The sequence below is a fragment of the Uloborus diversus genome, unplaced genomic scaffold (assembly GCF_026930045.1).
Source record: "Uloborus diversus isolate 005 unplaced genomic scaffold, Udiv.v.3.1 scaffold_14, whole genome shotgun sequence".
Taxonomy (NCBI): domain Eukaryota; kingdom Metazoa; phylum Arthropoda; class Arachnida; order Araneae; family Uloboridae; genus Uloborus; species Uloborus diversus.
The window spans coordinates 3,642,095-3,714,183 of NW_026558098.1; the positions used below are offsets into that span (position 1 = coordinate 3,642,095).

Here is a 72,089-nt window from a genome sequence, read left to right on the forward strand (position 1 = left end):
CACACCGCCAACTCATTCTAGCCGAGGATTGCAGTTTCGTGCTTATTAGCACTCATCAGCCCGGCTTAGGAAGCGACTGAGCTGGAGGTGGAAAACCTCTTAAGGAAGCCAAGAGTGCCAAACAAACTGGTAGCTAACACAGAATTAGCACTGACCAGACGAGTGACCGAAGTAATGGTTCAGTACAACTCGAATATTGAAGGCAAGGCATAGTGGATTTCAGTAAATTACCGCCCCATAGCCGTTGAGCCTGGAAATATTATATTAAACCAAGGATTCGGGAGAGGGTTTGTAACCCCAAAACCTCTCCTCTGGCTGCGCCACTGTGATTAGAGATGAAAGTTCATCTATGTGTTTACCAAATTTATCTTAAATAAAAAAGTTTAACCTTATTAATAATATTTCCGATTTCCGATTCCGAGTCACAACTGACTACAACTGTATTTATGTCGAGGACTGCATACTAAGTGCCTTGCCTCCATTATTTTTTTATACCGATAGATGGCAGCACCATCACCGGATCAAACAGTTAGTGAGAATTTAGAACTAGACCAGGAGCTAATAGCTACCTGGTGCTAGCACCCCCAGAGGTATCGTTTCACTTGGAGGACATTGAGACCACGAGCATATTTAACGTCGCCCAGTCCCCTTTAATGACGACGGTGGATCTTCGACCATCGAGGTTCGAACTCAGGAGCCTCCGACCCCGAATCCGACACTCTACCGATCGGGCTACCACGGCCCGTGATTAGAGATGAAAGTTCATCTAGGTGTTTACCAAATTTCCCTTAAATGAAAAAGTTGAACCTAATTAATAATATTAATGAAATTATAGGACAAACAGGATAGATTTGCGACGTAAAAAAAGGAAATAGCACTAGGGACTCTAGACAGAACCGTGGAGGACAACAAACTACAAAGTGTATTGAAGAGAAGAAACTTCGAACGGAAAAGTCTGAACCCTGTGCTACTCGTCGTGGAGTTTTATTGACGTCCAAACAAAGATAATATTTTTGTTGAAATTAATATTTTTAAATGCTACTGTTGGTTGCTTCGCGTAGAACTCTGGAATGACTTATGATAGATTTCGAAACTGTGCCGCTTTTCGTGTAAGTTGTCTAATCACCTCGTTCTGATTGTGTGTTGACAGCTTTCGTCAAAAAAAGTAAGCCACATTACATTTTTCATCATCAGTAATGTTCATTAAATCTTTGACAGGAGAATGCTTCCATATAAAGTGTGTCAATACTTGAAGAAAAGAGTTTTTAAACATTCAATAAATCCTTAGTAAATAGCCTTGCAGTTGTATTTTATAAGTACACAAGTGTACTTATGTACATAAGTACTAGGGATGCACCGGATAGTGATTTTGCCGGATACCAGATATCCGATGCCCCCTTACCTGGCGGATTCGGATATCCGGCATTTCGATTGCATTGCATGTTCGCATATTTTTCTACAACGCCGTTTCAAAACAATAAATCAAACTTGTTCCACTTATCATTTCTTTAAAAACATGTTAAGTACATTCAAATGTACTTTTTTAGAGCCTCTATATTTTAATTTAGGAATTGTGCTATATATAAAACGAGAAAAACATTAAAATATTGTTTTATTTCGACAGATTTTTTCGAAAGAGACAAACTTTCGGCAAAAATTAATTTTGTATGTAATGTACTCATGGTTTAAACTTTTAATTATTCATAGTTGAAACCTTAAAGGTCGTATAATGAGTCGTATTTGTTACTGGATTTGCATGACGTGTAGAAATTTTTTTAAACTTCATCATAAAGTAATACATTTTCTTGTTCCCAATTTAGAAATAACAAAAAATATAACTTTACTTTGAAATCATTTTTATTACAGATAATACACGTGTAAAATTTTTCTAACATACAAGTTAAAAAAGAAAATAGTAAAACAGGGCCAGTTTGACTCAAAAAATAAATAAATGAACTTAAATAATCAACTTAAAATTTTACTTTAATTCCAGAAATAAAGGTACATTTTCTCTAAAGATGCAAATTAGCATCTTAAATACAGGGGTGCCCCCCCCCCTAAGAGCAAGGGCTCAACCCTAAAAACCATAAATACCCCCCCCCAAATAGAAAGCCTCCCCCAAAAAAGAGAAAATACTCCCCCCCCCCCTAGGTGGGCAACCCAGTTAACAAATTAAGAAACTTATGCTAAAATAATCAACTGAAAATTTTACTTTAATTCCAGAAAACAAAGATTCACTCTCAACGCGTTCACTTTTTAAAAACAAATTAATAAACTTATGCTTAAATAATCAACTTAAAATTTCCCTTTAACTCCAGAAAATAATGATTAGCATTATTAAAAAATGCAAATTAATATCTTAAATATATTATTGAAAGTCGTTCTCAACATCTTAACAATTTTTTTAAACATAAACAAAATTATACTTAAATAATCAACTGAAAATTTCACTTTAATTTCAGAAAATAAAGATTCACTTTTACCGGATATCCGGATCCGGAGTGGCTTGTCGGATCGGATACCTCATAGTTCCGGATAGTTAAAAAATCAGCCGGATAGGCCGGATACCGGATAGTTACCGGATATCCGGTGCATCCCTAATAAGTACACAAATTATTTCAAGTTTAGTCAACAGTACAGCATTGCAAGTAACAAAGCCAACAGAATGCTTGGATTTATCAGTAGATCTATTTCAAACAAATCTAAAACCTCATTTGGAGTTATGCTGTTCAGTTTTGGTCCCCTTACCTCGGGTAAGATATTTCTGTATTGGAAAGGGTTCAAAGAAGGGTTACTAGATTTGTAAGCAGACTTTCAGATGTAGTCTATGATAACAGACTTAATAGGCTTTAGGGCTGGGCGATGTAAGAATGTCTACATCGTGGTGTATCGCCAACCTTACATTGGGATGTAGCAATGCATCACGATGTAAGTTTTTTTTTTATTGGCTAAGAATTTTGCGGATAGTCCGAGTTTTCAGTAATCCGAGTTGGCGTCAGCCCCAATTACCTCGGTTTTTCAAGACTACTGTATATGCCAATTCCATTAAAAATGGTCATTTTTTCCCACACGTGATGCTTCATATATTTCATAAAAAATAATTTAAAAGGATGATGAACAAAATTTTGTTCCTTAAAAAATCATGAACATATGTGTGACTTCTCAAGCAAAAACTTTCTTCAAAAATTATTTATTTTTTATGAAATATAGGAACCGTCACGTGCGGTACAAAATGACCATTTTCAATGGAATGGGCATATACATATTATTTTTCAATGGTTTAATTAACTATTCCTACACTAATGAAATATGTTTCCTTTACGTTGGAACCATAGCTTTTAAAATCTACAGTTTGGTTCGTCATTGCTGTATTAATAGAGCGAAAATGTTAGCTTTTTCATAAGCAAGTTACCAGAGGTTGACTTTGGATGTCCCCTAGTGAGGCATGTAAATAAATTTTATTTTAAATAACAAAATTGTTTACTAAAAATATTATTGTGTCAGGAGCACCTTTGTATCAAATGTAAAGATTAAAAAAATTGCTTACCCGTGTTTTATTAAAATATTAAGAGATACGACGAAATGTTAATGAAATTTAAGCATATTTCTGTCCCGCACGTGACGGTGGAATTTCCCTATTATAAAATGTTTACCTTAAGACATGGTTGCCACACTTCCGTCCAAGGCACGGAATTCCGTCTTTTCAAAAATTTCGGCCATCGGATTTTTTTTCCGTGTTCAAAATGATTTTTATAGATGAAACAAATCTTTACTTTTGAATCTCTCACTCTCAAAAAAGGTCTCATTCTTCCGAGGACAAAAAACTGGCCCATCTGCTAAAGTTAAAAAGATAAGCTGTTTTTTTTTCTCCAAAAAATAATTAAATAAGTCACTCAATCTGTTGATTTCAACCATTCTTATCTTAATCTGGAAAAAAATATTTAAGTTTTTATCACAATGCATCTTATAGCCAAGAATCTCATACCTGAATTTTCTTTAATTACTATTTTTTTTGCATGAAATATGAACTATTTATGTAACATGAACTATAAAATCTGAAGCTTTTTTTCTGCAGTAGCAAATGTAATTTTTTTATTGTATTTTATTATTATTTTATTTTTTTACTTTTACCTCCTAAAAATCTTAGACAATGATATGTTTTTTTAAAACATATCATTGTCATAAAACATAAATGTTGTCATCAAACATAAATGTAACATGAACTATAAAATCTGAAGCTTTTTTTCTGCAGTAGCAAATGTAATTTTTTTATTGTATTTTATTATTATTTTATTTTTTTACTTTTACCTCCTAAAAATCTTAGACAATGATATGTTTTTTTAAAACATATCATTGTCATAAAACATAAATGTTGTCATCAAACATAAATGTAACATGAACTATAAAATCTGAAGCTTTTTTTCTGCAGTAGCAAATGTAATTCTTTTATTGTATTTTATTATCATTTTCTTTTTTTACTTTTACCTCCTAAAAATCTTAGACAATGATATGTTTTTTTAAAATTTAGGTTTTAATTTTTACTTAATCTTTCAATTTGGTTTTACTATATAGTTACAACATGAAAAATTAGCATTATATTTATACGTCTAAAACATCAAACAAACTAAGCGCCAACATATTGGTGTCGCGAAATTTAGCCACGCGCTTTTCAGTCCTGGCCAATTTTTAGAGTGGCACCCATGCCTTAAGACTTGGTTTCGATATAACACGGTACACATTCCTTGATTTACATTATTTCAAGGTCTCGTATAACACGAATTCGATATAACACGGAACATGGCTTCAATACAACAGGGTACACATTGGCATGATTTATGATATGTACATGGTTAATTAGGTTAAAAAATAAGTGAAAACACTATTTATAAAAAGAGTCTCGTATATAACCAGGGCTGTGGAGTCGGAGTCGAAGAGTCGGAGTCGGACTGATTTTGGGGTAAAAGAGTCGGAGTCGGAGTCGTTATAAAACATGCCGACTCCGACTCCGACTCCGGGCTTCTTTTTTTCTTTCATTTTCACTGACTCTCCTTGCATTTTTTAAAAACTGACTACCAATTGAAATGTTAGGCAATAAAATATGTATAAAAAGCTACTAATGAGAAAATAACTGCCATTATGGCAATCATCTAGCTTGAACTTTCTGTAGCTGTCCCTCAGTTTGCTTGCTTTAACTCTGAAATTAACTTTTGGTGTCACCTACCAGATGAGTATCACACGGACCAAACCACTCCCTCTCAAGAACTTGAACTTTGAAAAAAAGCTTTTTTTTCTCTCAAGTTACAGCTTTCAAAAATTGAAAGCACAAGATTTGATCAATATATTTTTGTTAAACATTAAAGGGGGGGGGGGCAAATTATAGCTAATCCTTTTCAATTTTTTTAAAGGGATTTTTAAGTCATCTCACATTTAAACTCGTAACTATTGGAAAATTTGATTTTTGAATTGAATTTATAACGTTGTATGCGTCTTGGGTTTACAATAAAAAACAAAATGCGAAATTTTCTTAAAAAAGAAATGATATTTCAATCTCTGTTTAAAGGTTTTCCCCCTTTCCCTGAAAGGAGAGAGGGAAATGAAAAAATACAATTAAAAAATATTTTTTAATCTGGAGTCGGAGTTGGAGTCGGAGTCGGGCGTTTCAAAAATCCAGGAGTCGGGGTCGGAGTCGGTCATTTTCCTTCCGACTCCGCAGCCCTGTATATAACACGATTTCGATACTACACGGAACGAATTAACCGTGTTATACAAAGGAATACCCCTGTATATAAGGATTATATACACATCATGTCAATCAAGTTAATTAAAAAATAAATTAATAAATTTATTTAAAAAAAGGTTTATAAAATTTCTTTTAAGTTCATTTGTTATGCTGTGAAAATCGTTATGGATATCAAAACTGTTCAATCCAGTTTTCAAAGTTGTTCTGTTTAAATTTTTTAAATAACTTAAGCAATAAGTTGCAAGTATTTTATTGATTTAAAAATCATGTATGAGTTTTGTTGCCAATATAATGGTTTTAGACAATTTTTGGACAGAAATTTAGTTTTTTGACATGGCAGTTAAAGCTGGATAAAACCTCCAAACGTCAAAAACTTGCCTTCCCTGGTTTTGAGTAATACAAGTTTTCAAGTTCCGGTCGTAGGCAGGTGTATTCAGGTTTAAGCCGAGTTCAAAACTTCTTTAGTTAAAAAAAAAAAATAAATAAATGAAATTTAATTTGAATTTTGATATCTTGAATTCAAATTATGTTTTTTGCAATCACGAGTGTGTGTATGTAGGCGCGTGTGTTTGTGTGTGGGGTAGGGTGTGTCTTATAATGCACTTTTTAAAAAAGTTTTTAATTTCTTATGGGGCACCCCTTTAATTGCTTCCTTTAGATGAAAAAATACACTCATAAAAGTTTCATAGAATTTGAACATAATTTAGGGGGTGCTACCAGTGATTAAAATTACATTCATTGTGAAAAAAATGGTGTAAAAATCAACTCCCCAATATATCTTGTCACATTTTTAATCGACATGAAATTACGTTGGTTGGGTTTAACATGACACAAATACCTATTTCTTATATATACAAGAAAATAATAAGCATTTCATGGTTGTCATTTTACGTAATAATGTCAGAAAAGCATCCGAAAGTTCGGTAATGCCATTTATATCACAGGTTTACACTTTCGGTCTTTTACATTCAGCAATATTGTAATTTTTCTCTTTGTGACAATACAAACTTTTCACTGATTGCTACTTACTATCCAGACTAAATAAATAAATTTAAAAAAAATAATAATAAAAAAGAGAGAGAGTTGACAAATTTTGCAGCAGTGGTAGCACCCTCTAAATATTATTCAATTTTTATTTTTCAGATATGAGATTTTTTTTTTTCATCCAAAGGATAAAAATGAGAGGGTGCCTCATGAAAAAATAACACCTTTAAAAATAAGATGCACCCTAGTGTGGGGGTATGTGTGTAGGGGGTATGTGTATGTGTGTTAGTGTCTGTGTGCAGGCATAAGTGTGTGGGAGGGGTATGTGTATGGGGGTGTGTGTAGGCATTTGTGTTTGTGTCTGTGTGCAGGCATGAATGTGTGGGGTAGTTGTATGTGTGTGTGTATGTGCGTGCGTGTGTGTGTAGTTGCAGAGCTTCCCCCAGGATTAAAAAAGGGCAGGGTGCTGTTTTTCAAAAAAATGGCACTTTTTTGAGAAAAGGGCACTTTTTCGAAACTAAAAAGGCATGTTAATTATAGCTTCAAAGCATCAGTGGATATAGTCGTAGGATATTACTGTTATTTCTGGGTTCAAATATCTTACTGTCGCAACAAAAAAAAAACATTAAAACATTTATGAATTACTTCGTAGGACATTTGAATAGTTTATAATCATTTTCAAAGGAGGCGATTGGGACTTAAAAATTGGGGAAGATAAGGGGGGGGGGGGGGTTAAAAGGGGGGTTAAAAAAAGAAAGCAACTAAAAGCCATAGGATTTTTAGCATCTGCAAGAAAAAGGAAAGAAAAACAGTACAAAATTTTGCTAAGGATGGTTTTGAGAGCATGTGAGTGGTAATTGATGCAAATCTAACAGCTTAACTCACGTTTCTCTTAAGATTTTGATGAATTATGTACATAATAACTTTCCCCAACGACACACTTTAAAATGAATTAGACTTACATTAGTTACCACAAAGTACTTTGAGATGTCACAAACATTTGGTAACAATTTCATTAAGCAAGAATGGCTTGTTTATGTAAAACAATTGATTTACTAATATCTAAACAATGAATATATAAAGTAAAAGTTTCTGCTTGTGGCTAAATAGTGTTTTGTAAGCAGATATAACATAAGTAAAACAAATTATTATGATCTGAAAATTTGGACATTCTGCTTCTTTTTTTTTTAAAAATAATTTCTAGTTTTGATTTCTAAATTGGAAAACAAAGAATGAACTATAAAAGGGGGAGGGGGCGGAAAACTAATTCTTTCAGCTGTTACTAGCTGTAACTTAAGACTTTTAAATCCAAAAAGTAATAATTGCTCTTGGAGTAACCACCACCATAAGGAAACAAAAACCAATAAACAGCACCAGTTTCAAAGCACTTAGTATTTATTTTCAATGATTAAAAGTCATTTGTTTTCATTTGAAATGTCAAAAATCATCCACATTTGACTTTTACGTGCTGAATTCTTTTTATTTTTGTCATATTTTTGCGTTTCTTTGATGCCACGTGTCACGCGAAATATTAGCGTTTTGCTGTTAATCTGCAGCAATCTTTTAGCATCTGCTTTCAGTTTTCGATATTTCTTATTATTTTTTGAGTAGTACACAATATGAAGAAAACTGAGCAAAAATACAAACGTATTTTTCAGATAAAAAAAATTATCGGCGTGCGTATAAAGCATAATAATAAAACAGAGCATATTATCCGCTAAAACAGCTGTTTCAGCAAATAATCATGATTTTGATTAATTTAAACTGAAATAAAATTTAAGAAAAAAAAAAAAAAGATTAAATTCGCAGCGCAAGAAAAAAAAAAAAAACGAAAAAAAAAAAAAAAAAATGGCGCGAATTTTGGACGTTGGCGGATTTTAGGTCGGTGGATTTGTGGCGCTCCATTGCATCTACTTAATTCTAATTCAAAATGGAAAAGCACTATTAAAAATATGAATTTGATTGAAAGATTATAAAATGCAGGGCTAACTTAACGTTTATCTGGCTGGAAGAGAAGTAGAGTTTTCTTAACATACATGTCAATTTTACAAAGAAACACTTCCCTTGTCATGAAGCGATAAGGAGGAAGGATGACAGCCAGTATTCTTCGCTACAGCCCTAAATTATTAAATAAAGGGCGATGGGAAGCCTGAGGCAAGGAGCACGGAAGTGATTCTGTGAATTCAGCAGTGGCTTATCAGTAGTGTTCCCCAAAAGTGAAAGGTCCTTGGAAGAACATTGTTAAGTCTCTAGAATGCCCAGTAGGCCCACTTTTTACCCTTTGTGGTAACTGATAATGGAAGGCATGCTTTTCTAATAGTCAGCTCAATGGCAAGGGGGAGGGGCGGATGTCCGCTGTTTTCACTTAGAAGAAAGTCATTGTGGGAAAACAATGGAAAGGGGACACTGGCTCCTTCCTTTTTCTAGTAAAAATCTTAAATTCAAAGGATGCCAGTTCATGAACAAAAAGGCAATTAGGGCGCCGTTTTACCGATAAAACGGCAAGTTGGGCGCGTTCTAAGAATCAAAGGGCAAGTTGGGCGCGGCGCCCTCCCGCCCAATCCTGGGGGAGGGTCTGGTAGTTGTGTATGTATGCCAGGGTTGGCGAGTTTCTGCCATGGTGGTTAAAACCACTGGTAGAAACCGGTTAAAACCGGCATGGCAAGAACCCCTTTCTGCCACATTTGTGGCAGAAACTGGCTAAAACTCAAAAAAATGACATAAAAGAAATCGTTGATACCCAATAGGAATTTAGCATGGGAAAATAATGAAATGCTAGCCAAAGCACAGTTTAATTACAATATCATTAAAATCAAACATATTTTTTGCACTCTGCAGCTGTCTCTAAGAAAAGGTGGATTGAAAATATAAATGATTTCTTAATTTAATATGAGAGGAGAAATAACAGAATACTCTCGCAATAGAACTAGATGGTAATGCCATCAAGGATCCAGCAATGATTCATGAAACTTTCATCAATCTACATGTATAAAAGAAAGTCGTGTTAGTTACACTATTTATAACTCAAGAACGGCTGAACCGATTTGGCTGAAAATTGGTTGGAAGGTAGCTTAGAACCAGGAGACGGACATAGCATACTGTTTATCCCGTTCGACCGCGTTCCCAAAATATTTGTAATTGCAAATTAAAAGTTTAATTAATTGTTTAGTTCTATGAATTCCTAACAGATGGCGGAATGAGTTTAGTTCTATGAACTTTTAATAGATGGTGGGGTAAGTTAACTCGAGAGAGCGCTGGCCAACAGTGTCGAGACGCTATTGTGGGACTGTTGTGATCAGCTAACTGATTTTTGAATGCGGTTTGTTTTTTTTTGGTATTCAAGTACATAGTTTGATTTTGTACGATTTTTCTATTGGGTTTTGTCTTCCTTATTTCTACAACCTTTGTTTTTGTTCTTATAGTTGAAGATAGTTACTTATCTAAGTAAATAACTTCATTTGTCATATTATTCAATTGTGATTGTTCTTTGTAACGTTTTTATAACAGCAGTGTTTATATGGGGAAACACTTTAAATTGCGGAAGAAAAACCACTTCACTCGCTAAAAGGTAGGGTTACAGTAGCGTGGTTGCTTGGCGCGTTAAGCGGTGAACTATACAGTTGAAGGATTATTTTGAGTTTTAAAGCTAATGTTGATCTTTTTATGTGTTTTGGCGAATAGCTTTAAATTCCAAAGAGACTCTAATAGGTTTTTGAAAATGTGTAGGTATTTTAGTTGAAGTAAAATGATCATTTCACATCAGAAGGGATGGAAGGGATCGTGGATTTTTTTTTTATTCAACGGATTTCCTTTAAATTCTTAGCACGGGCTTCGCCGTGCGGGTACTGCTAGTTGTATATATTTTTTAATTTGGTCCACTATGTAATAACTGAGGTGGTTTTAAAATTTAACTGGAAATATAAGTTTTGCGAAATGGGGTCAATTTGTTTTGTAAAGCTGTGATTTTAGGTACAAAATCGAGGATCGGCAAGTAAAATTCTGGCATTTTCTTCTTGAGCACATGATAATTTTAATCCCAAGCATTTTAGATGACCTGTATAAGCTACAAAATGACAACCAGTAACTGCCTGTTTAAATCTGTATGTCACTTCTTTTCCTTAAGAGTCTCGTCCTTTAGATTAATACAAATGTTACGAGCATCTGCAGTTAAACAGTTCTCTTTCTGATCAAACTAAGGCCTGGGATCCACATGCGCGGAAAACCGAAAGCGTCGGCATAAACGGAATTTCCGATTCAGTCGTATTTCCGCGCAACGAGTGGTTTTGAGAGCAGAAAAGACAACGCGGAATACTAGAGCGGAATTTCAGAGCGCCATCTGCAGGTGGCTTCAGCACGCTCAGCTTTTTCTTTTGGTATCAGCGGGAAAAATGGATGATCAAGATGAAGAGATTGCCGTTGCAAATTACATTTATTAAATTTGACCACTGCAATTGAAAAATAAATAAATAAAATAGAATAAAAAAGGGGGGAAAAAAACAAAAGCATTCTAGGTGGCTGAGGAAGATACTGCAAGAACGGGAAAAAACTAGGCTTTCAAGCTGCTTTGCTTTAAGAGCTGAAGGTGAATTCTACCCATTCATGAACGATTCACTGTAGATGTTTTTATGATGAGCTTAGATCTCGTGAAGTTTTGACATTGCTGGACCCCCCCCCCCCCACGAAAAAAAAGGTGAATGAATGAATATTTACTTGAATAAAACTCCAAAAAAAACCATTCAGTGTGGGTAAGAAAAATTGAAGACCATGAAAAATTAAGATTACACAAGATGTATATTATTTCTTCCCCTTTTTGGATAATGAAACAATAATAATTTCAATTATTCATTCATATTTCAATATTTTAATTTGATTTAATATTTCATTAAGGAAAACTATTGTTTTTCTAAGAGAGCAATATGGAATTTTAACTATAAGAATCAGTCAGTGAAATTTTGGTGTTTTATCTTCCTAAAGAAGTTTATGTGCCTAAAGGGGGGGGGGGAGGGATTTTAAATAATATATAAGAATGTAACAAACTGAAGTTAAAAATATATATATATATATATATATATATATATATATATATATATATATATATATATATATATATATATGAGGCCTAGATTTTCAGGAAAACCAGTTGGTTGAATAGCAAATTATACCTCAACTGTTGATATTATCCATTCATATTTCATTGATATTAAGCCAAAACCTAGTAACAAAAGATACTAGCATTTTGCTGGTTTTATGGAACGTTTTTTTAACATTTTATTTGAATTAAATGTTCTAAGAAATTTGTTAGCAAAACTCATAAAATCAAACTGAGAACGAACATATTTATTAAATCTTTATTTTACACCCCAAAAAGTTTTTTTTTTTTTTTCATTTCATACCATTTCACCCACATTATTATATAATCATTACTGGCCTAAAATATTGTGTTACAAATTTTAATATATTGTTCTGAATTCTCACTATTCACTAAATCTCATCATGTTTAATTTATTTAAATATTTTTAATTCCAATCAAAAGCATTTTAAGCATTCAAAGCTTGCATTTTTACAAAGCTCACTAATATTTCACACATCAGTGAATAAAAATAACACACAAATAAATATTTCTTTTATTTACAATGTTATACTTATTTACATATTTTAACTCAATTTATTCTGCTGTATTAAAAGTTCAATGTCAGACATCGCTTTTATATTTTTTTTCTCCCTGAAAGGAATTTACATTTAACTAGAAAATTCTTGAAATGGAATCATCTTTAACTAAAAATTCTCCTTTGCTTTCTTGACAGCAAAATGGCAGTTCTACTTAAGTCATTCCTGCATCAGCATTAATTCTCCAATACTTCTTTTAATGTGTTTGCTCGATCTGAAATATAAAATAAATTTGTTTACACACAAATCAGGTAACTGCAGCAGCAGAGCCTGATGTAGATCCTTGACAGGATCAATGGTACTGAAAGAAAATTTTCCTTAGAGGTAAACTCTTTCCTAGTTTCAAAGCAAAGGTACAAAAACATATGTTTACACAGACACACAACCAGCTTACAAGGGTTTATCCCCATCAGAGCTATGCTTTTATTATAGAAAGTTATTCTTCTCCTCTTTTTTGAGGCCTCACACTTTCTCAGTAACAACACCCTTCTGTTTTTAATCTGTGATGATTATTGAATACGGCTGGGGTCTTCATAGTAACATTAATTTCAAAAAAAAAAAAAAAAAAAAAAAGAAAGAAACTAATATGCAGCACAACACATAAATATATTATAACTCAGCAGTGAGCAGTAGAGACAATCATTGAAGTTCAAGGGATGTTGAAAAAAGCTAAAATTCTCACTTGAATTTAATCTTTAATAGAGAGTTAGCTTTCAGATTATTTGTATAATATTTGAAATTTGATTCAAATGAACAAACTATAAGAATATACTTATTGTTAAGTTTTCAATAATTGGTTACAAAGCCCATTTTTGTCGTGTAATTTAGGTTTAGTTGCTTTGTTGATCAAAGCAGATAGTTTTTAATACTTCTTGATTTGAACAATCATTTCTTTGAAAGACAGTTTTGCCAAAGCAAAAATCTTTTCGGAGGGTGTCACATACAAACATTAATAAGAGCTATAATATAGAAAATGTTCAGTTAAACTATTTTCCTTTAATGATCTTGTTCTCTTAAATGATTTATTAATTAATACTTATATATAACTCTGCCAATCATATCATCTATTTTGTATTCAAAATATTCATTATAGACTGCTTTGAGGCACTACACACTTTATATTCAAGTTTCAAATTGTTTTCTAATAATAATATAGGCTATTTGAATTTCTTAAACAATCCAAAGAAAAACAGTTAACCGGTAGGATAGGGTTCTGAAGAGAGCTCTGATTTTTTATCCAGAGCAGGAGCCGAGCAACCCCTGATCCAGCAGCCCCAGAGGAAAGGATTGGGAATAAGAACATGGAGGACATTGACTATGAACACATTAAATGTGCCCCAGTCACCATTAGTGAACACGGACGTCAAATTATTCAATCATTACCTTCTAGAAACATTATGTTGATGAGAGTACTTGTTTTTTCAACTTGGGGGAGCACCAAAGCTCTACCAAAAGGAGTCTTAAGTGGCTGGCTGCTCGCCATTAATGCCTGGTTCGAAGAATGGTGGATAGAGAAAGATACTTATATGAAGCTTTTGCTAACTTAAGAGACCGTAGGCAATAAGGGGCAAATCCTCTGAAGGACACCATCGAGGGTAGAATACTTTAAGGAAATGGAGATGTACATCCAACCCGCCGCAGGTAGCTAGCATTGTAATATAAAGCAGCAAATGTTGCAATAATGCACAAGTATAAAAATATATCCTTCCTTACAGTGATTTTTAAACAGCCTCAGATCAGTAGCACCAACCTTCCCACCTTTTACCAGAGGGTCACACCGCATATGAGAGTGATTCTCACAGGTCAGAATGCAAATTAAATTTTCAAATATTATAAAATTTTGTAGAAAAATAGGAAAAAAGAGGGGATATTAAAAACCTAGAATTATTGCTTTTGTTACTTGATGCTTATATTATAATTGCTTTTGTTTTCCAGAAACCAATTTGTTTATTTAACTCCAAATTTTGACATTGTGACTAATTGTAGTTTTCAATTTGTGACATTGAACAAAACAGGGCCTAGGTGGTTGGCGTTCTGCCCACGAGAAAGAGCTTATGATTCGGAAGTTGGGAAATACTCAACCCCTCACTTTTAGAAAGGGGAGGGGGGGGGCAAGAAGGAACTAAGTACTTCTCTTGACCTCTCTAAGAACTCTTGAAATGAAATTTGCATTAAAAAAGAATTTTAAATTCCTAATTCATACACATACATATAATTTTGCATGATATTTTTTTGAATTTTTACATCTTGTATTTAAATTATGTTTCCCGTAATTCCGAGTGTGTGTACGCGTGTGTGCTTGCGTATGTGTATGCAGGCGTCCCTGTGTGTAGGCAGGAGTGCCCAGCCTCTAAGGGCAAAGGTGCAAACCCTCCCCCCCCTAATTTTGCAAAGACCCCCAAAAAGCAAGAGCCCCCAAATGAGAAAAATACCCCTCAAAACCCCCCTAAAAACTTCAGGGGTGCAGTCTGCGCCATGACCTCCCCTAGGTGGGCACCCCTGGTGTAGGCATGTGTTTGTAGTAGTAATAGAGATGAGCTGGGCTAAGGCCCGGCTTGGGCTCTAGAATGTAACACAGATTTAGGCTTGAACTCATAGTAAAATATTCAATCCTCAATCTCCATACAAATGCAAAGTAAACAGAAATAATTATATGTAGTGAAAAATAGCATTTTAATCAGTTGGAATTTGAAGAATGTGATAATACGTGATTATAGTTTCTTTTAATGACTTTCATCCTTTTTACTTCTTTAAATGTTTGAATTGATATTTGCTTCACATCACTAGCGCTGTCAGAATTCCTGCCAGAGGGATTTTTTCTTTGTCGAAACAGTCCTTAAATGCATAAAAACTGCTGTTTAAGGATTGGCAAAAATTTCCTAGCCAAGGCCTTTGAGATGTGTCTTTACCCTGAATCCCCCCCCCCTCCTTTTTCAGTGCCTCTGCCTCATGTGTAAAGTTAACAAAAATTAAAACAGAAAATTAACAGATACTTATAGTATGTTTTGGATTACTATTACAAAGTATGACATAGTAATGCATCTGAAGTGGAGCATTTCAAGAAATTTTTTTTAAAAATATTCTTTATTTAAAGTTTAAAAAATCAAAATAAAACAAACAATTCAAACCAACTGGGCAGTTGCAATCTAAGTACCCATATTTTGTTGATCTCAAATAATAGCTGAGACTAACATTTTATTCAATCATGTTGGGCACTTGCACGTTTAGTTTTTGATGCAAAAAGTTTTCCTCAGGCTCGAATTCTGATATGAGAAATATCAACCGAGCTCGGGCTTTCAAAAATGAGCACGAACTCATGAGAAGGGGCAGACTGGGTCTCATAGGCATGCGGAGGGCTTCAGAAATGGGGGTACCACTGTACCAACAAGTTGAAACTGCATTTAGAAAGGCTCCCATACTTGCTCGCTTAAGGAAAAATTTAAAATATTTTGAGTAAAAAAGCATTTTTAAAGCATTTGACGTAAGAAATCAATGAGCCTACAAATATAAAATTTTAGCCACTTTTGTGTTAACTTTCATTTCTATGTGCTAATGGGAGTACCACGGTTCCCCTGGTGACCCCCTTGCACACGCCTATGCTGAGTCTACCAAGAAGGTACGAACCTTGACTACCAAAAAGGAGCCAAAAAAATAAATAAATAAAACAAAGGTGCACAGGTTTGAGGGCAGGGGGAAAAAAACGAAGGCGCACTTAATTTTTGACATCTTGAATTCAAATAATGTTTTTCGTAATCACGAGTGTGTGTAGACCAGGGTTGTCAGAATTAAGAATAGTAAATACGGGATAGGATTCTAGGAGTGAAAAAGGGAGGGGGGTGATATTTTTGAAGCTTCTAATCATGATAAATCTGAAAAATTCAATCTCAACAAAGCCTTAAATTTCACAAAATGTTGCCTATCCAAGTAGAAAAATTGTTTTCACTGCGATTGACGACGCATGCGCAAAAATAGTAGTGCCACCTATGGGGGATAATGGCGCAGACTGCGCCGATGAAATTTTAAGAGGAAGGGGTGTTTTAATAGATAATTTTCACTTTTTTTTGGGGGGGGGGGCTCTTGCTATTGGAGGGCGTCTTTGCTATATTTAGGGGGTTACACCCTTGCTCTTAGGGGGTGGGCACCCCTGAGAAATATATTTTCCAACATCAGTCAATGAGCAACGAAGTAACCATTCGGTTCCTCATGGTCTGCCGCCAAAACAAAAACATACAAATCAAATCAAAAGGAAAAAAAATAATTTGAACTTTGACATCTTGAATTCAAATTATGTTTTTCGCAATCACGAGTGTGTGTGTATGTGTGTGGTGTATGTGTGTGTGCGGGTAAATGTGTGTATGTGTGCTTGTGTGTGGGGGGTATGTGCATGTATGGGTAGTTAGGTGTATGTGTAGGTATGTGTATGTGTTTGTGCATGTATGTGTGTGTAGGTGTATGTGTAAGCGTATGTGTGTGTAGGTGTATGTGTAAAAGTGTAGGCAAGTAAGTGATGCAACCTGGAGACGGTTTTCGCTAGAGGAGCAGCATCGTGAGGCGGCTGGCCGACGGTGGTGCTGCAAAAGGAAGCGAGGGCAAAATAAAATCATAGGACATCAAAACAGTCAAGTGAGAACAATATGCAATCGTGATTGCTCAATAATTTTTGCGATTGCTGCCACAAGACTTTATGTAACTCATTGTTTCGCATTTTTTGTTTTGCTTCATTTTTTTCCCTTAAAATAATGTCTCGTTCTGTAAAATATTGTTATTAGCTAGAATACGGGACTTTAGCCGTCCCGTATGGAAGTTTCCTGGGACGCGGGACAATTTCTCAAAATACGGGACTGTCCCTTGAAATCCGGGACGTCTGGCAACCCTGGTGTAGACGTGTGTGTGTGTACACGTGTGTAGACGTGTCAAAGAGGGGGGGCTTGAGCTCCCCTTACCCCCTATATGGGCACACTTGTACCCTATGGGAACATTACTAGGTATCACCCAGGATTTATCACACAAGTGACTAAAAAAAACCTTGTCAAACTTCTTAAAAACAAAATCTATCAGAGTGCCACTGAACTTAACCATAAACTATGACAAATAGTGCGCTTAGTACTAACAATTTTTTTTCTAGATCTAAAAGTTTAAATTTTTGTGCTCTTTTCAATACGCAAATATTAAATGAAAACCTTATAACTACACACTTTCCAAGTTTTTACTACAAAATCATGCAAATTAGCAAATATGTTTTATCTGTCAAACTCTGTATACACAAATATACATATTGTAATACAATACAATAATCAATGATTTCAGACTTCAGAGTGGTGAGAAAATTATACTCCTTCAAAAGAAAAAGTTGGGAAAAGTTTGTTATTCTCTGGCTTTATCAATGTGCTAACAAACTACATCAAAACAAAGTATGACCTACCTAACGCAACATGTAGAAGGCAAGCAATATTGTATACGGTGATCGAGTACAGAAGATTAACTTCTCAAAAAGGTAAAATATCAAAACTATGGCGTCATTACATGATTTAAAACTCAAATAAACAAAAAGAATGATCAAACAAACGGCTATCAATACATGTATTAAGCAAAAAAGAGGGTAGGATTCTTCAAAATCCAAAATGAAAGAACTAACCTTTTGTACTTTCGTAGAAGTATAAGTCCAGTCCAGTATTAAATTCATCATCCACCAATTCATCTGATAAAGTTTCCATCTATCGTTTTTTTCTCTTCACCTCCTTTTTCTGTGCTTCTGGAGCTGAGAAAAGTGAATGTTTGATACAATTAAATGAAACTATGCACACATTCATAACATTACAAGGGATGATAAGAGTTCAACAAAAATTCCACTTACCGCAAATGCCACATTTTGTCCCAAGGATAGCGCATCTTATCGCTACTTTCTTCTCGTTGTTAATAACAGCAAAAATATTTCTTCAATTCTTCCATTAAAAAATTGATAATTCAGCGATACAGCATACGTTCAACTTCGGTGGCCGCCATTGCTAATGTTTACAATCTGAAGTCGAGCTCCTATTGGCTGTTAGAATGCGGAATCCGCTGGCGGAAGCAGAAAAGTTGAAATTTTTCTACTCTCGATTCAGTCGCGTTTCCGTCGGGCAGAATCGGAAAAAAACCCGTTTTTCCGATTCCGCATTCGGTTTCAGTCGGTTTTCCGCGCATGTGGAGTCCAGGCCTAAATCAAGGGCAATGAGTTTCATTTTTTACAATGATGAAATGGAATTACATTTTTTGGTTTACTTAAACAATTATCATTTTGTAATTACTTGAATCAATAAAGATGCTTTTTAATTTTTGCCAGTTTCTGCCGGTTTTTACCAGTTATAACCAGTTTCTGCCACCGGCAGGGCAGAAACCAGTTTCTGCCGGCAGAAAGCCAACCCTGATGTATGCGCTTGTGTGTAGGATATGGATGCAACCTGGAGATGGCTTTCGCTAGAGGAGCAGCATCGTGAGGAGCCGGTTGACGGTGATGCTGGTGGCGGGGGGAAAATAAAATCATAGGAACATTAAAACAGTCAAATGAAAGCAATAGGCAATTGTGATTGATCAACAAGAAAGTTAGGAAAAAAGTTTTAGCAAAATGCTAAAATGTCGACAGTTAATGAACCCCAAAAACTGAATATTGCTGTTCTTGTTTAATCTCCTGGATCATGCTTCATGCATCTTTTTTTTTTTTTTTTTAAATTTAATTCTTTATCTCTCTTTTATTTGAGCAAAGAGGCAAAACGTTACACCTTGTTTTATATTCATAATTAAAGTAGTACTTCACATTTTGCGAAACATGCGACCGTAGCAGAAACCCTGCTTTGAAAGTGGAAGAATTTAGTTAAAAAAAAAAAAAAATAGTAATCACAAATGTGGAAGAACAAACTTCTTAAATTCCCCCCCCCCAAAAAAAAGGAACGGTTTGGGGGGGGGGAGACAGGACAGAGGAGAGGCTAAGGAATCATTTTTTTTAAAGCTATTCAAATCACAGGCTAACCTGGAAATTTGGAAAATGACTACTTCAGTAGTGTGTTGTGGGCACTCACAACAGGTTACCGGAAGAGGCTGTAATAAGTAAGGGCTTAAATACCTTTAAGAGAGCCTTTGATCTTCATTGAAAACTAATAAATTGGCTAGGACCAGCCTGTTGCTGGTTGTCGCATTCGTATTCTTTACTAATAATAAAGCTGAAAGTCTCTCTGTCCGGAGGATGTCTGGATCTCTGTGACGCACATAGCGCCTAGCCCATTCGGCCGATTTTCATGAAATTTGGCACAAAGTTAGTTTGCAGCATGCATGGGGGTGTGCCCTCGAAGCGATGTTTCGAAAATTCGATGTGGTTCTTTTTCTATTCCAATTTTAAGAACAAAACTCTCGTAAGACGGACGAGTCAATTACGAAATTATCATAACGTGGAACCGTAACCTGGGCACAACCCAATCGGCAAGATACCAAATTATCATAACGTGGAACCGTAACATGGGCACAAGCCAATCGGCGAGATACGGAATAATCATAACGTGGAACCGTAACATGGGTACAAGCCAATCGGCGAGATACGAAATAATCGTACCGTGGAACCGTAACATGGGTACCAGCCAATCGGAGAGATACAAAATAATCATAACGTGGAACCGTAACATGGGCACAAGCCAATCGGCGCGATATGAAATAATCATAACGTAGAACCGTAACATTGGTACAAGCCAATCGGCGAGATACGAAATTATCATAACGTGGAACCGTAACATGGGTACTAGCCAATCGGCGAGATACGAAATTATCATAACGTGGAACCGTAACATGGGTACCAGCCAATCGGCGAGATACGAAATTATCATAACGTGGAACTGTAACATGGGTACCAGCCAATCGGCGAGATACGAAATAATCGTACCGTGGAACCGTAATATGGGTACCAGCCAATCGGAGAGATACAAAATAATCATAACGTGGAACCGTAACATGGGCACAAGCCAATCGGCAAGATACGGAATAATCATAACGTGGAACCGTAACATGGGTACAAGCCAATCGGGGAGATACGAAATAATCGTACCGTGGAACCGTAACATGGGTACCAGCCAATCGGAGAGATACAAAATAATCATAACGTGGAACCGTAACATGGGCACAAGCCAATCGGCAAGATACGGAATAATCATAACGTGGAACCGTAACATGGGTACAAGCCAATCGGCGAGATACGAAATAATCATACCGTGGAACCGTAATATGGGTACCAGCCAATCGGAGAGATACAAAATAATCATAACGTGGAACCGTAACATGGGCACAAGCCAATCGGCAAGATACGGAATAATCATAACGTGGAACCGTAACATGGGTACAAGCCAATCGGCGAGATACGAAATAATCGTACCGTGGAACCGTAACATGGGTACCAGCCAATCGGAGAGATACAAAATAATCATAACGTGGAACCGTAATATGGGTACCAGCCAATCGGCGCGATACGAAATAATCATAACGTAGAACCGTAACATGGGTACCAGCCAATCGGCGAGATACGAAATAATCGTACCGTGGAACCGTAATATGGGTACCAGCCAATCGGAGAGATACAAAATAATCATAACGTGGAACCGTAACATGGGCACAAGCCAATCGGCAAGATACGGAATAATCATAACGTGGAACCGTAACATGGGTACAAGCCAATCGGCGAGATACGAAATAATCATACCGTGGAACCGTAATATGGGTACCAGCCAATCGGAGAGATACAAAATAATCATAACGTGGAACCGTAACATGGGCACAAGCCAATCGGCAAGATACGGAATAATCATAACGTGGAACCGTAACATGGGTACAAGCCAATCGGCGAGATACGAAATAATCGTACCGTGGAACCGTAATATGGGTACCAGCCAATCGGAGAGATACAAAATAATCATAACGTGGAACCGTAACATGGGCACAAGCCAATCAGCAAGATACGGAATAATCATAACGTGGAACCGTAACATGGGTACAAGCCAATCGGCGAGATACGAAATAATCATACCGTGGAACCGTAATATGGGTACCAGCCAATCGGAGAGATACAAAATAATCATAACGTGGAACCGTAACATGGGCACAAGCCAATCGGCAAGATACGGAATAATCATAACGTGGAACCGTAACATGGGTACAAGCCAATCGGCGAGATACGAAATAATCGTACCGTGGAACCGTAATATGGGTACCAGCCAATCGGAGAGATACAAAATAATCATAACGTGGAACCGTAACATGGGCACAAGCCAATCAGCAAGATACGGAATAATCATAACGTGGAACCGTAACATGGGTACCAGCCAATCGGCGAGATACGAAATAATCGTACCGTGGAACCGTAACATGGGTACCAGCCAATCGGAGAGATACAAAATAATCATAACGTGGAACCGTAATATGGGTACCAGCCAATCGGCGCGATACGAAATAATCATAACGTAGAACCGTAACATGGGTACCAGCCAATCGGCGAGATACGAAATAATCATACCGTGGAACCGTAATATGGGTACCAGCCAATCGGAGAGATACAAAATAATCATAACGTGGAACCGTAACATGGGCACAAGCCAATCGGCGAGATACGGAATAATCATAACGTGGAACCGTAACATGGGTACAAGCCAATCGGAGAGATACAAAATAATCATAACGTGGAACCGTAACATGGGTACCAGCCAATCGGCGAGATACGAAATAATCGTACCGTGGAACCGTAACATGGGTACCAGCCAATCGGAGAGATACAAAATAATCATAACGTGGAACTGTAACATGGGTACCAGCCAATCGGCGAGATACGAAATTATCATAACGTGGAACTGTAACATGGGTACCAGCCAATCGGCGAGATACGAAATTATCATAACGTGGAACCGTAACATGGGTACCAGCCAATCGGGGAGATACGAAATAATCATAACGTGGAACCGTAACATGGGTACCAGCCAATCGGCGAGATACGAAATTATAATGTGGAACCGTAACATGGGTACCAGCCAATCGGCGAGATACGAAATAATCATAACATGGAACCGTAACATTGGTACCAGCCAATCGGCGAGATACGAAATTATCATAACATGGAACCGTAACATGGGCACAAGCCGAGAAAATTCACCATACATTATTTGTAAATATACAGGTGAACCAAAGGACCTTTTAATTTTTCTATTACGGGCAAAGCTGTGCAGGTTCCACTAGTTGTATATATACACGGGCTTCCTTTTGTTTTCTCTGTAAAGTAGAAAGTTTGGGAATTGGCTTATATGCGAGTCTAGTACCAAAGAAAAAATCCAATATAATTGGAAAATTTGCTGTAATTTGACTCAGAGTTTCTCTTTTGCCTTTCACACCTCTGTTTCTCACACACTGTGAAAAAAATTCCGAAACGTTACCGAGTATTTCCGTGTAACGTTTCGGGGCATCGATGGTTTTGGTCCACTTCCTGTAAAAATCAGGTATCACTGTCAAAAAGTTTCCTGACTTGCTGCAAATTGCACAAATGCAAACTTCTCACTTCTGTGAAAAATTTTTTAGCGCCCAGTTTAAAGATAAACTGAGCATATTTATCAAGTGTATCGGCTTCTGTTCGAATGCGGCCCGTCCATGCTGATTAAGCTCCCAAAGCAGTGTTGCCAGATGGACAAATCCAGATTTCCCCAATTCCCTTCCGACTTTTCCCCAAAAAGCGATGTTTTATATCAAAATTCCCCAAATTCAAAAATTATTTTTCCACTAATCTTTACTAATGATAAAGCTGAAAGTCTGTCCGGATGTCTGTGACGTGCATAGCGCCTAGACCGTTGGGCCGATTTTCATGAAATTTGGCACAAAGTTAGTTTGTAGCATGGGGGTGTGCACCTCGAAGCGATGTTTCGAAAATTTGATGTGGTTCTTTTTCTATTCCAATTTTAAGAACAAAATTCTCATTAGATGGACTAGAAAAAAACGAAATTATCATTATGTGAAACCGTAACCAAGCCAATTGGCGAGAAAATTCACCATACATTATATGTAAATATACAGGCGAACCAAAAAACCTTTTTAATTTTCTATTACGGGCAAAGCCGTGCGGGTACCACTAGTATTTTCATAAAATAAATCGACTTCCTCTGATATTTTTGTCTCTTGAAAATTTTTTTCTCTCCCCAAATAGCGAAATTTTTTTATAAAATTCCCCAATTTTTTTTTCTTCCCATTTTCGCTTTTTTTTTTTGTCTTCTTTATCTTTATTATTATTTTTTTTTTATCTTTACTAATAATAAAGCTGAAAGTCTCTCTGTCCGGATCTCTCTCTCTCTGTGTCAGGATCTCTGTGACGCGCATAGCACCTAGACCGTTCGACCGATTTTCATGAAATTTGGCAAATAATTAGTTTATAGCTTGGGGGTGTGCACCTTTAAGCGATTTTTCGAAAATTCGACTTTGTTCTTTTTCTATTCCAATTTTAAGAACATTTTCCCGAGAAAAATTATCATAAGATGGACGACTAAATTACCAAGTTATCATAATGTGGAACCGTAACGTGGGCAAGCCAATTGGCGAGAAATTCATTGTGCATTATTTGTAAATATACAGGGAAACCGAAATACCTTTAAATTTTCTACTACGGGCAAAGTCGTGCAGTTGCTACTAGTCATAAATACATGCGCCTGACCGAGAGATAAGAAATAACCGAATATTTTAACTATTAATGCAAATTCCGTAGCATAATATTCCACATAATGCGAAATGCAAATTCAATGGAGTTGGGCAAAGCTAAACCAACACTGTTTAATACAAACAATGTAACTACCAGATGTCAAGACACGAATTTAAATACAAAAAAAAAAAAAAAATCCCCAGGTTTTCCCCAAGAAAAAAATTTTCCCCCAAAGAATTCCCCTCAAAACCCATTTCCCCAAAATTTCCCCAGAGAGCACCAGATTTCCCCAAAATGGGGAAATTTCCCCCAATCTGGCAACACTGTCCCAAAGGGGGCGAATAAGTATGGACTACGTTGCTTTGCAAGTATTGCAGGCAAGTAATATTCTCGATGCTTGCTTGCAGTTCTGGCTTAGCTTTGTCCATATTTGAATTACTGCTTATGGCACTCTCGAAATAAATCAGGAAAATGCCAAGCTATTATACAGGGTGTCTATAAATTATGGACCCGATTTCAAAAAATCGTATTTTCAAAAGTTCTCGACGGAATAAAATAATTAATGCGTAAAATTGAGGAGAAAAGTGCCAAGTTTTTTTAAACTTATAAATGTTCGATATGGGACCCTCTTGTCACACGGCGTACGTCCATTCGATAATTTAGTTCATTCCACACATTTTCTAACATGTCTCTGTTAATGGTTTGTAATGCTGCAGAAATCCGTTGTTTCAATTCTGGGAGCGTTTTTGGCATTGGCTGTACAAAAACACGGTCTTTCACGTAACTCCATAGAAAGAAATCGCATGGGGTTAAGTCTGGAGATCTTTGGTGGCTATGTGAATAACATTAAATCATCGTCACCCGCATGGCCTATCCATCTGTGTGGAAGCATTGTTTAACTAACTACGAACCGACAAAGACCAATGAAGAGGTGCTCCATCTTGTTGGAAGATAAGATCTGTTGGTAACAAAAAAAAAAAAAAAAACCTTGGTACTTTTCTCCTTAATTTTACGCATTAATTATATTATTCCATCGAGAACTTTTGAAAATATGATTTTTTAAAATCGGGTCCATCATTTATAGACACCCTGTATTATACATACCTGTTTACTCTAAAATTCCAGAAACACAACTGGCTTCAAACGGGAAGATTTCTGAATTTTTCAGGGGGTTTCCGGAATAATTTCAGGAAGGTTACTGAATTTTAGTGGAAAACGTTCCTGATTTTTTTAAGGTGTATCTTGCTGGCAGAAATTGGGCACATCAGCTGCCCATTATTTTCCAGGAACGTTTCTGAATTTCAGCGGAAAACGTTCCTGGTTTTTGTAAGGTGTATCTTACTGGCAGAAATTGGGCACATCAGCTGCCCATTATTTTAGAGGAACGTTTCTGAATTTCAGCGGAAAACGTTCCTGGTTTTTGTAAGGTGTATCTTACTGGCAGAAATTGGGCACAGCAGCTGCCCATTATTTTCCAGGAACGTTTCTGAATCGTTTTTGCAGTGTATCACTTAAAACGACGTCCGAACTAGAGCACGCTCTTGGTGAATGTGATTTTGTGAAGACAAAATTGAGCTTCTGATGAACATGTTGAACGTGATGCGTCAATGTCACGCTCATAGTGTTTTGCGTAATTGATTGTGTGAAGGCTGTGGTGTCCTGAAAGGTAAGGCGTCAGACTCCAGTGTTACCAGATTGGGGGAAATTTCCCCATTTTGGGTGAAATTCGGTGCTCTCTGGGGAAGTTTTGGGGAAATGGGTTTTGAGGGGAATTCTTTGGGGAAAATTTTTTTCTTGGGGAAAACCTGGGGGAAAAAAAAAACCCTCGGGGAAAAAAAATTGTATTGAAATTCGCGTCTTGTCATCTGGTAGTTACATTGTTTGTATCAAACAGCGTTGGTTTAGGTTTGCTCAACTTTATGGAATTTGCATTTCGCATTACGTGGAATATTATGCTACGGTTCCACATTATGATAACTTGGTAATTTAGTCATCCATCTAATGATAATTTTGCTCGGGAAAATGTTCTTAAAATTGGAATAGAAAAAGAACAAAATCGAATTTTCGAAACATCGCTTAAAGATGCACACCCCCATGCTACAAACTAATTCTTTGCCTAACTTCATGAAAATCGGTCGAACGGTCTAGGTGCTATGCGCGCCACAGAGATCCTGACAGAGAGAGAGAGAGAGAGAGAGAGATCCGGACAGAGAGACTTTCAGCTTTATTATTAGTAAAGATAAAAAAAAAAGATAAAGATAAAGAAGGCAAAAAAAAAAACGAAAATGGGAAGAAAAAAAGGTTGAAAAAGTTGGGGAATTTTATAAGAAAATTTGGCTGTTTGGGGAAAAAAATTTTTCAAGAGACAAAAATATCAGAGGAAGTCGATTCATTTTATGAAAATATTAGTGGAAAAATAATTTTTGAATTTGTGGAATTTTGACGTAAAACATCGCTTTTTGGGGAAAAGTTGGAAGGGAATTGGGGAAATCTGGATTTGACCATCTGGCAACACTGTCAGACTCGTGACTTGGAGGTTCGTGTTCAATGCCAGTCGATAGAAAGTGCTACGTGTTCTTTATTGGTTACTACGGCGCGTTCAATATGTTCATAGTCACAAAGTCCTCCAAATTCCCTTATAAAATCAATACACCTGGGGATGTTGGGATAGGGGTTGTTCGGCTCCTGGCTGGGTTAAACCGTGTATAGTACATTGGTAAGTGTAGGGGACCCTGGAGTGTCAAGTGTAAATTGCCATTTGCAGGTAAACTGCAACATCTGCGTAAATGATTTTCGAGATATTTCAAGAAACTCGTTTTGGATACAATACTAACAATAGAAAAATGTTGCAATTAAGATGTTTTTTTTTTTTTTCGGCGGAAACCAAATAAGCAAGTGTTTATAATAAAGGTAACGTAAATTAAATGATAAAAATGCAAAAAATTAAAAAAGAAAGAAAGAAAGAAGAAACAAAGGAAAGTTTGCACTTAGGGTACTAATCTTTACCTGCCTGACAGTAAAATAGATTGTGCGTGGTTATTGTTTAATTTTTATGATAAAGCTTTAAAATTGAAGACTAAGCACCTGAAACTAGCCTTTTAGTGGGGAACATCACTCAAATAAATGTACCTCATGTATTTCAAGATGTTCTTTGAGTACATTAAGACTACGTGTTCTTTTTTTTCAGTACTAACCTGAACCACCTGAGACCGGATTTTAACAAGTATGATGTCAGTCATTTAAAAAAGTGAGCATGCTTCTTTATTTGAAATTAGTTAACGAATTTCATTGAGGAATATAGTTGAATGAATGCAGTCAACTTATGTCTTCTTTAACTGCTTAAGTTTAAGAAATGGAGTGAGGAAGAAATTGGAAGCGTAAAACTGCACTGTGTAGGAAAAAATGTCGAATACAACAAGACCAGGTTCAGGTTCCTTTTTCATGTCTTCAGTCATGGTGTGAAACATTGATTGCACATATTGAAGTTTGCAGAGGAGATTCATTCCCGTAAATGTTATTGAATCAAACTTGTGCTCGTTCATATTCAATTTGTGGCATGATATTTTCCCACTAATCATTCAAAAGGAAATAAAGTGAGATTGCCAAGAGCAAGTTTATTTTTAATAAACGTTCTTCATTGTGGTAGTGTGTGTGGATCATTTGCTTCATCGTTATTGAACAGAGTGATGGTAGCTGAATGGAAACAGAAATTTTCTCAAGTTGTCCGTCTGTATCAACTTCCAAATTGTATTCTTCTTGCATAAAAAATCCGGTTTATACCAAATTGTATTATTCTTGCATAAAAAATCCGGTTTATACCAAATTGTATTCTTCTTGCATAAAAAACTCCGGTTCATACCAAATTGTATTCTTCTTGCATAAAAAAATCCGGTTCATACCAGCAGCCATTGCTAAACAACCATTTTTCTTTTATGCCTTAATGCGCGCAGTGAAAAGATGATGATGTTGTGTGATAAGAAACCTCTCATTTAATCTGTTGAACATTTAACGTCATCACTATAAACTACAGAAAAGTCACTCTGTGTGATTACTGTTCAAAAAAAAAAAAAAAACTTCTGATGAATTGGGAATACCCGTGAATATCCACATTCGAGTCAATCTTCGAACAGCTTCTACACAATTAAAGAGACATGGATACTGTCACTAACAACAAATCTTTTACTTGTGAATGTTGTTCAAAGGTTTTTACTACAATTTCAGGCTTGAAAACTCATATAAACGTACATACTGGCGAAAAACCTTACGCGTGTGATGTTTGTTCAAAAACATTTTCTGCGCCTTCAAATTTAAATAGACATAAGAGACTCCATACTGGTGAAAAACCTTACGCATGTGACATTTGCTCAAAGACATTTTCTCATTCTTCTAACTTCAAGAAACATATGAAAATCCACGCAGGCGCCAGTGCCTACTCGTGTGAATGCTGTTCAGAAACATTTCATTCTGCTTCAATTTTAAATGATCATTTGAAAATCCATGATGGTGAAAAACCTTACGCATGTGACATTTGCTCAAAGACATTTTCTCATTCTTCTAATTTCAAGAAACATATGAACATCCACACAGGCGCTGGTGCCTACTCGTGTGAATGCTGTTTAGAAACATTTCATTCTGCTTCAATTTTAAATGACCATTTGAAAATCCATGATGGTGAAAAACCTTACGCATGTGACATTTGCTCAAAGACATTTTCTCATTCTTCTAACTTCCAGAAGCATATGAGCATCCACACAGGCGCTGGTGCCTACTCGTGTGAATGCTGTTCAGAATCATTTCAGTCTGCTTCAATTTTAAATGACCATTTGAAAATCCATGATGGTGAAAAACCTTACGCATATGACATTTGCTCAAAGACATTTTCTCATTCTTCTAATTTCAAGAAACATATGAACATCCACACAGGCGCTGGTGCCTACTCGTGTGAATGCTGTTCAGAATCATTTCATTCTGCTTCAATCTTAAATGACCATTTGAAAATCCATGATAGTGAAAAACCCATTTCGTGCGAGTTTAGCCCGAAAACATTTTCTGACGCATCAAATTCAAAACCACGTTTGAAGATCCTTCCTGGTGAAAAACCATACGCGTGTGAATACTGTTCGAAGGCATTTTCTCGCAATTGTGATTTGAAGAACCATTTGAAAGTACATACTGGTAAAAAAACTGGTGTTTTAAACTTGAAGAAGCAGGTGGTTGCCAACGCTGAGGAAAAACCACAACCACTTGATGCCTGCTCGTTTTCAGACTTAGAGGCTCTTGAAAGAGACCATACGGATGATAAACAATTTTCAGGTGAAAGCTGCTCAAAGAAATTTACCGAATCTCTCGACTTAAAAATTCATTCAAGTGATCATGAAAGGGAAAAACTGTATTCGTGTGAGCATTGCTCAAAATCGTTTTCTTCGACTGCCAGCCTTAGAGTGCATATGAGAGGCCACACTGAAGAAAAACTGCATTCGTGTGAGCATTGTTCAAAATCGTTTTCTTCGACTGCCAGCCTTAGAGTGCATATGAGAGGCCACACTGAAGAAAAACTGCATTCGTGTGAGCATTGCTCAAAATCGTTTTCTTCGACTGCCAGCCTTAGAGTGCATATGAGAGGCCACACTGAAGAAAAACTGCATTCGTGTGAGCATTGTTCAAAATCGTTTTCTTCGACTGCCAGCCTTAGAGTGCATATGAGAGGCCACACTAAAGAAAAACTGCATTCGTGTGAGCATTGTTCAAAATCGTTTTCTTCGACTGCCAGCCTTAGAGTGCATATGAGAGGCCACACTGAAGAAAAACCGCATTCGTGTGAGCATTGCTCAAAATCGTTTTCTTCGACTGCCAGCCTTAGAGTGCATATGAGAGGCCACATTGAAGAAAAACGGTATTCGTGTGAGCATTGTTCAAAGGCGTTCGTTTTTGCTTCGCATTTAAAGACACATGTGAAAATCCACACTGCCGAAAATCAGTACTCGTGTCGATTTTGTTCGATGACATTTTCTGGCGTTTCGAGCATAAGGCAACACGAGAGACGCCATACCGGTGAGAAGCTGTTTTCGTGTGAACAGTGTCCAAAGGTATTTTCTCAAGCTGCAGACCTCAAGAGGCATACGCGGACCCATTCTGGTGAAAAGCCATATCCTTGTGGACGTTGCCCGAAAGTATTTTCTCAAGCTGCTCACCTGAAGAGTCATGTGAGGACTCATACCGGTGAAAGGCCATTTGCGTGCGAGTTCTGTTCGAAGACTTTCCCGAGCCGCTCAAGTTTAAAAATACATTTGAGGAGACATACTGGTGAAGCACCCTATTCTTGTGAACTTTGTTCGAAATCATTTCCTTACGCTTCAAACTTAAGGACCCATGTGAGACTTCATACCAGGGTTTAAGCTGAGTTCAAAAGTTTTTTAGCATAAAAGCTAAAACTGATGGAAAAATGTTAGCAAAATGCTAAAATGTTACACATTCTCATATATTTACATATGCCTCAGTGTGTTTCATCTTCAGTTGAAAATAAAATTCGTATTTCATTTGTGACATCCTTGAAGAAATAAGTACAACAGCAATTGTTTTAAAACATAAAATAAAAAAAGAAAACATGATTGGTGTTTAGAACGTTGCAGTCTCCTCCTCCTAATAAAGCAGTTTTTGGGGGGACATAATGCTGGATAAGACTAATAGTTATTGAACTTAATTGTAGTTTAAACATCTTAGCTAAGATTTAAAAAAGATTAAGTTGATTATCGCCATGCACGCTTCCTCTCTAGGATCATACATTTCTTCTTTATTTAAAAAACTAATTTAATTTTTATTTGAGCAAAAAATCGAGAAGGCATTGCTTTATTTTCGCAATTCAGATAGTGTTTTCGCATTATGCGAAAAATGCGACCGTAGCGGAAACCCTGCTTCATACTTCTGTTTTCGTGTGAGCGTTATCCAAAAGTACAGTAGGTGCCTCTTAATGTGATCACGGTTAATGTTTTCATTCGCTTAATGTTATCAGAATCACGAAGTCCAGAGACACTTGTATACTAACACGTGTTAAAAAAGTCGGATATTGTAATCAGTGTCTTCTTTTATTGTTATCGTTTTTTCATAAACTTTCAAATTGTCCAAATTGTTTTCAAATTTGCATGGTTGCAGGTGGCAAGCTCCTCCCACTTAGAATTAATGTAGATTCCAAAAGGAAGAGCGCCGTGATTTAACTGTCAGGGAGAAAATTAACATTTTAAAACGCTTCGACAATTTACCCATGCTGAGTCAAAGAAATGCAGCAGAGCTAAAAATTTCTCAGACATTATTTTGTAAGTTCCTAAAGAATCCAGAAGAGATTGGAAACAAAGCGATAAGCTAAATGAAAACTTATACAAGTGAAACCATGCTGGTAATTGAATCTGCTTTGAAACTATGGTCTACAAATGTAAGGGAAGAGAAGAGTATGCGCGAGTAAATGGTCATATTTTATATCACCTATTACCATGTGTTTCAAAATTGCATATTTTAGTTTTCCCTTTTATGATTAAGATATTTGCATTCTGCTAATTTAGTAATTTATAATTTAAAATCGTGTTTAGCTGAGTCGTTGTAATTTTAATTTACGATTACAAAAATAAAATATTCTTAATTCAAAAAAAAAAAAAAAAAAAAACAACAACTCTGTGTCCCCTGTATTCTTTTCGGTTATTGTTATCAGTCGGTTATTATATTATCAAATTGTATTTGTCCCAAAGTGATCACATTAAGTGGCGCTTACTGTATTTCCTCAACCTTCCTACTGGAAGAAGCAGATGCAAGCCCATACTGGTGAAAAATCATATCTGGTGAACTCACTCCCGTGCATATTTCCTCAACCTTCCTACTGGAAGAAGCACATGCAAGTCCATACTATTAAAAAACCACATCTGGTGAACTCCATGTGTGACGGACATGACATAAGACAACTTTTTTTTGTTGATTTTCAAATTGATTAGGAAAGACTTGCCATGGGGTGATGTGAATATTGACCTCAGTTGTAATAAGCACTAAAATTTTGATTCAATAAAAAAAATATTTAAAATTTATTGAGCTAAAACCTGCTGTGACAGACGTGACAAAGTTGCGACATAGATTTTGAGTGACCATATGTTATTACCATTTGCTCTTAATTGGTATGCATGTCAAGTCTAAATTTTTTTGGGGGGAATCAAAGTTAGACTTGGATGTGTGAAGCAGAAAGATAAATATTCAGAGCTTTGTAATCAGTAAAATAATATTAAATATTTATCAGCGTGACATACATGACGCGTGTGCATTTTTATATAAACTTGACTATTTATTCTTAACATATCACTCTCTTTATTTTTCACTATAACCTAAGGATTATAGATGATCAAATAGTGATGTATTATGTCATATGTATGTCATGCAGTATGAGTTCAGGAAAGGTAAATCGTGTGCTACTAATTTATTGCATTTCTACGACAAGATTACCTTGACTTCAGATAACAAAAACATGGGCGGATTTATGGGGGGGCAGAGGGGGGCAATGCCCCCCCAGTTTTGGAAGGACTTTATGTAGTAACAACACAGTTTCCAAAAATTAAAAAAAAAAATTTCTTTTTTGAATATTTCAGAAGGGTATGGGTGGATTTATAAAGGGGGGCATAGGGGGCAATGCCCCCCAGTTTTGGGAGGACTTTACATAGTAACAACATATCTTCCAAAATCTTAAAACAAAAAAAATCATGACTTTTTCTTTTTTGAATAGTTTAATGAAAATGAAGAGAAAAGCGAATGTCCTTTTCTGATGGGAGAAAAGGAAAAAAAAAGAACATTAAATACAAATAAAACAGCTGTCACTGGGGTGCTAAAAACGTGTCTAAATTCACTATTTTGGACTGAAAACAATTTGGGCAAGTATATGAATGAAGATATAGGCTAAACGAGCTTTACACTAAGTTGCAACACTTATAATAATTGGCGATTATTTTGACAAATTAGAACTTAAAGCAAAGGGGGGGAACTCCCCTCGCCCCCATTCTCACTAACAGAACGATCTACTCGTTATGATTTGTGTCCACATTTCAAGTATATTTGTGTATAATATTTATGTTTTTAGTAGATTAATTGGCCCTTTAAGAAATTCTAAAAAGCATAGTTTTTTTCCTTCTCTCTCTCTCTCTTTTAAGAGAGAGAGAGAATATCTCTCTCTCTTTTAAGAGAGAGAGAGAATAAATACTATCGCAAACTGGATAAATTTCAGTTATCTGAGTGTTCTGATTAACTGAATCTTTTTACTTGGAGAGAGAGTACAATTTTACTTATTTTATAAATACTGTTTAAAAAGTAAGGTTAGTAATAATCATCTGAGTCTATAAGTGAGTCAGTCCTTGCCATTATTGAAATCTAAATAATTGAGTCATCAAAAGTTTTGGAAAAATTTGCTGAAATTTTATAAAAGTCTATAAAAACCTAACAAAGATTGGTAAAATCGTAAAAATCCTTCAACCGTAAAAACTGACGAATTTTCGTAAAAATTACAAAAAATGAAGCAAAAATTTGCAGGTAAGAGTGAATTACAAACAGGGCTAAATTTGCCTATAAGGTAAACAAGCTATTGCTTAGGGCCCCTACTTTGAAGTGGGTCCCTAACTCCCAAAAAAAATTCATGATTCATTCCTTAAAAAATAGAAATTGCTTGAAAAAATTAATTTCATTTTTAAGTGCTTGAAAACCTTGAATATTTCAAAACGTGTGACTACAAACCTTAAATTTTAAAATGTCTAACAAATGGTAGAGGGGGAGGAATGCCAAAACATGTCAAATTCAGCTCCTTGCCACATCCTGTATTAAAAATGTAAAAATCATGGTTCTCACGTTTGTAACATTATTTGAAATAAATTTTTGTGACTCATATGTTTCATATCTTGCTAGTTATTCAATCCCGAGTGCAGTAATTTGGAAATTCTTTTGTATTGATTGCTTTTATCTTACTTCTTCTGCATACTGTTTAGCACGGAAAAAAATACACAATACACTACTTCTATTTCTTTTCGTTTTCTGCCTGCCCCACTTGCAACTGAAGAAAAGTTGCTGTCATAAGAAATCTATGGTTACTTTTCTCTTTTAAATTTAAAATAGCTATTTCTCAAAGTTAGAACAGGACTGTAAAAATTTACAATCAAGTACTAAAATATCAGAGACTGAAAAGTACAAATGAAGTGCGTTAAATAATTTTATTTATTTTATTTATTCTAGAGTCCTTGAAAATAATTAGATAAGACTTTGAACATCCTAAGCAAAATGGGCTCCAATTACTTCTACTGCAGATTGTTAATCTTTTTAGCCAGGAAAAAAAAATGATACACTACCTCATTCCTTTTCGTTTTCTGCACTCTACTTATAATTAAAAAAAGGTTGTTGTAATGAGAAATCTATAGTTTATTTTATCTTTCAAGCTTAAAATGGCTGTTTCTTACAAAGTTTGAACTAAACTGTACTACTGTATAATCTAGTTATCAATTTCTATGTCTATCCAATTAACCTCTATAAGGCTTCAAAATGCAGAATTTTATATCCATTTTACAAAATTTCCTGCGGAGGAAAACCCCCCGGCCCCCTAAAATTGGAGATATTTTATTTCCCACTTAAAAGGGAGCCCTGCATATTCTCTTGATACCGGCTCCCTCTCTTAAGGTCAGTTCAAAAAGGACAGCATGAAAACACACATTAATCAAAACGACACACAAAAAAGTAAGGCATGGACTTATGCATCACAGGAAAAAGACAAAAACATGGAAGGGGGGGGGTGCAATAAAAATATTGCTAAAAAAAATCCTGCCCCCCCAGGAACTCAGTCCTAAATCCGCCTATGAACAAAAAGTGTGGATGTTGTTTATATTGATTTTAAAAAAGCTTTTGATAAGGTACCGCCTGTTGCTCTTCTCAGTAAATTAGCTGATATAGGAATAGGAGGAAAAACTTTACTTTGGGTTAGAAATTGGCTGCCTGGAAGGAAATAAAGCTTAGCTGTGAGGGGAAATCATTCTAAATGTAGTGATATTTTAAGCGGGGTTCCTCAGGGTTCAGTTTTAGGGCCTCTCTTGTTTATTATTTTTATGAATGACATCAGTGAGAATATTTCTGGTAGCATGAATTGTTTTGCCAATGATGTAAAATGTATGGGGATTGTCGAAAATGAAGAACAGGCAAAACAGCTTCAAGAGGATTTAGATTATATTACTAAGTGGGCGGATAAGTGAGGTGCGGCAGTAAATGTAGAGAAATGTCAAGTGCTGCACTTCGGTCATGGAAATAAGCGTACGAGTTATCGTTTTACAGGGTTCAATCATTAGTCAGGCAGAAAATGTTATTGATCTGGGTATCATAATAAATCAGGACTTCAAGTTTAGTCAACAGTGCAGCATTGCAAGCAACAAAGCCAACCGAATGCTTGGGTTTATCAATAGATCTATTTCAAACAAATCTAAGAAACTTCTTCTGCCTTTATATAGGAGTTTAGTAAGACCTGATGTTAGGAGACTCCTCGCTTGCATTCTGACCATATTTTTAGACGTGAGATTGAACACATAGGTACAAGAACTAACTCAAAATATCTACATAGAACTTTATTGATGTTTGCCATGTACACTACAATGCACAAAGTTGCGCTTCCACAAATACAAAAAAGCAGCCGACGACCTGTCAACACAAGGTGTTACGATCACTCGATAGTTTCGGCATTGATTGTTGGCAACACAGGCACCTACAAAAAGGGCGTTGCTGTATAGGCTCGTGGCTTTTTCGAATGTTCGTCAGCCGTCGATGTTGAGTTTTGAAATGAGCCGGTTTTGCTCAACCTTTTGAAATGTGCCATCCTTTCTACACATTTTTCAATGTACATATGTTCCAGATACTAATTAAAGTTCTAACCAGTTTAAAATGTTGAACTGTCGTTATTTCGTATCGAATGGAAAATTTGCTCTCCCAAATAATCAAGCTATTTCGATGATGAATTGAACACAAGGTATTATTTTATCTGGCGCCACCTGCCAGATAAATTGCTTTACATCAAAATTTGCATAAATCAAAATAAATAAAAGAATTGAATAATTAATAATCGAAAACAGTTCAAAGTTCTTTTCTGATCAGTTTCACAACACCCCATTTGGAGTGTGATGTGCAGTTTTGGTCGCCTTATCTGAAGAAAGATATTTGTGTATTGGAAAGGGTTCAAAGAAGGGTAACTAGACTAGTAAGGGGACTTTCAGATGTAGACTATGATAGCAGACTTAATAGGTTTAATATGTATAGCCTAGAGCAAAGGAGGATCAGAGGGGGCATGATTCAGTTGTTTAAATTTATCAAAATGAATGATGTTAATGGAATAAATTTTTCACCGAAAGCAGGACGAGGGAGATTACCGGAAGAGGTGGTCATGAGCAAGGGGGTGGATAGCTTTAAGAGGGATTTTGATCTTCATTGGTGACTAATTAATTGACTAGGAACAGCCTAGCTGGGCCAAGAGCCTGTTGCTGGTTGTTACATTTGTATTTGTATATGAGACGCAAAATCAACAAAAAATAAATAAAAAAGAAAATTTAATTTGAATTTTGACATCTTGAATTCAAATTATGTTTTCCGCAATCACGAGTGTGTGTGTGTAGACGTGTGTGTTTGTGTGTGGGGGGTATGTGTGTTTGTGTGTAGGGGTATGGGTGTGTAGGCATGTGTGTTTGTGTCTGTGCTGGCATAAGTGTGTGGGTAGTTGTGTGCATGAATTTGTGTGGGGTGGGGGGGGGGGGGGTTATGTGTATATGTGTGTAGGCGTATGTGTTTGTGCCTGTGTGCAGGCATAAATGTGTGGGTAGTTATGTGTATGTGGGTAGTATTAATGTGTATGTGTGTGTATGTGTAGGTGTCTGTATGTATACGTGTGTGTATGGTTTGTGTGTGTATGTGTAGGTGTCTGTATGTATACGTGTGTGTATGGTTTGTGTGTGTTTGTGTATGTTGTGTATAGGTGTGCGTGTGTGTGTAGTTGTGTATGTATGCGCGTGTGTGTAGGACATGGATGCAACCTGGAGACGACTTTCACTATAAGAGCAGCATCGTAAGGAGCCGGTCGACGGTGATGGTGCGGATGGTGGCGCTGGTGGGAAAATAAAATGATAGGACGCCAAAACAGTCAAATGAAAGCAATAAGCAATCGTGATTGCTCAAAAAAAAAAAAAAAAAAAAAAAAAAATCAAAACTTGGGGCCCCCCCCCCCCTGGAATTGACTAGTGTGGGAGCAGTAACAATTGCTAATATTTGTTGCCTCTCATACCAGACGACATGATCAAAAATATCATCTTATTGTACATTTGCTATATTGCGTATTGTGAAATGTTGCTTTTTCCAAGAGATAGTTTTTGTCACCACCAACAAGTATTGAAATTGAAGAGGGTAGACTTTTTATACTCTGAAGTATATATAACCATACCCAAACTTAGAATTGTGTCCCAAGTTTGAAGTGTATTTGCGATTTTTTGAATATATAAATAAATAAGTGAAACTGACTTAGTAAAGTTAAGTGAAAATGAATGTGCACAAATCATGGTTCGCCGATATATATCAATCAATATATATATCACGACATATATCCGATATTTTTTTTGAAAATATCACGATATTTTGGTATTTTCGACATTTATTTTTCCAACTACAGTATTTTCAATAAAAAAGTATATTAATCATAGTTATATTGATCATCTTATACATATAAAATCTGAGTATCTATCTATCTATCTATCTATGTCCAAGCTTCTTCTCCCGAACGACAGTGAACTGACCATCGAACCAGGTATCGATGGATTCGTAATCCTCCCGTCTTCATGTTTAGCTATTTAACATAATCCTCCGATAATAATTAGCGGAGCTATCAATTAAAAACTATTAATCATGACTCTTAGATTTCAAAATCAAAACCCTATTTTTCGAAGGCTTTTCTCCATTCAAATTATTTTTCAGTGCTTCATCTCAACTTTCCGTCGATTGCTAATTTAACGTTTCATATTGTCTTTGTTTTCGTGCGTGATTTTTTGAGGCTTTCCTCAATTCAAATAATTAAGTAATGTTTCTTTCGGGAGTATTCGACCTAAAATACTTCAGGGAATCATAACAAATACAATAAATGAAGCATTTAAGTTTTATTTCACGTCGTAAAGTAAATGAGTGATTTACATGCAATTTATTATTAGTTTGCATAGTACTGATTTAGAATGTGAATTTTCCTGTTTTCGTGTAATATAAACAATCTTGGGCAAACACTTCCCACTGATATAAATCTTGGTGAGAAGATTTTGATAATGGGATTGTTTAATTCAAACAAGAGTACTACTTTTAGTCACAGAAATTGATATATATAAAAAAAAAAAAAAAAAAAAAAAAAACAAGGACCCAGAAAATAATTTTATTTTCCCAACAGTTATTTTTTAATTAATTTTTTAAAATATCCGATTTTTCAAACAAGCCGTGGTCTTTATACGTCACAAATGATGTACTTTGGCGCATCTTTCTATCGGCTTTCATTTTTTAGGTAGCCCGTGCAACGCCGGGCACGCAGCTAGTCTTATACATATAAAATCTGAGTATCTATCTATCTATCTATCTATGTCCAAGCTTCTTCTCCCGAACGACAGTGAACTGACCATCGAACCAGGTATCGATGGATTCGTCATCTTCCCGTCTTCATGTTTGGCTATTTAACAAAATCTCCTTGATAATAATTAGCGGAGATATCAATTAAAAACTATTAATTATGACTCTTAGATTTCAAAATCAAATCCCTATTTTTCGAAGGCTTTCCTCCATTCAAATTATTATTCAGTGCTTCATCTTAACTTTCCGCAAACAACGCTTTTATTAAAATGTATAGCGGTGAAGAAAATCGTTGAGATGAAAGATCTGTTGCCATTTTTTTTTCTCGAATAAGAACAGGTAAAACTCTTGTTTTTTGTTTTGAGGCTTTTCCTGTAATCACAGGGGATTTAAAATGTTTACTTTTTGGGAGTTTTCCGCAATCTGCCGCAAAATTTCGCTGGCCTTTTTTTTTGGTTCAAGTCTGAGTATTGAACTCGCGTCACTTGACATAACTTATATTTTCGAGGTGGACCGTGCAAAGCCGGGCGACGCAGCTAGTTTATTATTAAAATTACCAAAAAGTTATGTACTATATTCCTGTGATGTATTAATATAACAAAGTAATATAATATTCCTGTTTTACTTGTATTTTATGTTCATAAAATTGTTAGTAATGCAACAATTTAAATTCGTATTAGAAATGCCTAGGTAAATATTAAACATTGCTCAGAAAAAAGAAAATGTCTTATGACGGTGCGCCGACTAATGTATATTATTCATTTCTAATGAATCATATAACTGTAAAAGTAGCTAACAAGAAAAATGAGTAAAACAGCTAATGCTAAATGAACTCTATTTAAATTGGTAGAAATTTAAAATGAAATATTAGATATAAATAATGAAAGAAGCCTTAATTTTTTAAGTCTACGTATTGTAATTGTTCATTAATCACACAGATTAATTAATAAAGTTGTATTTATTTAAATAATAAAGTAAGAGCTGAGCAACAACAAATTTAACTCGTACACACAGTACCACTTAAAATCTTCCGAACACTATATCGTTGCCATCTTCATCACCGAAACAGATGAAAGAAATTAAAGCGCATGAAATAAATGAACAAGGCTTAACTAAAGACAAGAAAGAATTAAACAATACTTAACAGTAATTATAATATAAGAAAATCAAGAGTGATTTAAGGATGCATTTTCTATTTGGAAGACTTTAGTTTCTGCTAATTGAAAATATCGGATATTTTCGATAATGATATTTTCGCACCCTAGCACAAATAATGCACTAGTATATAGCCACGAAGTATTAAAAAAAATTCGAATTCATAATGCTGCTCAGTCAACGTAGGTAGGGACCGATTTTCACACCTGGGTGCACCGGGGCACTGACAAATATGCCCCCCCCCCCCCACGGGAAAAATATGAAGGTAAGTGTTGGATATTATTTTGATAGAAAGAAAACTTTAAAATATCGATTTCATACGAAAAAAGTTAATAATTAAGATGTTTTGCAAAGAAATTATTTGATACTAGCTGTACCCGACGCGCGTTGCTACGCCAACAAAAACTAGTATGTTGTGGCCATCACGAAACTTTCTTCTATATTTTTCTTTTTTTCTGATCCCTCCCCATGCTTGACGAGGAAGCAATATTCCCAACAAAAACAAAATGACACATGCAAAAACTTGACGACTATCCCAATGTCTGAATTATTGCAAAAGCAAAGCAAAGAGCGAAAATTGAAAGTTATTTTAAAAGCCTTGCTTGAATGAATTACAAATATTTTATTTGTTAACAAACATAAGATGGCAACAGTTCAAAATTTTAAATCATTGAGATAATATCATAGACTAATAATAAGAGTAGACCGAGCTTTCCCAGACTTGCTGATGAAAAAATTGGTTCATGGATACATCATGTGACTAGTGGAAGGCTTGGCGAAAACTTTGGCGGCATGGTTGCTAGATGGCAACATTATCTATAGTTTGGCACTCCACATGTATCTTAAGACGTAATGTGTTTTCATTATAATTCTTTTTTTCCAGGTGCAGATATTGAACTGTTTTTCGTTTAGTTATGCATTATTTTGACATTAGTAATTAGTTTTTATCACAGTTTTCAGTAACTTTAATTTCATTCGGAACTGCTACGTCAGCGTTGGCGTGAACGTATAATGGCGTAAACGTTTTGCGTAAACGCAAAAATGTACTAATTGGTATCTTAAATTGAAATTGTAGGTAAAAATCTTACCGTTTGCCGATTCTTTTGGGGCACTTGCATCTTTAATTTCTTAGAGAGTTATTGAAATTAAATAAAGAAAATGCACAATACTATCTAAACGAAAAACTCACTATATTAACAAAATATTTACAACTTAGAATAACTAATTTACAAATCGGACTCCATAAAAGATACCGTGTTCCATCAATTCCATTTATTTTATTTCTCGCCGGCGTTGATCGTCTGCTACGATCAACGCCCGCTGTTGCTAGGATATCCACCAGTCACATGGTTTGGTTTATGAGCAGCAAAAGGGTTGTCATAGCTCGGTCTACTCTTATTATTAGTCTATGGATAATATTTCCTATCATTTCCATACAATTAAAATCACGAGAAATACGCAGACGACAATCTATTACGATTTATCTTTTTTATTGTTGCATTAATAAAAATATTTTTATTCGCAAAAAAAAAAAAAAAAAAAAATCAACACCTCTTGGAGCGATCAGCGTCAAAATAGAATCAAAGCCTGTTTACATATGGATTCACATATATTCCAAATTTCAACCAGAACGTAGCATTACTTCTTGAGATAGGGCACTCAAAATGGAAAAAAAAGAACGGGTGATTGCGCTACCCCCCTTTTAGCTGTTGACACAAAAATAAAATCAGTTCTTATACCCACTAAGGGCTACTTGCCGATAAATTTTTCTTTCATTCCGTTCATTATTTCTTGAGATACAGCAGTCACAATTGACGACAAAAAACGTTCTACAGCTCAACCCCCGTTTGAGTTATTGACACCAAAATTGAATCAGCACCTGTTCCTGTTAATACCAACATATGGACCAAATTTTGTTTGATTCCGCCAGTAACTTCCTGAGGAATAGCAAGCACGCGTAACTCGAAAAACGTCCCATTGCTCCACCCCCCTTGGAGGAATTCGCGCCAAAAACTAATGGGCACAAGTTCACATAGGGGCACATATGTGTACTAAATTTCGTTCGATTTCATGCGGTAGTTTTTGTTGTAGAGCGGCCACAAAAAACTGGTCACACACAGACGTGACACACATACATACACACACACACACATACATACATACACACACACACACACAGACAGACAGACATTTTCCAAAAATGGTCGAAATGGACTCAGCACACCTCAAAACGTTCGAATCCGTCAAAATTCGAAATTCGAAAATTTGCACGAATCCAATACTTTCTTCTATATATTAGATATAGAAGAAAGTAAAAATACATCATTATACTGATTTTCATGACAATCGGTGGAACGGGGCAGAAGTTGCTACTCTGCAGTGCCACCTGGTGGCGAGTGGCTTCAATGAGCCTATTATGCACCTTCTCCGTGGAAAAATACACATATATAGCTTCATAATAATTGGTCCAGGTATCGAGTGAAGCCGTGACTCTACACAAATTTTGTACTCACGCAGTTTGCAAGATCAATCCATCGCTAAAAATATCAAATAGAAAAAGTTTTAAATCCCCCCGTTGCATGAAAAGCCATAAAACAATAAAGAAAGAATATATTTTTTCAAACTCAAGCAAAATGGCAACAGCTCACTTCTTATCAATAAGATCTTTCTCGCGAATTAATTTCTGCAGCCGATAATTCGTATTTATCCAATGGATTGTGACTTAAATTGGAATAAAAAAGGAATTATCGATCGGATTTTTTTCCAACTGGTCTATAAACATTCCCGGTACCAAAAATAACAAACGGTGAAAGTTTCAGCCAAATCTGCTGAGAGTTTTTGAGTTCATAGATGACATACCGACAAACATTCATTTTTATATATATATAGATAGATAAATCTAAAATAATTTTATGGTTTTCATGTTTGAAAATTTTTTACAGTCGCAGATGGAAAAACTATGATACAAATGGTAAATGTAAATCATAATGTGCTTTCTGCGCATCAATGATTCTTTATATATTTTCTCCTTTGTTTTCTTGTAATAAATTCATCTATAATGTCCTCCTAATCAAGTTTTTGGTCAAACTTACTTCTATTGATAGTAAGCTAATAAAGATAATTTACCAACAGAAATGAGAGTACGCAATGGACACTTAATTCTCTTCAATAGCGAAAATGATCGTTCTCCACAACAATAGCTAATATGCTTTCATTCAATAAAAAAAATTGTCAAATGACAATTTTTTTTTTGTTTCCTTTAGTTAGAGACCCCGAACACTGGTCCCTAAAAAAAAATTGTGACAGAAATTTGGTGCCCCCATTTCCTTTGGTGCCCGAATGCCCTGCCGTAAATCAGTCCCTGAACGTAGGTAATCAAAATTATTTCCGTACGTAAAAATCCTATTTTGTCGAAGTTTGAAAACTGATTCAACTTTGCCAATATAACTACTAAAGCGGCAATGTTTAACTCCCATAGCTTCAAAATATAACTATTCATTTATGGTGCAACATCATCTACCTGCTCGGGCCGTGGTAGCCCGATCGGTAGAGTGTCGGATTCGGGGCCGGAGGGTCCTGAGTCCGAACCTCGATGGTCGAAGATCCACCGTCGTCATTAAAAGGGACTGGGCGACGTTAAATAGGCTCGTGGTCTCGATGTCCTCCAAGTGAAACGATACCTCTGGAGGTGCTAGCACCAGGTAGCTATTAGCTCCTAGTCTAGTTCTAAATTCTCATTAACTGTTCGATCCGGTGATGGTGCTGCCATCTATCGGTATATAAAATAATGGAGGCAAGGCACTTAGTATGCAGTCCTCGAGATAAATACAGTTGTAGTCAGTTGTGATTCGGAATCGAAATCGAAATCTACCTGCTCATTAGTAAAGCAGGTGTACTAGCAGTTAAAACAAACTTGGTGAAAATGGCCCAATTAGGGTTCTGTCCCAATAATGGTAACTTGGCTGTAGTCACACGTAGGATCTACTGTCTATCACATGCGTATTCTCAAAAGCTTTTTTACTTAGTTTGGCAGTAAAAAAATACTGCTACTACCAATACAAAACTAAATAACAATAATAATAACTTCAAAAGCAAAGCATCCAGGCAAAGTTGCTTGAAAAACTTATTGTTATAGTCTGACCACGGATTGTGTGGAAAGACACACATCCGTTTTACAGCCGGAAGTGGACCAATCTATTATTTTTTAGCTTTTGCAGAAGCAGAGTCTCATTCAAATGAGCGGAATACCGGCATCAAATTTGTACCCCCCCCCCCGCCATTCAGATAGATTCGTCTTATCTGGACGTTTGAAAATTTCATACAATCCGTGGTCGGACAGTACAGACATGACTGGCGTGACAGACATGACAAGGTTTAATGTTCTATATGTCACTAAAATCTTAAATTTATTTTTCAATTGCGGCATAACAAACTAAAGTCTTCAAAATAGTAAATTCAACCTCAAAGCACTCTATATTTTCTTACATTATTATTACAATATACAGACTTATATTGACGTTATATTGAGTTACTGATCTGGGGGTCTTTATAAGTCAGGATTTAAAGTTTAGCCAACAGTACAGCATTGCTAGTAACAAAGCCAATAAGATGCTTGGGTTTATCAATAGATCTATTTCAAACAAATCTAAAGAAGTTCTTCTGCCCTTATATAGAAGTTTGGTAAGACTTCATTTGGAGTATGCTGTTCAGTTTTGGTCTCCTTATCTTAAGAAAGACATTAATGTATTGGAAAGGGTTCAAAGGCGGGCTACAAGGCTAATAAGTGGACTTTCTCATTTAGACTACGACTCCTGGCTAAGAAGGCTAAAAATGTACAGTCTTGAGCAAGGAAGAGACCGAGGGGACATGATTCAGCTGTTTAAATTTATTAAAACGAAAGATGTTACGGGGCTGAAGTTTAGCACTGAAAACAGGACGAGGGGTCATTGTTTCAAGCTATTTAAATCTCAGGCTAACATGGATATTAGGAAATATTATTATAGCAGGGTAGTGGAACCTTGGGACAGCTTACCGGAAGATGAGCAAGGGAGTAGACAGTTTTAAGAGGGCCATTGATCTTCACTGGAGATTGTAAATGGACTAGGACCAGTCTAGCTGGGCCCAGAGCCAGTTGCTGGTCTTCACTTTTGTATTTGTATTTGTATCTAACATTTCATTTTTATCAATTTTAATGCACTGTAAAAAAATTCCGAAACGTTACTGAGTATTTCCGTGTAACGTTTCGGTATTTCAGTGTTTTTTATCCACTTCTTGGAAATATCAAGTATCATTGTCAAAAAGTTTCCTGAATTGCTACAAGTTGTCCGAATTCAGACTTCTCTCTGTTGTAAAAAATATTTTTAGCTCCCTGTTTTAAAATTAGCTGAGAGTATTTATGAGGTGTATAGGCTTCAGCTCGATTATGGCTCGTCCATGCTGATTAAACTCCCAAAGGGAGCGAAAAAGTATGGACTACTGTCTGACCATGGATTACACGGAAAGGCTAATATCCGGTTTATAGGCGGAAATGGACGTGTCTATTACTCTATAGGGGTGTTAGTTAGTTTGTTACGAAAGTGCACTTTTACTTCTCTATTATTTAGCCATAGTCTTATTTTATCTATGTACAGTGTACAAGAGCGGATTCATGGGAGGGTCAAAGAGTCAGCTGCCCCCCTTGTGATGGAAAACAATTTTTTAAATGAGTACAAGCACGCATAAGAAGGCGAAGCTTGGGTTTAAATGGATGCTCTCCATAATTTAACATTTTTTTAAAGCAATCACAATTGCTTATTGTTCTCATTTGACTGATTTTGGCGTTACGCTGATTTTATTTTCCCGCCAGCACCCTCTGCAGCATCACCGTCGACCGGCCGCCTCACGATGCTGCTCCTCTTGCAGATGTTCTGGTTACGTACATATCCTACACACACGCATGCACACACACACCTACACACACACACACACACCCCTACACACACACTCATGCCTGTACACAGACACAAACACACATGCTTACATACATAACACACACACACACGAACGCCTACACACACACGAATGCCTACATGCACACGCGCATACACAGCACTCATACACATGCGTACATACACTCACACACACGCCTCCTGACACATGCGGCTACACAAACACACCCACATGCGCCTACACAAACACACGCGCATACATACACACACGTGCTCGTGATTGCGAAAAACATAATTTGAATTCAAGATGCCAAAAATTCAAATTATAATATATTTTTTTTTTTTTGCATTGTAAAAGTTCCTTTTATAATGAAAACTCCGAAACGCGTGTCTGAAATAGTTTGAGTATTTGTACTTCTTTTAACGTTGTCGTAGAAAATTTTAATACAAACAATGTTGGGCATTTCTTGTTTTCATTGGAAACATTTAATATAAAGATATCTAATTTCATCACTTGAAAATTTTTATAATTTAAATATGAACTGCATACTACACAACTAATAAATTTTTATTTACATTTTTCACGATAATAGTTTTTATTAGAATACATATATAAGTAAGTTAATAGAATGCCATAAAAATATTAATTGATATGCAATAGCTATACGTACTATATTTGGAAGAAGGTTCACATTATGCTTTTTTTTTTCCGTCCATTTCACTGGCTACTGAAACTTGACCCCCCCCCCGTAACAAACATTTCTGGATCCGCCCCTGACAGTGTACATATTACTCAATTTGCACTTTATTCCGAAAACTTTAATCTTTGCCTTTTAGTTTTTGCATATTGAGTTCAAGACTCCATTTTATATCATACTAGTTGTACCCGCACGGCTTTGCCCGTAATAGAAAATTAAAAGGTCTTTTGGTTCACATGTATATTTACATATAATGTATGGTGAATTTTCTCGCCAATTGGCTTGGTTACGGTTTCACGTAATGATAATTTCGTTTTTCTCTCGTCCATCTTATGATATTTTTGTTCTTAAAATTGGAATAGAAAAAGAACCACATCGAATTTTCGAAAAATCGCTTCGAGGTGCACACCCCCATTCTACAAACTAACTTTGTGCCAAATTTCATGAAAATCGGCCGAACGGTCTAGGTGCTATGCGCGTCACAGACATCCTGACTGACGTTCAGCTTTATTATTAGTAAAGAATATAAAGTGTGAACTTTCTTTAAAATATGTAAGTCAACAAGCAACTAAAATTAAAAATTAAAAAGCCCCGAATTTCCAAACACATTCTATCAGACGCAGAAAAAAAAATCTTTATTTTGGTACAAAATTAAAATTTTTTTAAATATATTTACACTAACAAAATCGCGAAAAACCTTTTAGAGGTTTTTAATTAATATCTTCGCTAATTAGGATCATCCGAAGACGCAACCTAGCTAAAAATAATCTCGCTCAACTCTCCTTTTGAACAAAAAAAAGTTTTTCAAAATCGGTGCATCCGTTTCAGGGTTGCCAGTTTTAAGAACAGTAAATACGGGACAGGCTTCTAAGAGTGAAACGGGGGGGGGGGGGGGGGGGGAATAGTTTTGTGGTTGAGGGCAATTACTGGTTATGGTGTATTTTTAAGGAGTGATAAACAATCATGTTTCAATAGCTTTTGAAAGATTCCTCTCAGTATGTTTATTTGTGAGTACACTTTTGGAGAACTCTAACTCAAAGAATAAATCAAGCAATAGAACGAAGTTCAGTATACACACTGTTAAAAATTCAGGAAGATTTTCTGGTAATTGTTACTGTAAAATGGCGCACTTACAGCATCGCTGATTTTTACGGTAATTTATACCGGAGAAATAAGCGATCCCAGCGCCAACTGGTTGCTGTGGCCTACCGAGGCAACCGTATAATTTTACAGTAACATTTGATTTTTACGGTAATAGTTACTGGCAACATGGATGCCAGTAGCAATTACAGTAAATTTTCCGGAAAATTTTCAACAATGCAGACCGAAGTTGATAGGAACAGGTACTAATTAGTTTAGTCACATTTTTCGTTTTACTTATTTTTTTTTACCTTAAAATACTGTCTTGTATTATAAAATATTGTTATTAGCTAGAATACGGGACCTGAGCCGTCCCGTATGGAAGTTCCCCGGGACGCGGGACAATTTTTCAAAATACGGGACTGTCCCTTGAAATCCGGGACGTCTGGCAACCCTGATCCGTTTAGGCGCTAGAGTGCCACAGACGGATACACACACACAGAGACACGTCAAACTTATAACCTCATTGTATGTACGTATATATAGTTTAAATTTGATTCAAAGGGTTATTGTATTTAAAAATATTTTTTAAAACTTATCCTTAAAATACGGTGAAACGAAACAGATTATAGAATTTCAGGGGTCGAAGTGGTCCTATATATCCTATATTTCCTATATTTTCAAAAAAAGTATGAAAATCGTCCCATATTTCCTATATTTTTGGAAAATGTGCTATATTTCCTATATTCCTGTTTTTTATCCAATTTATTTCTTTAAAACAACAGTAAACAAACTATCTGACTTCGGATTTTTCGTCGAAAGTACGTGTGCAAACGAATTTGCAAATTAAAAAACACAACTCACTAAATCCTGCAACAGGCATCTTCTCTCATTGGCCGCAGCAATATGACGTCACTGTAGTGGGTGGAGTTTCGAGAACGAATTCTGAAGTTGGTTTTAGAATTTTGCGTTTGGCAACAGCAGTTTGTTTTGTTTTCCAGCGTGGTTTTTTTTGGGTTTTGTTTTCGTGGTTTTTTTTTTGGTTTTTGTTTTCTCGGGTATATTTTTGTGTTCAGTGCATTTTCTGATCGGAATGTTATAATAGTCTTTTTGCAACTTTTCTTTTTGTGGATTTTTATTGAACAAAATATCTGTATGTTTGTGCTACAAAGCATTGGTTATTTCCTGTTAGTTCTCAACACAAAGACGGTTTTTATTTATTTATATAAGCTATGTTTGTGACACTTCTATCCCCGCAAAAATTGCGAGTTGCTGTGTTAATTATCAATGAATTTCACTTTGTTCTTTTTTTTTTTTTTTTTTTGTCTACAAAGTACACTTTTTTCAAAAATTATTCTTTCAACTCCAGGAAAGTCATTTCAGGTGTAAGTTATAATTTTGTTTGAAGGTTTTTTTTAAAAACAAAATCATTGATAAGAATAAATAAATAATATGCATGTATTATTTCTTTTTTCATAGCCAAACTATTCATATAATGTGTCCTATATTTGTCCTATATTTTTTGTGGAAAATGTCCTATATGTGACAAGTCGATCACTTCTACCGTTGTAGAATTTTCTTTCGTGATTCCCATGATTTTAAAACCTTGGAATAAAACTTTCTTCTGTCAGTGTTTTAATTAAAATTTATGTGATTGCTTCATTTTTATTTATTTATTTTTTTTTAGCTACGTGATTTCAATATTTCTTTTCTATTTTGCTGGATTTTTTTTTAAATGAAAACTAATTCTTTTCCTTATTTTCAGCACTAATATGGATTGTGATACTTATGTCCTCAACATATCTGATGTCAATTTTTAACCCCAACAGTAGAAAGATTCATGTGCACGTAAAAATAAAGAACTTGATCGAAGTAAAGGTTTCAAGAAGTTCACCTCAAGTACAAATTTTCCGTAATTTTAAATCTAAAGAGGGGCTGTGTTTTCTTTGCTAAGTGAGTCAAAAGAAGCAAATTACTCCAAGGGATGTATAGATATGTGTATTTCTAAACGGCCTAGACTAAAGAAGAGCTGTGTTTCCTTAGCTAAACCAGGCAAAAGAAGCAAAATACTCCAAGGGATGTATAGATTTGTGTATTGCTAAACGGCATAGACTAAAGAAGAGCTGTGTTTCCTTAGCTAAGCCAGTCAAAAGAAGCAAAATACTCCAAGGGATGTATAGATTTATGTATTGCTAAACGGCCTAGACTAAAGAAGATCTGTGTTTCTTTAGCTAAACCAGGCAAAAGAAGCAAAATACTCCAAGGGATTTATAGATGTGCGTATTGCTAAACGGCCTACACTAAAGAAGAGCTGTGTTTCCTTAGCTAAGCCAGTCAAAAGAAGCAAAATACTCCAAGGGATGTATAGATTTGTGTATTGCTAAACGGCCTAGACTAAAGAAGATCTGTGTTTCCTTGGCTAAACTAGGCAAAAGAAGCAAAATACTCCAAGGGTTGTATAGATGTGCGTATTGCTGAACGGCCTACACTAAAAAAGAGCTGTGTTTCCTTAGCTAAACCAGGCAAAAGAAGCAAAATACTCCAAGGGATGTATAGATGTGCGTATTGCTAAACGGCCTAGACTAAAAAAGAGCTGTGTTTCCTTAGCTAAACCAGTCAAAAGAAGTCGAGCTCTCCAGGTGATGTGCAAAAGCGTGTGTTGCTAAGCAGCCTAGACTAAAGAAGAGCTGTATTTCCTTAGCTTAACCAGTCAAAAGAAGTCGAGGACTCCAAGTGACGTGCAGGAGTGTCTAGCTAAACGCCTCGTCTTTTCGCGTAATATCGCCAATAATCATGTCCAGCATTTCACTTACTGTCATTTTTTTCTGAGACAAATACACACTCATCTAAGCATGATTGACAAGAGCTCTTGCTGTTTTTCATGTACTTGTGTGAAGAGATGCAACAAATCTCACTTGTGATTGTCGTTTCAAGCTCTTCCCTCATCTTCAAATCCACTGATACATATGAGTAGGCTTGCCAGATTTCTGAAATGTTCCACCGGGACATCATAAGCTGCCCCCCCCCCAATCAGTGTCGCAGGTATACAAAAGGGTGCACTTTCTTGGTTAGTTTTTATTATTTTATTGAGTAGTTTATTTTCAATGCTATGAATAAATGGTTCCTAACTATGAACCAAAACCAGAGGTGAACCAAACCTATGAAACAAGCAAATACATTTAAACATTTTACTTATGTAAGTAGAAACTATTTGAATGAGGAATAAAAATTTGAAATATATTTTCATGTAGATAATTTAATTGACCAAAACTTTTTTCGTTTTGGATCTTGTTGCAAAAATCATAAGCGAATGCAATATTAATTTTTATATTAATGTTAAAAATGACAAACTCTCCTAAATAATCCTTCAGTTTCTTATTTTTTGACTTTTTTGGTCATATTTTATCAAATTCATCATTTTCCGGGGCATGAAGTAAACCGGCGGGGAACCGGAGTTCTGTCTGAAATCCGGGACTGTCCCGACCAAACCGGGACGTCTGGCAAGCCTACTTTCCGGGACATGAAGTAAACTGGCGGGGAACCAGAGTTCTGTCTGAAATCCGGGACTGTCCCGACCAAACCGGGACGTCTGGCAAGCCTACTTTCCGGGACATGAAGTAAACTGGCGGGGAACCGGAGTTCTGTCTGAAATCCGGGACTGTCCGGCCAAACCGGGACGTCTGGCAAGCCTACTTTCCGGGACATGAAGTAAACTGGCGGGGAACCAGAGTTCTGTCTGAAATCCGTGACTGTCCGGCCAAACTGGGACGTCTGGCAAGCCTACTTTCCGGGACATGAAGTAAACTAGCGGGGAACCAGAGTTCTGTCTGAAATCCGGGACTGTCCCGGCCAAACCGGGACGTCTGGCAAGCCTACTTATGAGTGTTCCTCCGGGCCAGAAGCACTACTCGTGTGAACAGTGTTCACAGACGTTCACTCAATCTTCAAGCCTCAGGATCCATCTGAGAATACATTCTGGCGAGAAGCCCTATAAGTGTAACTACTGTCCGAAGTCATTTTCTAAAGATTCGAGCTTAATTACGCATTTGAGAGTCCATTCCGGCGAAAAACCTTTCTCGTGCGGCTGTTGTTCGATGTCATTCACTCAATCTTCAAACCTCAAGAGACATTTGAGGGCACACACTGGCGAGAAATCATATCCTTGTGAGTTGTGTCCGAAGGCGTTTCCTGACTCTACGAAATTGAAGAGACATTTGCGGGTTCACACTGGTGAGAAGCCCCACCTGTGTGTCTATTGTCCGAAGACATTTTTACACTCTTCAGGCCTCAAGAGACATTTGAGGGTTCACACTGGTGAAAAGCCTTATTTGTGTAAATATTGTTGCAAGGCTTTTGCTGACTGTTCAAACTTAAAAACACATTTGAGGGTCCACACTCGGGAAAAGCCGCCTGTTGAATAATGTTCAGGCCTAAAGAGACATTTGAGGGTTCAGACTGGTGAAAAGCCCCACCTGTGTGTCTATTGTCCGAAGACATTTTTACACTCTTCAGGCCTAAAGAGACATTTGAGGGTTCACACTGGTGAAAAGCCCCACCTGTGTGTCTATTGTCCGAAGACATTTTTACACTCTTCAGGCCTAAAGAGACATTTGCGGGTTCACACTGGTGAAAAGCCCCACCTGTGTGTCTATTGTCCGAAGACATTTTTACACTCTTCAGGCCTAAAGAGACATTTGCGGGTTCACACTGGTGAAAAGCCCCACCTGTGTGTCTATTGTCCGAAGACATTTTTACACTCTTCAGGCCTAAAGAGACATTTGAGGGTTCACACTGGTGAAAAGCCTTATTTGTGTAAATATTGTTGCAAGACTTTTGCTGACTGTTCAAACTTAAAAACACATTTGAGGGTCCACACTCGGGAAAAGCCGCCTGTTGAATAATGTTCTTTTAAAAATGAATCATGCATTTGTTTGCCAAACTCCCGTCTTGTTTCCGTTCACAATTAAAAAGGACATTTTAGAATACTCGCTTAAGGGAAGACATATACATGCGATGGTTGTTTTAAGGCCTTTTTTTTAACTTCACATTGAAATTCCCAGTCCAGATACCGCAGTGGCAGAAATCCATCTTCATCTGAGATTCGCTATGAGGCTTCAGATTTAAAGACACATAATAGCATCCATGTTGAAGAATGACCTCATTCGCAAGAGTTTTCTGTAAAGTCTTTTCCCCTCTCTAACAAGTTTGCGAAAGGCAATTCATACGGACAAAATGAGTTCTTGTGAATTCTGTTCTAAGACGTTTTCTGACGCTTCAACACTGAAGGCTCATTTGAGAGTCCACTCTGTCGAGAAATCATATTCGTGTAAATATTGTTCAAAGCCATTTTCCAAAAGGTCATACTTAAAAGCACATTTGAAAGTTCATAGTGGGGAGAAATCATATTCGTGTGAACATTGTTCAAAGGCTTTTTCCACGGCCACACACTTAAGGGATCATTTGCGGGTTCATACTGGTGAAAAGCCCTATTCGTGTGAATTTTGCCCTAAGGCATTCACTCAATTTTCAAACTTGAAGAGACATTTGAGAATCCACGATGGCGTAAAGCCTTACAGTTGTGAATTCTGTTTTAAGGCCTTTTCTGATGTAAGTCCTTTAAAGAGACACATGAGAGTTCATACGGGAGAAAAACCTTACTCTTGTGAACACTGTTCAAAGACATTTTCTGACTCTTCAAATTTAAGGGCACATTTGCGATTTCATTCTGGTGAAAAAGCATATAGGTGTCAATACTGTTTAAAGTCGTTTTTTTCGTGCTTCGAATTTAAAAGTGCACTTGCGAGTTCATACTGGGGAAAAGTGTTATATGTGCGAACACTGTTCAGAGGCATTTTCCACGGCTGCACACTTAAGGGATCATTTGCGAGTTCATATTGGTGAAAATTCCATTTCGTGCCAGTTTTGTTCAAAGACATTTTCGTGCAACTCGGATTTGAAGAGACATATGAGACTCCATGACGACGTGGAGCCCCATTGTTGTGAACTTTGTTCCAAGGCGTTTTCTGACATATCTGATTTAAAGATGCACGTGAGGGTTCATACTGGCGAAAAGCCCTACTCGTGTGACTATTGCTCCAAGACGTTTGCCGACTCTTCAAGCTTAAAGAAACATTTGAGAGTTCATACTGGTGAAAAGCCCCACTCGTGTGACTATTGTTCAAAAGCATTCGCTCAATCTTCAAACTTAAATAAACATTTGAGGGTTCATACTGGTAAAAAACCCCACTCGTGTGATTATTGTTCAAAAGCATTCACTCTGTCTTCAAGCTTAAAGACACATTTGAGCGTTCATACTGGTGAAAAGCACCACTCGTGTGAATATTGCTTCAAGACGTTTGCCGACTCTTCAAGCTTAAAGAAACATTTGAGAGTTCATACTGGTGAAAAGCCCCACTCGTGTGACTATTGTTCAAAAACATTCGCTCAATCTTCAAACTTAAATATACATTTGAGGGTTCATACTGGTGAAAAGCCCCACTTGTGTGACTATTGTTCAAAAACATTCACTCGATCTTCAAGCTTAAAGAAACATTTGAGAGTTCATACTGGTGAAATGCCCCACTCGTGTGACTATTGTTCAAAAACATTCACTCAATCTTCAAGCTTAAATAAACATTTGAAGGTTCATACTGGCGAAAAGCCCCACTCATGTGACTATTGTTCAAAAACATTCGCTCAGTCTTCAGACTTAAAGAAACATTTGAGCGTTCATACTGGTGAAAAGTCCCACTCGTGTGAATATTGCTTCAAGAAGTTTGCTGACGCTTCAAGCTTAAAGAAACATTTGAGAGTTCATACTGGTGAAAAGCCCCACTCGTGTGACTATTGTTCAAAAACATTCGCTCAATCTTCAAACTTGATTAAACATTTGAGGGTTCATACTGGTGAAAAGCCCCACTCGTGTGGTTATTGTTCCAAGACGTTTGCTGTCTCTTCAAGCTTAAAGAAACATTTGATAGTTCATTCTGGTGAAAAGCCCCACTCATGTGATTATTGCTTCAAGACGTTTGCAGACTCTTCAAACTTAAAGAAACATTTGATTGTTCATACTGGTGAAAAGCCCCACTCGTGTTACTATTGTTCAAAAACATTCACTCAATCTTCAAGCTTAAATAAACATTTGAGGGTTCATACTGGTGAAAAGCCCCACTCGTGTGAACATTGCTCCAAGACGTTTGCTGACCCTTCAAGCTTAAAGACACATTTGAGAGTTCATACTGGGGAAAAGCCCCACTCGTGTGACTATTGTTCAAAAACATTCGCTCAGTATTCAAACTTAAAGAAACATTTGATAGTTCATACTGGTGAAAAGCCCCACTCGTGTGGTTATTGTTCCAAGACGTTTGCTGTCTCTTCAAGCTTAAAGAGACATTTGAGAGTTCATACTGGTGAAAAGCCCCATTCGTGTGACTATTGTTCAAAAACATTCGCTCAATCTTCAAACTTGAATAAACATTTAAGGGTTCATACTGGTGAAAAGCCCCACTCGTGTGGTTATTGTTCCAAGACGTTTGCTGTCTCTTCAAGCTTAAAGAAACATTTGATAGTTCATTCTGGTGAAAAGCCCCACTCATGTGATTATTGTTCCAAGACGTTTGCAGACTCTTCAAACTTAAAGAAACATTTGATAGTTCATACTGGTGAAAAGCGCCACTCGTGTAACTTTGTTCAAAAACATTCACTCAATCTTCAAGCTTAAATAAACATTTGATAGTTCATACTGGTGAAAAGCCCCACTCGTGTGACTATTGTTTAAAAACACTCACTCAATCTTCAAGCTTAAATAAACATTTGAAGGTTCATACTGGCGAAAAGCCCCACTCGTGTGAATATTGTTCAAAAACATTCGCTCAATCATCAGGCTTAAAGAAACATTTGAGCGTTCATACAGGTGAAAAGCCACACTCGTGTGAATATTGCTCCAAGACGTTTACTGACGCTTCAAGCTTAAAGAAACATTTGAGAGTTCATACTGGTCAAAAGCCCCACTCGTGTGACTATTGTTCAAAAACATTCGCTCAATCTTCAAACTTGAATAAACATTTGAGGGTTCATACTGGTGAAAAGCACCACTCGTGTGACTATTGTTCAAAAACATTCGCTCAATCTTCAAACTTGAATGAACATTTGAAGGTTCATACTGGCGAAAAGCCCCACTCGTGTGACTATTGTTCAAAAACATTCGCTCAGTCTTCAGGCTTAAAGACACATTTGAGCGTTCATACTGGTGAAAAGTCCCACTCGTGTGAATATTGCTTCAAGAAGTTTGCTGACGCTTCAAGCTTAAAGAAACATTTGAGAGTTCATACTGGTGAAAAGCCCCACTCGTGTGACTACTGTTCGAAAACATTCGCTCAATCTTCAAACTTGAATAAACATTTGAGGGTTTATACTGGTGAAAAGCCCCACTCGTGTGGTTATTGTTCCAAGACGTTTGCAGACTCTTCAAACTTAAAGAAACATTTGATAGTTCATACTGGTGAAAAGCCCCACTCGTGTAACTTTGTTCAAAAACATTCACTCAATCTTCAAGCTTAAATAAACATTTGATAGTTCATACTGGTGAAAAGCCCCACTCGTGTGACTATTGTTTAAAAACACTCACTCAATCTTCAAGCTTAAATAAACATTTGAAGGTTCATACTGGCGAAAAGCCCCACTCGTGTGAATATTGTTCAAAAACATTCGCTCAATCATCAGGCTTAACGAAACATTTGAGCGTTCATACAGGTGAAAAGCCACACTCGTGTGAATATTGCTCCAAGACGTTTACTGACGCTTCAAGCTTAAAGAAACATTTGAGAGTTCATACTGGTCAAAAGCCCCACTCGTGTGACTATTGTTCAAAAACATTCGCTCAATCTTCAAACTTGAATAAACATTTGAGGGTTCATACTGGTGAAAAGCACCACTCGTGTGACTATTGTTCAAAAACATTCGCTCAATCTTCAAACTTGAATGAACATTTGAAGGTTCATACTGGCGAAAAGCCCCACTCGTGTTACTATTGTTCAAAAACATTAGCTCAATCTTTAAACTTGAATAAACATTTGAGGGTTCATACTGGTGAAAAGCCCCACTCGTGTGATTATTGTTCCAAGACGTTTGCAGACTCTTCAAACTTAAAGAAACATTTGATAGTTCATACTGGTGAAAAGCCCCACTCGTGTAACTTTTGTTCAAAAACATTCACTCAATCTTCAAGCTTAAATAAACATTTGAGGGTTCACACTGGTGAAAAGCCCCACTCGTGTGATTATTGTTCCAAGACGTTTGCAGACTCTTCAAACTTAAAGAAACATTTGATAGTTCATACTGGTGAAAAGCCCCACTCGTGTAACTTTTGTTCAAAAACATTCACTCAATCTTCAAGCTTAAATAAACATATGAAGGTTCATACTGGTGAAAAGCCTCACTTGTGTGAATATTGCTCCAAGACGTTTGCTGATTCTTCAAGCTTAAAGAAACATTTGAGAGTCCACACTCGGGAAAAGCCATGTCCATGTGATTAATGTTATCTGACAAATAAAGCATGCTCATGTTTGCCAAAATCCAGTCTTGCTTTAATTCACAATTGAAAATACGTAATTAAATACGTACTTAAGAAAAACTTTGTGTGTTGTAGCTGTTTAAAGGCATTTTCTTTATATTCACATTGAAAGCCCCAGTCCAGCAAATATCGCAGTGGCAGAAAGCCATCATTTTCTGAACTTTGCTCTGTCGGGGTTCACACTAAAGCAAAAAGTAAGATACGATCTCACACTCTGACCAAAATTTTTAATCATATTTAGAAATTTGAAGCAGAAATAGTTCTTTTTTTTTTATTGCTTTTGAACTTCCTCATATATCCAATAGGCGATTCACTGGTCGAGTAACGCTCTGACGTCATCAACAATGAAGCCCGCACCATGGCATGCATGACGGCATTCTTTCATTGTTGAAGAACGAAAAATTCAGTAAGTTATTGTTAATTTGATAATATTTATTGGCAATGTTTGACATGCAGGGAAATGCTTTATTTTGACAAGGCTGAACTGGATCCAGTAACTCATCTGTTTTACTGGTGAGACTAATTTTAGGAGACTGAAGAAACGAAACAACGGTCAACAATGAAGGCTATCTACCGGAGCTTAGGGTTAATCCACCGAAGTTTGGATTGAAATTTCAACTATCAAAATATCACCAAACAGGCAATTGCTTCGTTCAAATGTAGAAGCAATTTCAACCCGTCTTGCCTTGACGGGCGATTTTCTAGTTTTAGATATTTCAACAAAGTACAGTAAAACTACTCTAATGTGGACACTATCGGGACAAATTTTTTGTCCACAATAGAGGGACAGGGGTTTAATAATGTTATTTGCCTTGGAATAGTTTTAGATATTTGAACAAAGTACCGTAAAACTACTCTAATGTGGACACTATCGGGACAAATTTTTTGTCCACAATAGAGGGACAGGGGTTTAATAACGTTATTTGCCTTGGAATAGTTTTAGATATTTGAACAAAGTACCGTAAAACTACTCTAATGTGGACACTATCAGGACAAATTTTTTGTCCACAACAGAGGGACAGGGGTTTAATAACGTTATTTGCCTTGGAATAGTTTTAGATATTTGAACAAAGTACCGTAAAACTACTGTAATCAGGACAAATTTTTTGTCCACAATAGAGGGACAGGGGTTTAATAATGTTATTTACCTTGGAATCGGGGAATAAAACATTGTCCGCATAAGAGGGGTATCCGTTTGGAGGGGTTTTACTGTATTTGCATATCAACAGCATCTGCGCGAATTGTGCCAGAAAGCATTTGCTCAAGTCTCATCCTTGAAAAGGCTTACGAGAACCCGTACTGGTTAACACTTTCAGGGGCAGTGGTCGCGCTGTGAAACCACTAATTGATGAATTGTTTTCTCTGTTTTTTATGAATTTTTTGAATCAAAATCGCTTGGGTCCTCTTCTTTTAAGTTCAATGAACAACATTAGATGGAAGAATAACAAAAAAATTTTTTTCGTAGGCTCAATTTCTTGTTCAAATCATCAATTTTTCAATTTTCGTTTACCCCAAAAATTGGAATTTTTTTTTAGATTTTAAAATATTTAATTAGCACTGAAAGAGTGAATCATTTTTCTTCATTTTACCTGAGGTAGTCAATCATATTGTTCAAAAAGATTCAAATTCATTTTTACATGCATAAACATGTTTTTGTCCTTCCCCAGGTGGGGGGTGTGAACAAATGGGGACACCACCCCCCGCGAAAAAAAATTCTGAAAAAAAAAATTTTTAACTGAAAAATCTATGTCTAGATGATCAAATAAACCCACTTATGGTGTTTTTTCTTAAGATTTCTCAAAAATTAATGACGCGCCCCTGAAAAGGTTAAAAGCAATATGCATGTGAACTTTGTCCAGAGGCATTTCCTCATGCTCAGAGTTTTAAGCAACATGTGACAACCCATGGAGGCGAATCACTTTACGCGTGTGACTACTGCTCGAGAGCATTTTGTACAGCTTCAAAATTGGGCAAACATTTGAGGACGCATACTGAAGAAAGCCGTTTTCGTGTGACTTTTGTCCAAAGGCGTTTTCTGATATGTTTCAGACCATAGACTAATAATTAGAATAGACCGAGCTATGGCAACCCCCTAGCTGCTCATAAACCAAACCATGTGACTGGTGGATATCCTAGCAACAACGGGCGTTGATCGTGGCAGACGATCAACGCCCGCGAAAAATAAAATAGATTTGATGGAACACGGAAGAATGATCTTTTATGGAGTCCGATTTGTAAATTTGTTACTCTAAGTTGTAAATATTTTGTTTATATAGTGAGTTTTTCGTTTAGATAGTAGTGTGCATTTTCTTTACTCAATTTCAATAATTCTCTAAGCAATCAAAGATGCAAGTGCCCAAAAAGAATCGGCAAACGGTAAGATTTTTACCTACAATTTCAATTTGAGGTTCCGATTAGTACATTTTTGCGTTAACGCAAAACGTTTACGCCATTACGTTCACGCCAACGCTGACGCATAGCAGTTCCGAATGAAATAAAAGTTACTGAAAACTGTGATCAAAAACTAATTACTAATGTCAAAATAATGCATAACTAAAAGAGAAACAGTTCAATCTCTTCACCTGGAAAAAAAATTATAATGAAAACCCATTACGTCTTAAAATACATGTCGAGTGCCAAACTATAGATAATGTTGCCATCTAGCAACCATGCTGCCAAAGTTTTCGCCAAGTCTCCCACCAGCCACATGATGTATCCAAGAGCCAATTTTTTCATCAGCAAGTCTGGGAAAGCTCGATCTACTCTTATTATTAGTCTATGAGTATTGCACACTACAGAAAGAATCCACTTACAGTGGCAACAGTAATACTACAGGGTGATTGTGTTCCGGTATTTTACCGAATTTCCGGTATTTTCGGACGTATTTCCGGTATTTTTATGTCCGAAAATACCGGAATTATGTTTTTTTTTTGTTATGCTTTTATCTCCCTACCTCCGCAATTTTTTTAAATTATATAATGCTCATCAAATATGCCTGCAAGAGCCTTAAGATGGACAAATAAATGTCAAGATAATTTGTATAACACCAGCTCAAAAGTAACTTTGTAACCCGTTAAAAATTTAATCACATGTACACACAATATTTTGACTCAGAACTATTCAATACTATGGCAAAGGTGCACTTAAATAATAGGGGCCAAAGATTACCCCCCCCCCCGGTCCTCGCTTTGAAACTTTCAGGTATTTTTTGATGAACTCACAATCACCCCTGTAAATACAAAAAAAAAAAGCGATTAAAACAAAGTATACATTTAAAATATTAAAACATAAAGACTTAAAATTGTAAAATAACAAGTTAAAAATGTCCAAATCATGACAATTAATGTAAAAAGTTTGAATATAGATAGATTCTAAGTCTTAAGTGGACGATTGTCAATTCCATTCCATCTGTGGGCAGACTGAATGTTTCTATAGTTACACATTTTCAAAGAAAAATAAATCCACTGCATTAAAATTCAATGCTTGAAAGACAAGGAAATGACGTTTGAAGCTGCAAGATCTCAATCTATTCTGTAATATAGCAGAACTTTTAACTTCAAATTTGAAGGGGAAAATGGGAAAACACAAAATACTGCAATTGAAAAGTCGAACAAGAGGGAAGTTGCAACCTATTAAATGTTCATATTTTGGCTATTGGATATTATTAATTGACCCTCAAAACTAAAAAATTCACCATCGCCGAATTTTAAAGCACCGTGGTTGGTTTTTAATGAATTTTTAAAAATCCACCGCAAAAGTGCGCGCTTCTGAAACGTCACGAGCCTACGTCACAGGGCGCGAATGGGCAGCCTTCCGCCGAAGATCCCTTGTTTTCGCTAGGGACATTTTGAGCGCGCTGATATTTTCATTTTTTAGAAATTCAATAATCCTTTTGAACACACTATGGAGGCCGGATTCGTTAAAGCACAATCTAGATAATCTTCCTCAAGTAACACCAATGAGATATTCGAATATTTTCGAGAGGATGAAAGGTTTGATGTTCCAGAAACGCGAGGAGTTAAATGCGAGGAGAAAGCCTTTTACGTTTCGTCTTCGAAGTCGAATGCGTGACCTTCGCTTTTCCCCTATCGGAAGAGGGGATGACGTCACTTCCTATGCCATTTGACGCCACAAGAGCTTGAACTTTAAAAATTAATTTAAAAAAAAATACTTATCGTATTGCAAAATTTTTTTCACCTATGATGTTCATACATGTTACTCTATCATATAAAAATAAAATTGAAAAATCGAAAACTTCCCTATTAAGACTGCGCTCGCTTAACATTTAGTACAATCGCCACCAAAAAAGTAACCACAATAATAAAGTAACTAAAATCAAGTAAAAAGTAAAAGAAGCAAATTTAAGGTAGTTTGGCCACAAATTGTATGTTATTTGGCAATCGGACACGGTCTAAGAACATTGGGCGCCGAACACATTGGTCCCAATGTTCCCGGCGCCCAAAGTGCTCGGTGCTCAATGTTCACGGCGCCCAATCTTCCCATTTCGATCGGACAAGTTCAGACGTTTCCACCTGAATGTGGCGATTGTGATTGTTCACAAACGCCACATTCAGGTGGAATCGTCTGCATAACCTGCATAATGATACAGACGCAGACGTTTATTAATTTATTTCATTCTCTAAAATGAAATGAGGAGAAACACTTTCCTCTCTTGAATCCCCGTACCTACCACAAATTGTGGCTTATCCAGTTGGATGAAACCCCGAAAACAGCTCTGATTTTTTGAAATACAGTTGGACTTCCATATATCGAAGTAGCAAATTGCCAGGAAAAAATTCGATATATAGAAATTTCGATATATGGGAACAATCTTATTTTATCATAAAAGTATCCTAAAACATTAAAATTAAAGCTAATTTTCGTGTATGAAACCCGAATTCTAATTTATACGAGCAGCGGATTAAAAAGTTAAAAATTAAAAAAATAACAGAAATGACATTTTTGCGCCTTCATACATCTTCATTCTTCGATAATTCAACTTTATCCGCAACATTAGGGGATATTTGTTTTGATAATGTAATCGAGAGAAAAGTTAAAAAAAAAAAAAAATATTTAATTTGAATGATTTTTACTGAAGCTAAAAAGACTAGGAATGATAATCAATGACATAAATGATGACAAATGATCTAATGAATGACAAAAGGGATAACTTGAAACTGATTTTAAAGTGTCACTGGTTGCATCTAAGATTTGAAATAAACTCGAGGGAATTATAGAACTCCAGAACGAAACGACGACCTATCTACACAGCCCTCAACCCCAGATTCCTCATGAGTTTCGTAGCAACCTTTAGTGAACAAAATTTTCTTCCCTAAACTTCATTTTTCATGAGACAAACAGTCTAAAATGGGGGAAAAAAAAATCTACGAATGTCTCGAAATTTTTTTTTGATATATAGAGATTTTTTCGATATATAGAAACAATTTTTCTATGCAATGAACATAGAAATTTTTGCTGGGATTTCGATATATACAAAATTTCGATATGTGGAAGTTCGATATATGGAGGTTCGACTGTATATCAGAAATCGAGCAATCCCTGGCCCAGCACCCCCAGCGATATCGTTTCCCTTGGAGGACTTTGTGACTACGAGCATATGTAACGTCCCTCAGTCACCATTAATGAAGACGATGGATCTTCGCCCAGCACAGATTGAACCCGGGACTCACCGGTCACAAGTCGATGGCTTACCGATCAGACCACCACGGCACTAATGAGGGGAAACAAAAAGAATATCCATTGAAACAACAAAAATAAAATAAAATGCTTTCAACTGATCTGGAAATGCAAAAGCAAAACGGTAAGATCAAAATTATGGGATAAAATTATAAATCAACTAATTTTTGTAGTGATAATATAGTTTAGATATTTAAAAAAAATATATTGTCCTGAACAAATTGTCGTTTTTACAAAACTGCGTCCATAAATAATAAAGAGGCAGAAGCACACATCTTCAGAGAACAAACTACCACCCCTGTAAACTAATAGACTAGTCCATTTCCGCCAATAAACCGGATGCTTGCCTTTCCATATGATCGGTGGTCAGACCAGCGTATCCTCACATAAATAATGGCCCATGATTGAGTAACCCACATGTTTCAACAATGAAACTCGAGCCAAGGCATGATCATTTGGTAATGTGTTTTGGTAATGTTTGACACGCAGGGAAAGGCTTTATTGTGACAAGGCTCAACTCGATTCGGTAACTTAAGTTTTTCTGGTAAGACTCATTTCAGGGGAATGAGGAAACGAAAGCAGTTAACGCTATCTACTGGAGTTTAGGGTTCATCCATTGGTGTTAGGGTTAAAATTTCAACCCTCAAAATATCACCAAACAGGCAATTGCTTCGTTCAAATCAAAGAGTTCTATAATAGGGTAGAGACTGAATCTGGAAACAGTTCCATGTTCCAGTAAGGGGAAAAATTAGAGTGACAGAATACAAAAGAGTCTCAATGTCCTCCAAGTGAAACGATACTTCTGGGGGGGGGGGGGGGTGCTAGCACCAGGTAGCTATTAGCTCCTGCTCTAGTTCTAAATTCTCATTAACTGTTCGATCCGGTGATGGTGCTGCCATCTATCGGTATATAAAGTAATGGAGGCAAGGCACTTAGTATGCATTCCTCGACATAAATACAGTTGTGACTCGGAATAGGAATATAATACAAAAGGGCCGTGGTAGCCCGATCGGTAGAGTGTCGGATTCGGGGTCGGAGGTTCCTGAGTTCGAACCTCGATGGTCGAAGATCCACCGTCGTCATTAAAGGGGACTGGGCGACGTTAAATAGGCTCGTGGTCTCAATGTCCTCCAAGTGAAACGATACCTCTGGGGGTGCTAGCACCAGGTAGCTATTATAGCTCCTAGTCTAGTTCTAAATTCTCATTAACTGTTCGATCCGGTGATGGTGCTGCCATCTATCGGTATATAAAATAATGGAGGCAAGGCACTTAGTATGCAGTCCTCGACATAAATACAGTTGTAGTCAGTTGTGACTCGGAATAGGAATATAATACAAAAGGGCCGTGGTAGCCCGATCGGTAGAGTGTCGGATTCGGCGTCGGAGGTTCCTGAGTTCGAACCTCGATGGTCGAAGATCCACCGTCGTCATTAAAGGGGACTGGGCGACGTTAAATAGGCTCGTGGTCTCAATGTCCTCCAAGTGAAACGATACCTCTGGGGGTGCTAGCACCAGGTAGCTATTAGCTCCTGAACTAGTTCTAAATTCTCTTAAAAACTGTTCGATCCGGTGATGGTGCTGCCATTTATCGGTATAAAAAATAATGGAGGCAAGGCACTTAGTATGCAGTCCTCGACATAAATACAGTTGTAGTTTGAATCGACTAAAAGATTTTTATTCTGCTTTTCGCCTTTGTTTATGTTTTTAAAATGGTGAAATCTCGTTCATCATATAGTTGCACAAACAAAACAACCGCATTCAAAGTTTAAAAATTTTTAGATGAGTAATTAAAAAAAAAAGGAAAAAAAAAAAAACTTTATTCATGCTTGTGTTAGTGTTTACAAAAATCTATAATTCTGCATTAGATAAAAATGTATTTCAAACTATTATTGAACTCTGTGATAACAGATGCGCTGTGAAATATGTGCAATTAACTTTTTATTGGTGATGTGATTTAGTAAATCTGTCCGAAAGTTTACACAAAAGCAACACAGTATTCTTGTTGGATACAACATACAGCAGTAATAAATAGTGCAAATAAATTTGTTTCATGTTATTAAAATTAGAGGATCTTCTTACAGACTATGTTTTGTTAAAAATAAATGATAATGTAAATAAAAAATGTTGCAATAAAGTTTTATTTCTTTTTTCTTATGAAGCAGGGTTGAGTGATTTATTTTTAAAGATAAAGTTTTTAAAAGTTCAAAAAGCTGAGTTTGATGGACATGAAGTTCAGAGTATTTTTATTAGAAAACCAATGAACAAACAAGTATTAATTATAAGTAATCTTACTGAAAGAAAAAAAAAACATATTGTTATTAAATAAATTTAATTGAAACCGAAGAACAATATAAAAAAATCATAGTAGCAATTAACACTGAAAAAGAAAGAACTTGTAAAGTATATATATATGAAACGAGGTTACCTTTCAATGAAATTAAAAATAATAAATTAAATTGGATGTGTACCTATTAAGAGTTAAGCTTAGAGTGGTTCAAAAAAACTTTTTTTAAGCTAGTTTGCAATATTATTGAAAGCTCAAACAAACACTGCATGTAATTTTCGGCGAAGCACGTGGTTTGCTGATCGCGCAAAAAAGTTGTGTCGTTCATTACTTTTTGAAGATGTTTTCAAAAAAAAAAAAAAAAAAAGGATTTTTTGCGAAAAAAATCCGATTTTCACCGCACACTAATGAAATCTGAGAAAATGAGGTGAAGATTAAATACTTGCAGGGCATTGGTGCTTAGAAAAAGGTGCGGAATCGGTTTTGACTGTACTTAGTAAGTAGTGGGTGCTACGCTCCGAATTCCCATGCTTGCTTGATTTATAATGTAAATTGAATATATTTCTGAATCCATAAGAATCTCAACAGGCCATGATATCAGCGTTTCATCTCAAAGGTAATTCTACAATTGTTAAAATTTAACTCGGTATCAGTTGTGACATGATTGTTCAAAAATACTTTTCTTATTAAAAATCGAAAAATTTGATGAACCTGATGTGGCGGTGCGTGCTCTTTCTATTCCTATTCCTATTCATAGTCACAACTGACTACAACTGTGTTTTTATCGAGGACTGCATACTAAGTGCCTTGCCTCCATTATTTTATATACCGATAGATGGCAGCACCATCACTGGATCGAACAGTTAACGAGAATTTAGAACTAGTCCAGGAGCTAATAGCTACCTGGTGCTATCACCCCCAGAGGTATCTTTTCCCTTGGAGGACATTGAGACCACGAGCATATTTAACGTCGCCCAGTCCCCTTTAATGACGACGGTGGGTCTTCGACCATCGAGGTTCGAACCCAGGACCCTCCAGCCCCGAGTCCGACACTCTACCGATCAGGCTACCACGGCCCTGCGTGCTCTTCATGTGCATTATTTCCGGTGATCTGGAAAGAATAGAACTCTTCTCTGATAAAAAAAAAGGACATGTGAAAAAAAAAAAAGTAGGCAAGCCATATAAATTATTACACGAAAAAAGGGACCAACACACTCTGCTTGAATCGAACCCTAGAAGCCGGTAGATTTTTGTTTGTAATACAACACAGTTACTGGCATGCCTTTTGAACAAATAAGTTCGATTAAATAACCCACGTCACCTTAGCTACCTACAACTCATTCAACGAAGTTTCCTATTCCTATTCAGAGTCACAACTGACTACAACTGTATTTATGACGAGGACTGCATACTAAGTGCCTTGCCTCCATTATTTTATATACCGATAGATAGCAGCACCATCACCGGGTCGAACAGTTAATGAGAATTTAGAACTAGTCCAGGAACTAATAGCTACCTGGTGATTCAACGAAGTTTAATAACAATAAATTGAAAAGCACTGCACCTCATATCAGTATCAAATGCTTCGCAAAATTTAAGGAACCATTTAACCATGGCTAACTGGTCACTTTATTCGAACATACCCATAGATTGTAGCTCAGTGGCTTCCGATTTGATCTTTTCAATTTAACTGCAGCCGTAACGGGAAGAACTGGCGTTTTGTTTACGATTTGATTTCTCGAAGGTTTTGCTGTTTTGTTTAAATTGTGATTTGAAATATTGCGACTCTGAGCTCTATCTTTTAATTGATTTGATTCGGAAAACAGATGCTTTTTGATTTTAAACCGAATTATGAAGTCTTTATTCGTGTTTCACGATCTTCCCGAACCAAAAGTACGTGTTTGCAGTGAATGTTCTACATATTTGTTTACTGGTTGAAAGAGGTAAGTTTATTTTTCTGTGTTTTGCCTTCTAGTTCATTTTCATTCAGAAAGATGAAGTTTTAATTTCTCAAATGCGGTTATTATGAGCTGGTTAATAAAAAAAGTGTTCCGCAAATATCATTATGATAAGTCTTCCAGTATCAGAGTGATCGCAAATTAATGACCAGATTTTGAAAATGTATCTTTTTGGGGGATATTTCGATACTTGGGAATCTGCCGCGGTCGTCGTATTTTTGGCGTAAATAATTTTATTTTGGTAACCCTGCTGATTTATAGTAACCCTATGTGAAGAGATGTTTCCGTTCTCTTTGTTTAAATTTGCAAAGAAAAATACCTCTCGCGCAAGCGCTGAAGCCAAAAATTGACGCCAATTAAAAAAGATCACCAGATTCCAATTATCGAAATCTCCCCTCTTTTTGAAACTTTTTCATGTATTAAAATAACTAGAGACGTACCGAGTACTCGGTAACTACTCGGTACTCGGCCAAATTTTGATCAGATACTCGGCCAATACCGAGTAGTTGCAGAAAATTGAATTTTGTCCAAGACAGATATTAAAATTTATAAAAAAGCGCAAGCATATATAATATTCTGCAATCATTTACAATTCAAATTTATAAGTCAAATTTAAATTTTGAAAATAATTAAGTTTGTAATGCTTCAATGAAGTAAATCTTTATTTTAATGTCCCCAAACTTAATAAAACTTATTTATTAAAAATTATGCAAAAAAGGTAAGTACAGAAAATATGGAATTTTTATGTTAAAAATGGATTTTTTGCTACAAACAAAAATTAGTTATAAAAAATATAAAAATACCTTTGTTGAAAAAATAAAAGGAAACAAAACAACGTTAAAAGTACAATGCAGGGAAACTGCAGACACATGTTTTGGCGTTACAAGGAATTCCTTTTTCAATGCACAAAATGGGAGCTCGTGGATTTAAAGGCATCCGACAAAAGTCGGATTTTTTTTGTCGAATGCCTTTACATTCTTTAGCTCACATGTTATGCACTGAAAAAGGCGTTCCTTGTAACAGGGGGGGGGGGGGGGGTCTGCAGTGTTCCTGCACATTTCTTTTTTCTGCTTTTAAAAATAATTTATGTTTGGCAGACTAGAACTATAATTGATTGGTATACAGTGAAACCCCTCCTAATGGACACCCCTCTTATGTGGACAATTTTTAATTCCCCAGTTCCAATGCAAACAACATTATTAAACCCCTATCCTGCGAACACCTCTCTATTGCGGACAAAAAAAAATTGTCCTGTTAGTGTCCGCATTAGAGGGATTTTATTGTAATTTGTTTTAATTCCAACTTGATTAATCATACCTTTTATTTATTTATTTTTAATTTTTAAAATAATGTTTTTGCAAAATTTTAACATATGTAAACAAAATTTTTTAAATAATGCATAGTTAAATTTCAGCTGGAATTTAGTTTTAAAAACTATTATATGAACAAGGAGGTCTATACAACTATTCCAATAAGTTCAAAACTCATCACATGTGTGTCGGTGGTTCTTCTTAAAACATAATTGGTACTTGGTGACTCGGCCGAGTAGTGAAAAGCCGAGTACTCGGTACTCAGCTACTCGGCCCAAGAGCTACTCGATACGTCTCTAAAAATAACAGATACACGAAAGAAAAAAAACATATCAAACTATTTCTCGGCAATTATTCTGCATTTAAAATTCATTCTAGAATGTAGATTTTTGAGCTTATGGGTGTTCAGGAAGTGGTTAGAGAAATGGTAAAAAGAAAGTTAATGAACGCGTGTTCACTGGAAATTTTTTGTGCTGTTAAAAATCGAAGATAATTGTTTCTTTTTCCATCTTACGCATTAGTAGCTAAGTATATGTTCGAGAATATAATTGTTAAAATTTAAATAAAGCTGCTGCTTTTAAAATTTTCCGATTCATTTTGTTCAAGTGTGTTAGAGACATACCGAGTACTCGGTAACTACTCGGTACTCGGCCAAATTTTGATCAGATACTCGGCCAATGCCGAGTCGTTGTAAAAAATGGAATATTGTTAAGGCAGATTTTAGAATTAATAAAAGTATGCAACCATATAATATACTGAAATCATTTACAATTCAAATTTACAAGTCAAATTTAAATTTTGAGCATGGCTACCACACTTCCGTCCAAGGGACGGAATCCCGTCTTTTCAAAAATTTCGGCCATCGGGTTTTTTTCTCCATGTTCAAAATGATTTTTATAGATGAAACAAATCTTTTCTTTTGAATCTCTCACTCTCAAAAAAAGTCTTATTCTTCTGAGGACAAAAAACTGGTCCATCTGCTAAAGTTAAAAAGATAAGCTGTTTTTTTTTCCAAAAAATAATTAAATAAGTCACTCCAATCTGTTGATTTCAACCATTCTTATCTTAATCTGGAAAATTTTATTAAAGTTTTTATCACAATGCATCTTATAGCCAAGAATCTCAAACCTGAATTTTTTTTAATTACTATTTTTTTGTATGAAATATGAACTATTTATGTAACATGAACTATACAATCTGAGGCTTTTTTTCTGCAGTAGCAAATAGTAAGTTTTTTTATAGTATTTTATTATTAAGTTCTTTTTCTACTTTTACCTCCTAAAAATCTTGGACAATGATATGTTATTTTTTTATTTCGGTTTTAATTTTTACTTAATCTTGCAATTTGGTTTTACTATATATTTACAACATCAAAAATCAGCATTATATATGTCTAAAACATCAAACAAATTAAGTGCTAACATTTTGGTGTCACAAAATGGAGCCACGCGTTTTTCAGTCCAGGCCAATTTTTAGAGTGGCACCCATGATTTTGAGAATAATGAAGTTTGTTATGCTTCAATGGAGTAAATCTTTTCAATGTCCAAAATGTTAATAAAACTTATTTATTAAAAAGAGCAGTGTAAAAAATATGAAATCTTTATATTATTATGTTTGGCGGACTAGAACCAGGAGCATGAACAGGGGGGGGGGGGGAGAAGGGACACCTGTTGGCCCAAGCCTGTAGACGGCCCAATATTTTTTTAACTGGGCATGAAATATAGAGGTAAACAATATGGAGGGGGCCCCGGAAAAGTCATTTGTGTCGGGCCCCAAAATTTCTGTGCACACCCCCGACTAGAACTAAAATAGATTGATATAATTTGTTTTAATTCCAACTTGATTAATCATTACTTATTATTTATTTTTTTATTTTTAATTTTGAAAATTACCTTTTTATAAAATTTTTGACACAAACAAAATTATTTACATAATGCATAATTAAATTTCAGCTGGAATTTTGTTTTAAAAACATGGAGGTCTATACTACTATTCCAATAAGTTCGAAATTCAGCACGTGTGTGTCGGTGGTTCTTCTTAAAACATAATTGGTACTCGGTACTCGGTCTAGTACTCGGTACGTCTCTGAAGTGTATCAACAGTGAATTATTCACAAAAATCTCTTCAGTTGGTATAGAAATAGTCAAAATGATTTAAAAATAGATGAATTAATTAAAAAAAAATATTCATTTGTCCATGCTAACATCAGAATGATCTATATTTTTGCAAGAATTAGTATAACTTGTGTCTTCATTTATTTTACTTTTACTACTTTTGGTAAAATATTTTTCTCTGAATTCTTCTAAACGTTTTCATTTTGAGGTCTTTTAAAAGTGGACCGACGTACACCTAGTTAACTTAGTCTGAAACGAGCTGATGTGTGCATAGTGATGTAAAATACCCGGGTATTTATTTTTAGGGGTAAATACCCAGGGTATATACCCGGGTATTTATTTCAAAAATTTATATTCAACTAAAATACTTTTCTGTATGTATTCCACTATATAGGGTGTATTCCAAAAGTAATGCAATTATTTTTTTAAAGTAATTTATTGAATAGATTTGCACAAAACACTTAAAATTCTTAAAAGTAATGTCCTTGGGCTTCTGCACATTTCTTCTATATTCTCTGACTGGTCAGTGCCCTGAAAGGCATTTTTGGGAGCCTCCCCTAAGGTCTTCTTCATGGCTGATTGGATCTCTTCCAGGGATGAAAAATGAGTTCATTTCAGGAGCTGGGGCAGCGTTTTCACCAGGTGTTTAGCCAGGAACTCGCGGATTCGCAGCGCGTTATGGCAAGGTGCTTCGGTACGAACGTGCCTCACACTTTTCTTATCGCTAAATCTTCAGTAATGCGAAGCACAGCAGTAGACGACATGTTCAGTTCATTTGCAACCATCTTAATAGTCAATCAAGGGTAAAAGTCCAACAATTGAGGAACACGAGCCAAATTGTTGTCGGTTTCGCTGGTTGACGCCCGCACAGAGGGTTGTTCATCTTGAACCTCTTCCCAGCCCTCTTTAGAAGTCTTTAACCACCTCAAAACTTGTGAATAGGACAGAGAAAAGTCCCTGTAAGCCTCACGAATCATTTTGTTAGTCTCCTTAAGAGATTTTGTTGGTAAAGCAACAAAACTTAATCGCATACTATTTTTTCCCGTCACACGGTCGATGCGCAGAGGTTAACATTAATGTCACGTTCCTATTCCAAATCTATTACTCTGGGCAAAGGTGGCTCTAGCGCCGGATAAATCGGACCCCCCTGTCTGGGGCGGCACAATTTAGGGGCGGCATTTTGATTCGAATGTCCAAAATAAATTTTTCATCAGGGACTTTTTCATCAAACTTGTACAAAAGTTACATAAGATAAATAAATACAGTAGAAGACCGTTATAACGCACACCTTGGGACCAGAGCTTTTGCGTTATACAGATCATTTCACAAATTTTGAAACTAATATTCAGAATATATCTATATGTTAGCACTTCAGAATGAGTTTTATCTGCAATGAGTATTAAACAGGGTTGCCACGCCACAGGGAAACCTGTAGAAACAGGGAAAACACAGGGAATTCAAAAATCAACAAAAAAACAGGGAAAATCCAGGGAATTTCGAAAATTTCCTCAAAAACCTGAAAAATACAGGGAATTTTTTCTCCTTCTTAAATTAAAGTTACAAAAATCAATTCCCAAATATATAAACTACCAAAAATTA

At 36.1% G+C, this 72,089-nt stretch overlaps 2 protein-coding genes across 2 annotated transcripts; both read left to right on the top strand.

Annotated features, from left to right (window-relative positions):
• The first annotated feature begins 53,599 nt into the window (after positions 1–53,599).
• Positions 53,600–56,218, top strand: LOC129232839 (zinc finger protein 91-like). Its single transcript, XM_054866939.1, has 2 exons — positions 53,600–55,151; positions 55,253–56,218. Exons 1-2 carry the CDS (start codon positions 53,600–53,602, stop codon positions 56,113–56,115), a joined length of 2,415 nt encoding a protein of 804 aa, XP_054722914.1. The 3' UTR covers positions 56,116–56,218.
• On the top strand, positions 56,118–57,118 carry LOC129232840 (zinc finger protein 271-like; the record flags this gene model as incomplete). The annotated part of the gene is made up of 1 exon (XM_054866940.1): positions 56,118–57,118. A coding segment is annotated over one exon (972 nt), but the record flags the coding sequence as incomplete, so codon positions are not given.
• Between the last annotated feature and the right edge of the window lie 14,971 nt (positions 57,119–72,089).

Coding starts and splice junctions, on each gene's coding strand:
- LOC129232839 (XM_054866939.1), top strand. CDS start 53,600: ATGCACGTGAGGGTTCATACTGGCGAAAAGCCCTACTCGTGTGACTAT. Junction 55,152..55,252: donor TGGTGAAAAGCCCCACTCAT/GTGATTATTGTT, acceptor TTTGTTCAAAAA/CATTCACTCAATCTTCAAGC.